General features: G+C 42.3%; 2 protein-coding genes and 3 long non-coding RNA genes across 6 annotated transcripts in view; 3 read left to right on the forward strand and 2 right to left on the reverse strand.

The window, feature by feature from the left end:
* The first annotated feature begins 12460 nt into the window (after positions 1–12460).
* LOC115574224 (uncharacterized) lies at positions 12461–14076 on the forward strand. Its single transcript, XR_003982449.1, has 2 exons — positions 12461–12596; positions 13039–14076. It is a non-coding gene; the product is annotated as an uncharacterized LOC115574224 (long non-coding RNA).
* Positions 14077–19757: 5681 nt separating this feature from the next.
* mrps23 (mitochondrial ribosomal protein S23) lies at positions 19758–25202 on the reverse strand. The gene is made up of 5 exons (XM_030406502.1): positions 25019–25202; positions 23241–23420; positions 21946–22023; positions 21548–21671; positions 19758–20164 (listed from the first exon to the last, which is right to left on the reverse strand). The coding sequence occupies exons 1-5, from the start codon at positions 25060–25062 to the stop codon at positions 20039–20041; spliced, it is 552 nt and encodes a 183-aa protein (XP_030262362.1). The 5' UTR covers positions 25063–25202; the 3' UTR covers positions 19758–20038.
* Positions 25203–26659: 1457 nt separating this feature from the next.
* LOC115596892 (uncharacterized) lies at positions 26660–30803 on the reverse strand. The gene is made up of 3 exons (XR_003986971.1): positions 29147–30803; positions 27366–27433; positions 26660–26817 (listed from the first exon to the last, which is right to left on the reverse strand). It is a non-coding gene; the product is annotated as an uncharacterized LOC115596892 (long non-coding RNA).
* Positions 30804–46940: 16137 nt separating this feature from the next.
* Positions 46941–47826, forward strand: LOC115595736 (uncharacterized). Its single transcript, XR_003986772.1, has 2 exons — positions 46941–47407; positions 47507–47826. It is a non-coding gene; the product is annotated as an uncharacterized LOC115595736 (long non-coding RNA).
* Positions 47827–58192: 10366 nt separating this feature from the next.
* The window catches only part of LOC115595723 (uncharacterized), a 15610-nt gene continuing 1713 nt past the window's right edge, over positions 58193–72089 (forward strand). Inside the window, exons 1-5 of one of the 2 annotated variants that reach the window (XM_030440509.1) lie at positions 58193–59529; positions 59620–59689; positions 59910–60078; positions 60221–60387; positions 60549–61154. In XM_030440509.1, coding sequence (XP_030296369.1) covers positions 58729–59529; positions 59620–59689; positions 59910–60078; positions 60221–60383 — 1203 coding nt within the window. In that variant the 5' untranslated portion in view covers positions 58193–58728 and the 3' untranslated portion in view covers positions 60384–60387; positions 60549–61154. Of the gene's footprint in view, positions 59530–59619; positions 59690–59909; positions 60079–60220; positions 60388–60548; positions 61155–72089 lie in introns of those variants that run through there. The other variant, XM_030440518.1, reaches the window with a different exon arrangement.

The raw sequence follows: 72089 nt of genomic DNA on the forward strand, positions 1-72089 counted from the left end.
GCTTGATGATGCTGTTTGTTCAACAATGTTCTCTAGCAAACCTCTGAGGCCTTCACAGATCAGCTGTATTTACACTGAGATTAGATTACACACAGGTGGACTCCATTTACTAAATTGGGTGACTTCTGAAGGCAATTGGTTGCACTGGATTTTATTTAAGTGTATCAGAGTAAAGTGGGGTGAATACTTTTGCACACCACACTTTTCAGTTTTCTATTTTTAAAAATGTTTGAAAACCTTGTATCATTTTCCTTCCACTTCACAATTATGCACCACTTTGTGTTGGTCTATCACATGAAATCTCATTAATATACAATTAAGTTTGTGGTTGTAACGTGACAAAATGTGGAAAAGTTCAAGGGGGGTGAATACTTTTGCAAGCCACTGTATATGTTTCCAACTGAGCTGTGCACTTAAAAAGGCATTTTAAAGAAAAGCATTTTTAAAAATTAAAATAGAATAAAAAAGCTTTAAAAAGCTATTCCCGCAAGACTTAGCTAGGCTAGCTCCTCAGCATAGGCTTAAACATGTGATAGGCATCTCTACCTAATAATAGCACTTCCAGGCTACATACACTAGTATTTAGTAATGCAACATTGGTAACTTAATACACAGCTTGCTGTATTAGCTACTACCTCACACAGCAGTAGGATGCCGGGTTGCACCTCAGTCAGTATTAAGTCCCCACTGACATGTGACCATTTGAGAGAGAGTGTGTCTAAAACTGAATACTTAAATGGATGGAATGGACTTATTTTAACAACGGGAATGTGTTCTTAAAACTTAATTTACCATCTATCTAGCTGCTATCAATTTATTCCATAATATACTAAATACAATTAATCTAACTGACCTAGCCTAAATTGTAAATTGAAAATAGAATCTAGAAAGTTTATTAGCCCATCGGCCGTATGCAAAAAATAAATAAATAAATACATTTTAAAAAAACAGAAAATATGTGCTAATGGCCATACAAAGTGTATTGAACTTAAACAGGGTTTAACTTGTTGAGACCATAAAATGACTCTGGGAAAGCTTGCATGCCTTAATTGGAATCAATATTCTCCATCCAATGGCAGCGCAATGGCAGAGAGCACTTGTGTTTTACCAACCACGAGGGCACTTAAGCACGCGTTCATACCACCCAAGACTAGAGGGCAGGTTATCATGTTTTGCCAACCGGGAGTGCGCTTAAACTTGTTTTAACCACCCAAGAGAGCAATTAAGTGTTTTAATTTCACCTAAGAGGACAGTTTAGTGTGTTTTGCCAATGAGGAGGGCACTTAAAGACGCCCTTTTGCCACCCAAGTGGACAGTTTATCATTATTTAACCAGCCAAGAGGGCAGTTTAGTGTTTGTTTCACCCAAGAGGGCAGTTTAGTGTGTTTTTGCCTCCCAAGAGGGCACTTTAGCATGCGTTTTTTTGCCTCCCAAGAGGGCACTTTAGCATGCGTTTTTGCCTCCCAAGAAGGCACTTTAGCAAATGTTTTCTCCTCCCAAGAGGGCACTTTAGCACACATTTTTGCCTCCCAAGAGGGCACATTAGCACGCGTTTTTGCCACCCAGGAGGGCAGTTGTATTTTGCCAACCAGGTGGGACCTTTAGCAAGTGTTTTTGCCTCCCAAGAGGGCACATTAGCACGCGTTTTTGCCTCCCAAGAGGGCACATTAGCACGCGTTTTTGCCTCCCAAGAGGGCAGTTGTATTTTGCCAACCAGGTGGGACCTTTAGTACGCGTTTTTGCCTCCCAAGAGGGCACTTTAGCACACGTTTTTGCCTCCCAAGAGGGCACATTAGCACGCGTTTTTGCAACCCAAGAAGGCAGTTTATCATGTTTTAACCAGCCAAGGGGGCAGTTTAGTGTGTTTTTTCCATCCAAGAGGGCAGTTTAGCACGCGTTTTGGCTACCAAGAGGGCACTTTTTTTTCATCAACTGGGCCACAAGCCCCCCCCCCTGTGCACATCACTGGTTGTGAGTGTGTTGAGCCTTTAAAGCCGCTTCTCTGTCAGCTGCAGCTCTGTCTCTGAAAGAGAGAGAGAGAGAGAGAGAGAGAGAGAGAGGGAGAAACCGCTGCCTCATCAGAACTCCCACATGCACATAGATGAGACGTGACAGTGGAAAGACTTGAACATTTGTGAGTTATAAATCAATGTACATAACTTCCTTGTGGGGGCTAACAAGTCGCCTTCCACTTAAGCTAACTGCTTGTAAATGGGTTTTACAATAATCAAATCTGACAGCTGTCTGTGTCGGCTGTTTATCTTGCCTCTAATCTTAAACTTTTTCCAGATATTGAGTTTACTGTGACTTTGCCGTTGTAAACATTACTGTTCCTACTAACAGTCACAGTATTCATTTCTTGGTTTTGTCACATTTTTTAGATGTGTAGCATGTAGGGCTGGGCGAAAAATCGGCAAAATCGATTAATTCGAGGTTTTGGTTGAGGACGATTTTTAAAAATGAAAATTGGTTGTTTTATTTAACTTGCTCCGCCGCTGCTCCTCGTGGGCTCCCGTAGTTCATAGTCGGCTCCGTCCTCCTCCCCGCATTGACTTTCCACAGAGAAAGAAACACAACATGGAGCGAGCAAGGAGTTTGTTCATGAAAAGGCACTGTGTCGTTAGTAGCTCGGTTTTGTGGCGTCAGACCTCGAACAAACCACCATCTGCTGCAAAGTTTGTTCAAAGGCTGTTGCAACTAAAGGCAGCGGACCGAACCATTTATTTCAGCATCTCAAACAGATGCCTGGATCGCAGAGGGACACTTGTTGTTCACTAGAAGATGTACAGACCGCGGCAGCCCACACGTATCCGCTATAAAGCAGCCAACATTTAATCATTGTGTCCCGTATGAGAAGAAACGGTCCCGGTGGACAGCTGTTACAGATGCAGTCACGTTGCATATCACCAAAGATATGCTGCTCGTATTTACAGTGGAAACGCCGGAGGTTCATCCACATGCAGAAAATGTTCGACCCCAGACTTGTATTACGAAGCCACAACGGGGCATGATGTCTCAAGCCAGAGGAAGCAGACAGGCTCGTCTTCCTGGCCAAAAATTAGTAAAATCTACCAACATGTCATGTTTACTATGCAATGCATGTAGATGTTTAATTTAGATTACATATCTTCAGGGATATGAAATACTTTTTTGTAAACAAAGGCACCTTTTGCAAAATAAAGGATTTAATGAAAGTTATATTAACACTTTATCAATACCAATATGTACATTTATCTGTTTTTATAATAGCAAGCAATCTGACATGTTAAATTTATGTTTACAAAAGCATTTTATCAAAAAGGGACACAGTCTTTTCAAAAGGATGCACTTTTTTATGTGACTTTGAAGCTGCACTGTTTACAATGGCAGGGCAACTTTGTTGTAAATCATAGCATTAAAATAAAAGCAATGCTTTTAATAATTTATTTGTAATTTGAAGTTTGTTCTTGAGAAGAGAAAAAAAAAATCGATTAAAATCGTAAATCGAGGTTGGTGTGAAAAAATCGGAGATTCAATTTTTAGGCCATATTGCCCAGCCCTAGTAGCACGTATTTCTAGTTTGCACTTTCCCTCCAATAAATAGCCTAATAATAAACCAGTGTTGTATTGCTTGTGTTGACGCTAGCATCTACCGGATCTCGGCAGCTGTCCAGTTGCTCATCTTGACGTCCATGGATGTAGTGATGGACTGACTGCTGTAATTAGCTGTTTCTTGGTTTTAAAACTCCCTGGCTGTGTGTCGCACAAAAGTGCAGGTCATCGACACCTTTGCCCATCTTACGCACATTATGCACAAATTGGCGGACCAAAACAGACCCCCAATCTAATGCCTTCTGTCTAAATCTGCAGACCTAGCCGCAAAAAGGATGGCCAAATTGGTGGCTTGCTGCCCAGTATAAAAACGGCTGTAGATAGTGAGCAAGCACCAGCCTCGATAAAACCAGTTAATCAGATGGATAAAAAGTTTTATTCTGATGGTTACATTCAGCACATATAGACATGGCCCCACAACCCACTTCAGAGCGAGGACTTGAACCAGCAGGCTTAAATCAGCTGCAGAGCCAGGCACAGGTGCTCCGGATCAGCCATCCACTGCAACCTGCAACACACAGACACTTTGCTAGAATTTAAAGAAAAAGTTGTCCGCTCTTGTCTGTAGACTACTTTTCACTCTTGTGAGGGATAGTTTTACATATCCTATAAGCAGTGTTGGGGAAGCTACTTTCAAGCGTAGCTTGTAGAACTACAGATTTCAAGTACAACCTGGCAGTAGTTTTTCTACCCCTGGAGAAATGTAGTTTGTAAAACTACTGTTACAAAAAGTAGTTTTAGCAACTACTCATACTCATTACACTCAACATATGGTGTATATGAAACAAAATATAATAGCCTACAAAGAATTCACTTGCCAGCAGAAATACGCCTAACTCAAGTTTTATTTTGCAAAGAACAAAAGCTGACATTTTTGGTCAACATCACAGGAACTTCAAAGGCACTAACACTTAGGCACGAACATGTAGGTCATGTCTGTAGATGCATCTATATCCAACATGTACACGCTCAAATATGGCCATGGTTGGGCTGGCGCATTCGGGGTGCATTGGGGGTAGCAGTGTTGTGGTAGGGTTGTCCATGATGTGCTTGTGCCATATGAGCACTGCCTTACTTTGCACGAAGACCCACCCACTCTTTGTGAAGCATTTGAGTGCTGCCAGGGCAAGCCATTCAGTGGCAGTGTTGCTTAGCATGTCAACACATGTTTCATGCCTTTTTTCAAAGAAAAAAAAAAAAAAAAAAAATGTATATTATATATAAAAAATGTTTCATGTTATTGGAAAAATTGTAGTTTGTACTACAAAAAATGACCAAAAAAGTAATTGAAATACTTGACGCAGCACAAAATATGAATGTAGTTTAACCACAAGCAACTTACAGCAAATTGTAGTTAAACTATGTAGTTCAACTACATGTAGTTTAAGTCTCCCTAACACTGCCCATAACTACAGATAAAAGAAAAATTTGTTACATTTTCTGTTCCATATTTGTTTTCGTGTTTTGTCTGCTTTTAATCATGTATAATATTTGCATATCATAAACCAAATTGCATGTGTGTATGTCTTCCAATGTTTCAGTGCACCAATAATGTTCGTGCCTGTAACACTCATTTAGTGCAGTTTTTGTCTCTATGAGCTTTCAAACACATTCTCTATGAATTCAGTTATATTTGATTTAGATTTGACCAATGAAACATCCTACTAGTTTTTAAAATTAATTTATATTTACGATTCATGCTGGTATGCTTAAAGTCAATCTGATGGTATAATTTTTTTTTCTAATTAAGACATTAATGGTTCATTATATAATGCACCAAATTATTACATTTTCTTGATTAAAAAAAGTGCAACACCTGGATTTTGTAATTACTGATGAAAAATGTAAGAATTTATTACAAAATGCGGCACAGTTTATCACATATTGTGTTTAAGAATTTTATCATAAAATGTGGTGTTATAACATAATGAATTGAAAATGTATTACATTATTACATAATGGGGCATTATTACATAATGTGGCGCTACATGCCTTAAATTTCAAATCAGAGCACAGGGCAACGATAGCAGGTTCCAGCAAGTCCAAGTGTAGCTCTCTGTCCCACATAAGGTGGCTCAATTGATGGAAAAATCCTGGATAGAGTCAGTCAGAACATATAAAATATATAATATAGGACAGACTCATTGTTGGTACTGACTAGGTTGCAAAAAAGTTACATCCAGGAATCCAGTCTATCTTTAGAACAATTAACCATAGTAAATATGTAAATAAAACAATGCAGCTGGGTTAAGGATATTTTGATTGCCATTTTTGGGACAGATCACAGATCAGCTGATACTGACCACAGATCAAAAGGAAAAATTTTACCTTAATTGTCATATAGTTGTTGTAAAATAACCATTAAAATGTTGACAGATTAAATAATTATGTATTACACTGCTCTCAAATAATAGGTTTGAAACAAAATGGAAAACCATCTCTTAACTGTCAAAAGAGATAAATAAATGTCATAAAATTTGGGGGAAAATTCTGTATCCCTCTTTGTGCTGAGGTTTTGTGCCCTGAAACTCAGTCCTGCTATATGTACAGCACTGCTGTAAGCTATTAGCTCCATTAGCAGTAAGCTGTTGGCTCACTAAGTCAACTATTAGCTTTCTTAGCTATTTGTTTTGAGCTGATTGTTCCCCTTGGCATTACAGAAAAAATAACTATCATGAAGAGACAATCCCAAATGATAAAATGAACAGACTACTTATCACTTCGACAGAGGGAGTAATCACCATATTGCTCTCTACACAGGGCTGTGTCAGCGCTAGTGACACAACTGGCTGGCTACTCAGCACGAGCCCTTATGTAGGAGAAATTATTAATGTACCAGCCCAACTATCCCCTCAGTCACAAATGGCATCCTGGCAGGACCTGCTACATCTGTTGTACGGGTTAAACCAAGAGGGCACTTAAAATCCAAATTTGATATTGATAAGAGAACAGCCAGTGAACTGTTGCTGGTGAGCAGCAGAGTCTTACGGTGTGAGTGGCTGTGGCTTTTAAGCTAGCCATTTTGGGTCCAGTTTGTGTTAAAAATTGCATCTGTAATGCTGTTCCAGTGTTAAATTTAACTGCACATACAATGCCAGATATAGGTATAAAGTGCCAGAATATGCAATATAAGGGTAAGATGTGTTTCTGTCTGTTGTCATTGCAACCTAGCTGCAGCTAGGATTTAACTCCCACAGAGTTGATTTCAACACTTTTTCAGCGTTTACCAAGTATATCTCTGCAGACCCGGAGGCTGGAGATTCATACCTGCAGTTCTGGGACCACAGTTCTAGGCCCCTTATGTTTTTGTGACAGCGCCCCCTTTTCGGCTCCAGAATGGAACAGGAACAGAATCGTAGCCCCAAGGGGAGCTTTGAATCCTTTGGCACAGGGATTGTGGCTGTTCAAGGTGTCAAAGAGCCTGTCAATCATCTAAAAACAAATATCTGCATTAACTTTAAGCATCTAAAACCATCTCCATAACAGTGTTTCAACAGATACCATATCAAATTAATACTAATGTATTGTATGTGTAATAATATGTATATGTACTATTACTGAGCGACTCAATGTCTACGCAGCCAGGGACATCTTCATCTTCTGGTTGTCGAAGTAGACATGCTTGTGTGTGTACTTGTTTGCAGCATGCAGTCCGTCCTTCGTCTGAACATCGTTAAGACAAACGATGTATTTCCAGTTGATGGGGCCAGTGGTGTTCATTATTGGGCTGTATGCCTTCAAAATCAGAATCAGAATTAGAATCCTTTTTAGTCGCAGCTCAATGTACTCTCAGTACAGATAGGAAAATGTAATGCATCACATGCAGTCATAACTATGTAAATAAAACACACAACAATAAAATAATAAAAAAAACAAATAAGCCTAGAACAACAATCAGCATTTACATGTTGCGTGCAAGCTTCAGCATGTGGCAGGCATCCATCATGACGAACACTCTCTCACCAGTCATTGGATGTGCAAAAGAGATCTTCATGGGTTCACGAGGGTTTGCCTTGAGGTCACAGCCAAGTTTGTTGCACATGATGATGTTAGATGCATGTCCATCCATTGTCATGCACATCACTCTGAGACCACAAGCATGAAGTTCCTCCAATGCATGGACAACTCACACCTTCAGTGTTTCTGGTGAGAGAGCACTGGTCAGATAGTAAGCAACTGGAGCTTTCCAGTGCCCTAGTATGCCTACCACCATAAACACAAGAGCCCCAGAGACAACATCCGTCTCATTTACTCCATCCCCCATATCCACAAACCCTGACATTGTTTGAGTTTGGGGATTGTACTGCACTGTTTTTTTTTATGGCCATGGCATTCAAAATCAATGTCACCAATCCATATTTTGTCTGGTCTTCCTTGCTTTTTCTTCCCAGCATGTCCAGTATCAGCTTATTCAGGCCAGGCTTTGCATCCAATTAGGTCAGCCACCTTTGAAAAATGAAATGTAGTAATTTGACCACCCCAACCCCTTAAGGAAAAAACTAAACAAAAAACAGAAAATGGCATATCTGAAAGCTCAAAATGTATCAGAACGAAGTCTGTAATGTGAGCTTTAAAATTGGTAATTGTCATTGTCACAATACATAATCTGTAGGACTAAAGTGGTTAAAGGAGAACTTCGGTCGATTTAAACATGCAGCTTCATTGCTCAAGCTACCCTTGACTTGCCAGTACCGAAGACGCGAACAAATTTGGTCCAACCATTACAGAGCTCCGTGAACGGAGACTTAGCATTGAACGCTAACAGCATGGGGTCAAAACTTTACACTGTGTTTTAAGCGTCTTAACATGCTCCACATCTCACACCAAAAGTTATGCAACATCAGCAGACACCTTACAACACAGCACTGTAGCGTGTATGACTCAAAATGAATAAAAAAGTAGTTAAAACAGTGTGTTTGTGCAAGGAGCTACTTACCTGTTTGTTGACATCTGTGTGTTCTGGTAGCTAGACCAAACTAGCATATCCATCGAGTGTGCACTTGACAGGCTTAACAGGCTATTGTAAGGCTCATGACAGGCTGTAACATGGACATGTACATTATGAACATAAACACGAAAATGCTGGAATACGTTTCCGTCTCCGCCAGTGAGGGAGTAAGCGCACGCTCGACGGATCGACTAGTTTGGTCTAGCTACCGGAACACACGGATGTCAACAAACAGGTACGTGGCTGCTTGCACAAACACACTGTTTTAACTACTTTTTTATTCATTTTGAGTCATACACGCTACAGTGCTGTGTGCTAAGGTGTCTGCTGATGTTGCATTACTTTTGGTGTGAGATGTGGAGCATGTTAAGACGCTTAAAACACAGTGTAAAGTTCTGACCCCATGCTGTTAGCGTTCAATGCTAAGTCTCCGTTCACGGAGCTCTGTAATGGTTGGACCAAATTTGTTCGCGTCTTCGGTACTGGCAAGTCAAGGGTAGCTTGAGCAATGAAGCTGCATGTTTAAATCGACCGAAGTTCTCCTTTAATGTATGTGATGGCCTGCAGCCACACAACCAACTTGAATGTCGGTAACCTTCTGCACCTACATGCTATCCTTATTTAATTTACATTTACATTTTTTGAGCACATTATGAATAAATACCACACACCAGTCCAGCTCGGTCCCATTACAATGTATTTAACAATATGGGAACATGGAGAATACGGATCGACCAATATGGATTTTTTAGGGCCAATGCCGATACCAATTTTTTTTTCCATCAGCCTTAGCCGATGACCGATGGACTGCTGATTTTCTTGAGCCGATACTACTTTTGCTCCCTCAATTTACATCATAAAAATTACACAATGATGATCACAAATGTTACAAGTATCAATTTAAAAAAAAAAAGGAATATGAGGTATCTGGAGGACAACACATTCTGACCTACTTAGGTTAGATTCAATCAAGGCTGATCTACTTAGTTTGAATTCAATCATGACCCATTGATTTTCATTGTGTGAATGAAGGTCCAGGAGGTAGCTTCCAACTGTGAGGGGCCAAAGGTAACAGACGATAAAGTGCTTAGCTAAGCTTGACCTGCATGCCAAATAGTGAGAGATGCCTAAACACAGGTCAAACTCTTTTTTTGTCCTTTAAATAATGTGGCAAGGGAACCAATCAGAAGAAGTGGGTGTCCTTGAGAAGAGACTCTTAAAAAGGCCCTCACAGAAGGAACGAGAGGGTGGCACTTGGTAAACCTCCTAAGAGCAAAGGCTGAGGTTTTGATGGAGCAGAGGGCAAAGCATTTTGGCATTGTTTTGTCCACAGATTTGATAATATCAGAACGCGGCCGTTTCTGATCCGGACTCAAGGCTCTAGATTCTGTTTTAATAAAGATTGCTCTATCATTCCACCAAGCCTTGCCTCCGCAGAAGGAGGAAAGCCCAGAAACTACAAACATTTATTGAAATTAAAAAAGGTGAGGTAGAACAAGAACAAGTAAATAATATTTAACAAATATTAAAAACAGGTGAGGTAGAACAAGCCTTTCCAGGAGTAGGCTCTGTGAAATACTGCCACACTGGATTGGTTTTCTGCTCTGCCATTTCTTTAAAAAAAAAAAACAGATCAGTGTCAATCTTGTACAATCAACTTACATTCATATCACCCACATTATGTGTGCATCATATGGATGGGTGCATCATATGGTTAACTGTGCACGTGTAAAAGGCTTCCACATCTGCAACACAGAATGATGATGCATTGCTTGCTGACATATTATAAGACAGATATAATCAGGTCATCACAAAATGTCTTTTGTCAACACATTCGAATAATTTAGGAAACAATAAACAATAAATAAGTAGCCATTGAAATAAAGTGCTTGATTTGTAATTTAAGACTGCCATGGTTTACATTTTTCTACATAAAATAAAATGGGCATGTCTTAGGCTACTATGCCACCTTATATGCAAAGACAACACACTAATAGGTCTAAACGAAAATGTAAAAGAAGCTGCCAGAATGGCAACCCCAGAACATAAATTAGTAGAGGAAAATAACGTGATGTCAGATGCGCATTAAGCAACAAACTGTTCGAGTTTCTGTTCTAAATTGCACCAATGTTAACAGGAATAAATATTCAACCAAGTGTAAAACTGTTTCTCAAAGTTTTAAAAGCTCTCCTTCAGTCGGTGCAGCACTTTCATATATCGCTGTGATGCGTGTGTGTTAGTGTTGTGTCGGTCGAGAGCGTGTCGTTCAAACGAACAAATCTTTTGAGTGAACGAAGTGAACAAAATCACTTCAAGAACTGATTCGTTCCTTTCTCAGTTCAGTTCAGCTCAGCCGCGAGCATGCCGGCGGGGAGTGGAACTGCCACGACTCACACAGAGAACTGTAAGGACGTAATTCACGTTCGTGCTGTGATTCATTCATGATTTGCGAACCTACTGCATACAGAGAACTGTCGCTGAGGACGTGATTCTCGTTCACGTACTGTGCTGAAAGTGGCGCTGTGTCACTCACCCACTCACTCAGGGCAGAGGACTTGATTCACGTCCAGTAACCGTACTGCTAAAATTAGCGCTGTGTTGCTAACATCCGTGTAGCATCATGTTATGGTGATTTTACTGCACAGTAAAAGTCACTCACGTTTGTGAACGTGATACTCAGCAGGTAACGTAATTCACGTCCTGACCTGCCGCCACGTTCGCGAACGTGATTTACGTTCACGCTAAATCAGTGACAGCGAGAACGTGATTCACGTCCTCAACAGGTCGTTCGCGAATGAGGGACGCCAGGACGTGAATCACGTTCGTGCTGTCACTCACTCATGATTGGCGTCGCTGAGGACGTGATTCTCGTTCACGTACTGTGCCGAAAGTGGCGCTGTGTCACTCACCCACTCACTCAGGGCAGGGGAGTTGATTCACGTTCAGTAATCATACTGCTAAAACTAGCGCTGTGTTGCTAACATCCGTGTAGCATCATGTTAATTGATTTTACTGTGCACAGAGGACACTTTCACCGTGTAATAATTTTAGTGCATGTATACCACTCAAAGCAGCGCTGCGTCTCCCGCGAATGATTGTGTACTATAGTCCGTGAACGCACCGTCCCTCAGTAAGTGAACGTGAACCTCAGGGCTGATTAATGAACTGAATGACGGATCGTTTGGCTGCTTATCAGTTCAGGGAGTTGGAGTGCACTGAACGATTCGGTGAACAAATCTTTTGAACGTATCATTTTAATGAACAGATTCTAGAGATTCAGTACAGTAAAAAGAACTGCCGTTCCCATCACTATTGTAAAGATGCTTTACCACAGGTTGAGGGAGGAGGCAGCGGCAGTGCTGCGTTTGGGGGCGCTTCAAAAAATCCGGGAGGAAAATAGGAGCATTTGTTTGTGATTCAGCTCGAGATATAAAATGCTTCAGAATCGCTATGTGTAGAAATAAGATCATGTGTATGTGTGAATCAAGATCGCGATTTTTTAACGATTTTTCGTGCAGCCCTTGTTCCTACACAACAGTACTACCGTGGATTACTAAACTACCGCTGAACACAGTGCCAGTTTCCACTGTGTAGCGGGCTGCCGCTACTCCTCCTGGCTCCCTATGTATCTGTTATATTATGGAATGGATCTACAGATTAATTGGTAACACTACATTGATCTTCACTCGCTGTTGTTTTTTATTGACCATGACTTTTATTGTTATGCAATGTTAAATAAATACTGTCAAAATAATACGTCCGTTTTTCTTTTAATGCCAGAATGGAAAACCAACAGCAGTCACAAGCTAGGGTAAGTCATTTCTTAATTTGTTTCTGTACAGCCTAAGTGACAGTAATGCATTGTACTGTAATGTACTGATGTCCTTTTACCAATGTCCATACATGTGAAATCCCTTTCCAGTATGATGCACGTGAAGCCAGAGATGGCCAGACACCTCCTGTCTCTGATTTCAAGGGCAATGCCGAATGAAAGTCAGGGACATGTACAGAGTCAGAGACAGGGTCAGCGACTCTCAGTCCAGACTGAAATGGCCAGGTAGACAGTTTTGCACCCATGTAAATTACCCATGTAAATTGACCACCTAAATGTGTCATGTAAATGCACATTTTCACATTACATGTATTTTATCAGGATCAGTCTCTTCTCTTCTTGTGGAGAGAACATGACCAAGTTAGGCTTTTAACACCGTACATTTTTACTACTTTTTCTACATCGTTTCTACATTGTTTCTACTGTAGACATTATACTGTACCTGCAATTTCACCATTAATGGTATTGGATTATTTAGGCAAAATAAATTACATTACTCTGGCTTTGCCATGATGGTATCGCAAAGATGGAGCTGCTGATTTAGGTTGTGTGGTTTAACTTGTGTATCTGTATTATTTTCTCTGGTACTTGGATGTGGTTCATGTGGCTTGACAGTCAGCTTACTTTAAGTTGGAACTAATAACATTATTTTTCTACAATCACACAGGTCTTTCCCTGGATTCTTCCGAGGCAAGAAAAGAGCACTCCCCAGAGGTCAAATGCCTACAGCCAAGGCTGTGAAGATATGGAAGCCATTCGATGTTTCCTTTTTTTTTACTTGGATCTAATGTGGAAGTAACTCCAAACCCCAGGGAGGAGTTAACTTTTATGCAAGCTGGCCTGGGGAAGAGGACTGTGTCAGTAGATTCTGACATATCACATGTTGAGGTATTACGCATGTTGAAGCAAGTACATTGCCTAATTGCCTGTGTCATCAAGGGTTCTGTGCAATGCCTTTCATATACTGAAATTTCTCCCTCAAAATATTTCATTTTAATGTAGTTGTCGAATTTACTGGTTTAGACATTCCCCAGGATGACACAGCTCCAGGACAGGTGGCTCCTTTTTAAAGCAGCAGGTACATAATTACTGTACTTAAAATGCAACTTCTTTTATGTTTGCTGTGTTAATACTGCAGAAAAAACATGAATACATCATGGTTTAAGTCCTTATATTGTTTGTCATTTTAACAGGTGGAAATGGAAGGAGGAAAATTTCAGTTATTCCTTTAGAGGCTGAGGGCTACACTGGGGCCATATTAAGTGCTTCAGGGGGAGGGAAGTTTGTCCTGTACATTGGTCCTCTTCAGGATGAACTTGACCTTACACCTCTCCCTGCTAGTGCTCCTGAGTTTGCCCTCATGCCAAAGGCTAGCTGCAAGGATTGCAACACAATACGCATCTGCAGATGCTGGCACTCCATGTGTAGCCTTCAGCCTCTAAAGGAATAACTGAAAGTATGACTCTGTCCCTGTCCCTGACTCTGTACATGTCCCTGACTTTCATTCGGCCGTCTCTGTGGTTTCACATGCATCATACTGGAAAGGGATTTCACATGTATGGACATTGGTAAAATGACATTAGTACATTACAGTACAATGCATTACTGTCACTTAGGCTGTACAGAAACAAATTAAGCAATGACTTACCCTAGCTTGTGACTGCTGTTGGTTTTCCATTCTGGCATTAAAAGAAAAACGGACGTATTATTTTGACAGTATTTATTTTTATTGCATTACAATAAAAGTCATGGTCATTAAAAAAACAACAGCGAATGAAGATCAATGTAGTGTTACCAATTAATCTGTAGATCCATTCCATAATATAACAGACACATAAATCTGAGTTTGGTAATGTGCGTGAATTTGTTGAATTATTCGCCACGTATGTTTGTTGACATTAGAACAGCTGGAGTGAGAACGGGAGCCGGGAGGAGTAGCGGCAGCCTGCTACACAGTGGAAACTGGCACTGCGTTCAGCGGCAGTTTAGTAATCCGCGGTAGTACTGTTGTGTAGGAACCGTGACGTTTTGGCACTGCGAGGACCATGCAACACTAAATGTTTAACTCACAGGCCTACGTTGTATACGCCTCCCTATAATTCACTCACTCATTAGGCTACTCTGCTCAGGCCGTGACTAGCAGAGACAACCATGTTGCTGCTAATCAGTGTGCTTGCAGCAGCAGGGCATTATAATTCATTACTTGTGTTGTTGTTGTTGTGACTGTACGGCAGGCTGTAGCCAACGATATATAGCGCAATTCATTACTTATGGGAAACGTTTCAAGAGCAACAGGCTTGCCTCCAAGCAGCACAGCACAAGGGGAGAAGTGGGTGTAATCCAGAAGACGTAGCTGGCGCTGGAGCCAGGTCAAACCAACCAATAGAAACTCTTCTCTCATCCACCAGTGTAGGCCCCGCCCATCAAGTGCAGTTGAATTCACAAGCAAAACTTTATAAATAATATAAAGTAAAAAAAATTCTCTCCTTACGTTGTTGGCTTCAGCTAAGAAAGAAATAGTTCGCCCCACACATCCATAATTCTTATAACACAGTGTTTCCCCTAGTTTTTTTTGTAGCAGTGGTGCTCTGAGTCGGGGGGTCCGGAAGAAAATTTAGAAAAATAACCCTTTTAATGGTGACTACTAGTGAGATTTTTGAAAAAAAATTCATTTTCAGAATCTAAGACATGAGACAAAATAGAAGAAAATGTAGAATCAGAATCAGAATCAGAATCAGAAAAAACTTTATTGTCCCCTGCAAAAAGCAGTGGAAATTCGTCTTTGACGTGTTCACAGATGTGCAGTCAACATAAAAACAGCAACATAATGAAAATAAAATAAATACAGTGCATACGTGCAATACAGAATGAGGATTTTAAAAGGATTTTATAGTGCATTGTTGATGATGTTGATGGCGGATGGGACGAATGATTTTTTCACTAAGTTTGTCCTGGCTAGTGGGACCCTGTAGCGACGGCCTGAAGGAAGGAGTTGGAATGAGTTGTGGAGTGGATGTGAAGGGTCGTGTATGATGGAGGTGGCTTTGCGTCTGACTGCCTGTGTGTGGAGGTCTGAGATGGAGGACTGTGTGGTGCCTGTTATTTTACTTGCGTGTTTGATGATGCGTGACAGTTTGGATTTGTCTCTGACGGAAAGAAAGGTGTACTAGGATGAGATGTTGTAAGTGAGGACTGACTCGAAGAGTGATCTGTAAACGACTGTTAAAATGTCTTTGCTCACATTAAAACTCCTCAATTTCCTCAGCAAGAAGAGACGTTGTTGTGCCTTTTTGTAGGTGTGTTCAGTGTGGACAGAGAAGGACAGTCTTCTGTCCACCTCAATGCCCAGATACCTGAACGCCTCCACCTGCTCCACCTCCTGCCCTTTGATCTTCAGTGGCTGCAGTAGTGGTTGGGCGGAGTCACCTGGTGTCACTCTCCTGCAGCAACACAGCTCCTTCGTCTTAGAGATGTTAAGCTCTAAGAAGCTCTCCTCAATGAGAGTGATGAGTGAGTCCACCTGTTGGTGATATGCTGTTAGGCTATTAGAGTCTGTCAGGTGAGCCACCAAGGCCATGTCATCAGCATATTTAAAAAGTGTCATATTGTCCATGTTGCAGGTTATCTTGTTTGTGTAGATGGAGAAAAGAATGGGTGATAAGACACAACCTTGTGGGACCCCTGTGTTTATGATAATGTTGGTGGATATTTTTCCATTGACCGTTACATGCTGTGATCTGTCCTGTAGAAAGTCTCTGATCCATTTGACCAGTACCAGGTTGACCTGTAGTTCAGTGAGGCAGTCTGATAAGATGTTCGTGTTGACTGTGTTAAAAGCCGAGGAGAAGTCCATAAATAAAATCCTGGAACATGAGTGAGTGTGGTCCATGTTTTTGGTAACAGCGTCCAAGAGTGTCAGGCAGGCGTCTTCCACCCCTCGCTTTGCTTTATAGGCAAACTGGAGTGGGTCCAGTTTGTCTGCGACTGAGGAGGTCAGCAGGTCACACACCACCCGTTCCATGCACTTGCACAGAACAGATGTCAAAGCCACTGGTCTGTAGTCTTTGGGGGCCATAGCTTTTGTGGTCTTGGGAATTGGAATGATGGTGGATTTTTTCCATGCATGAGGAACAAAACCTGAGTCCAAAAGCAGCTGGAAGAGCTGAGTCATGACATCCCCAAGTTGAGTGGCACATTCCTTGAGAACTCGACCATGTAGTTTGTCTGGGCCTGATGATTTCTGTGGGTTCACTCTGGACAGGAATTGGACCACTTTATTTTTCTCTATTGTAACTGATGTGTATGAGGGGCTGGGAGTGATGGGAGTGTTGGGAGTGCTGGGGGTCTTATCTCCCAATGGGTGTTGTGAATTATCAAACCTGCTGTAGAATGTGTTAAGCTGCTCTGCAAAAGAGGTGGGATCAGTGCATTTGATATGGGCAGGCCTCTGCTCTCTGCCCATCATGGTATTGAGCCCTTGCCAGGCCTCCCTGACATTCCCTGTTGTGAATTTCCTCTCCACTTTGTTTTTATAGTGGATTTTTGCCAGCCTTGATTTCTGTCTGAACTCTTTCTCTAGCTCAAAAACTTTCTGTCTGTCACCACTCAAAAATGCCAGTTTCTTTTTATTTAGGCATATTTTCAGGTCTTTTGTAACCCAGGGTTTGTTGTTGGGGTAAAGTCTAACCTGCTTAGATGGAATGACAGAGTTAGTGCAAAAAGTCAGATAGGAGGAGATTGAGTCAGTTACCAGGTTCAGATCAGAGTCGTTGTTTTTGAAAAACACATCCCAGTCAGTCAGTTCCAAGCAGCCCCTTAGTGTTTCAGTTGAGTCATTGTCCCATGTTTTAATGATTTTGGTCTGGATTTGGTCTGTTTTCAGTTTCTGTCTGTATCGTGGGAGTAAGAGAATGACATTGTGGTCTGAACGACCAAGGGGTGGGCGGGCCTTAGAAATATATGCACCAGGTATGTTCCCATAGCAGAGGTCAAGCATTCTGTCCAGTCTCGTGGGGGATGTCACGTATTGTTCCAGGTTTGGCAATACGGTGGTGACGTCACATCTGTTGAAGTCCCCCAACAGAAACACAGGCTGCTCGCCGGTCCGGGTGACAGCTCTGTGATAGAAGTCTGCTATTCGGTCTGCCGCCAGGTTGTAGTCAGGTCCAGGAACATACGCCAGTATCACCGTCATCTGTGTGAACTCCCGGGGCAAATAATGTGGTCTGAAGGACACAGTTAGGAGCTCGTAGTCTCTGCAGCTCTCGCTCTCTCTCACTGTGTAGTTGGTTGCCCACCTGGTGTTGTCAGCTAGGCAGAGCCCGCCCCCAATGGACTTCCTGGTTTTCACCGTATCCCTGTCAAGCCGTATGATGTTAAATCCATCAATGTGTACATCGATGTCTTCTGACAGCCACGATTCTGTGATACAGAAGAGGCTTGTTTGTTTGTCATCCGAGTCATAGTGGATGAGTGCAGAAAGTTCGGTTAGTTTATTGTTCAGCGACCGGACATTTGACAGCGTGATTGCAGGTAAGGGAAGCCTGCTACCGCGTCTCCGTAGGCGGTTTCTGATCCCTCCTCTGGACCCTCTTTTCCTTCGGATCCGCTTGTTATAATGTCCCCGCAGTAGATGGTGAGGGACATCCACAAGGAGGGAAGTCCGTCGCGGATTCACGTTAGCGCCAGCCGGCTTGAGCTCCAGCAGTCTGCACCGTGAATACACACGCTGCTCTGGGTGAATTGCAGGCTGATCTCCCCGTCTTAGACATCCAAAAGCAGGACACACGAAGAAGATCAGGATCGCCCAAGTTGCAAGTTTAAGAGTACACATTCTTATCTTGCACATGACATGTAAAATTTGCACAGAACTACATAAAGTTACGAGCACACGAGTATACGTCGGGAGTCGCTCAAGCAGCAGCAGCGCCCCCCCCTGGACATTGCTCCTTGAAATGTGTCAACCTCTTGAGCATTACAGATTTTTTTTTACCATTAATTTCTGTGTTTCTGTGTTTTATGGAAACAGAATCCGTTTCAGAAGTCAGTAGGCCAAATGTCATGGAAGTTATTGAGGAAAAAAAAAAATCATAATTTCTCATATTAATATTCATATAAAATAGAGAAAGCACTAAAGTACAATAAAAATAGGCATGTCTTATTCATCCAGTTTACTAATACAATCTGCTGCTGGGCCACATGACATGGAAGCTATTGAAAAAACTGCAATTATATTGCATCAGTATATTAATGCTACGTAATTTAATGATGGTCCCTAAATCAGTTTCCAGCGATTCAGCAAGAGGCTCTGGAGGTGAGCTGACCGTCCTCCTGCTTCCAACACTGGGCAAACCTCAGTAAAGTCGCAGCTGGACCCGAGTGAATATCCGCCAAATATCCAACCTAAAACTAACTTCACCCTGGTTCGATGAGTCACCTGTTGCAGCCTTTGAATAGGATGACGAGGATTTCAGTCACTCAACTTAAACGGTGACTTGTAGAAATTATACAAATAGCAGTAATGACAATAATAATCCATTTCAAGATAACTTAGGGTGTAGTGCTTTCACTGTGTGCAACTTAAATTCGCCTTGTGCACCCCCCTCCCAAAAAAAACAAAACAGATTTGCATGATTAACGGGAGCCTCATTTTCAGGTCGCAAAAGCCGGATTTCCGGATTTATCCAGAACAATCACACCCCTGATAGATGTCTGACGGTACCACCTTAAACTTTGTCACTAGTCACAAGGTGAAAAACTGGGAAGCCATCATTTACCCTTTTCACTGCATTGAGTGCCCACAGAACAGTTCAAGTGACAGATTCTGATTAAATTCCCTCCAACCATCATTTTGTGATAGAGTCTAAAAAGGCCAATCCAGCATTGGATGGGGTTCCTGAAAAACTGTGAGCAAGTGGTTCATGATAAAACATTTTGCCAATGCTTTCTTTAGCATTCCTCATGACCAAGCATAATAACACTGGTTTACTATCATCTTGGACCCTATGTCCACAGGGTTTATTGTAATCACAGACAGAAAATTTGTTGTTTTGTTTTCCCTAAAGATAGCTTTTTAGTCCAATATATTTATGATTTTGTGAAATGACTGATACATTAATTTTGAGCTGTGATCACCAAGTTTAACTTGTGAACTACATGTTACAGGTTTGTTCTGTCTTTCTCTCAGTGTCTGTCGGTGGGCATTACCAATAACTGGGAACACAATAAAATATGAAAATGGTGTATAGGGGCAATATTTGAAAGAGTAAATAGATTATTTCATATTCTTTTTTTTCCCCCACACAAACAAGAGTTGAACAAAGTGTCTCCTAAGTGATTGAAGGAAATTACACGATAATCTGGAAAGAAAGGATTGATTACGGAAAGTGTTGGTTACTCCAAGCAATTTATTTGAGAGGTTGTAATTTGAACATAGACAACTGGACATAAAGAGTGATGATGATCCAGCCTTGCAGTGACATTATTTCTTCGGTAAAGTCATTGTATGTCTCTGATGGTAAGTAAAGTCCAAACTGAAGGTACCGATTTCAAGACTTGGCAGTTGAAATACAACCATGATCGTCTTGTAGAGGAGAGGAAAACATAACAACAGCTTCTAAAAGTCCTGAATCTGCACCTTATCAGATGGTTATTCAGCCATTGAAAGTCTATGGTGTTTGTGTGTGCATGGTACACCCCATCTTCTCCTCGCTGGAAGCGCTGATTGACTGCCGCTCTGCCAACATGTCAGTTAGCTTCAACTCAAGCACTGGATCCCTGGATTCTGCTGAAACCTGCAGGATAAAAAAAGTGCTATGATCAAGTTTTCAAAACTGTCATATGGGGCTGTAAGTTTTGTCACAACTGGGGACAGATGCATAAAATATGTGTGCGCCCAAATATGATTTGATGCCTTTTCCCCACATATATACTGGCCTAAAAGAAGACTGTAGAGTGAGAAGGCACCATCCTCACACAATACTTCAGACCCTGCATACACAAGGTTTTCTAAAGATAGCTGCGGGTGAAATTATGAGGTGGACACATGGGGAGACAAAACTATATATTAAATTATCGTTAACGCTGTTAATTATGCATTTGGCCTGTGAACTGTTTGTCATTTTGGCATGGAAGATACAACCAGACAATTTACACAGCACACGTTATGTATCGAGTTATGTTGAAGTTAATCTTTAAAACAAGGCAGTTGCAAGTGTTTCTTTTACTGAATGAGTGGATAGTCACCTTTGCAGGACCAACATTAAGCAGTTGACATGTTTGTGATTATTTTTTTTCAAGGTAAGACGTAAACTTAAGCAAAACTCTCGCCAAAATGCAACCACAGCTTCTTTGCGAATGTACCCCAGTCAAACCTTCATGTAAAAGCATAATTATTATGAAAGAGGCACTTGTAAGACCGTACTTGTACCATACTTTCGTTTTTGGGTCAAACTCATTTTTAACGGGAGTGCTAAGGGCACTTTTTAGATAGCATCAAAATCGCTATTTTTAAAACACTGAGAAGTCTCGACACAACATGAAACTTTGCTTGCAGTATCACCAGGTCTCTACACATGAACACGAGTGTTGAGAGCATTGTTTGCATACACAGAGCTTAATAAAAAAAAACATTTTTGAACAAATCACATTAGCAGTTGCTTGTTCCCCTAGCCACTGTCCTGCCAGCTGAGAAGTTTCTATTTCCGAATGCAACTTAACATAGAGGACAGTTAAGGTGGACCTCTCCTAAAGCTTATTTCCATATAAATGCGCAGATAATTTGTTTTGTCGTTAGCGAAAAACAAGATTGACCTTGAAGTTGAAAAAGGAGCCTTATATAGGAAACAATACTAAAATCAAAAGCCGGAAAAGTCATGTGAGATATTGTGTGGATAGTTGTTGCCAGAAGACAGAAGTGTTCCACCTTAACTATCCTCCATGTTACGTCGCATCGGAGATCGACACTTCTTGGCTGGCAGGACGACCGCAAGTGGAACAAGCAACTGCTAAGGTGAGTTGTTCAAAATCTTTTTTAGTAAACTGTGTACACAAAACAATGTTCTCAATGGTCAAGTTCATATGTAGAGACCCTGAGTTTGGGAGCTCCTTGATTGATCAATTTTAAATCATAAATGTGTAGGTGGCAGCCCTAGTCAGTACTTGATGAAGACTCTTACAGAACGAGCTCCTCTCCCTCTCAGCACCATGCCCTCTGTAAGTAAAGCCTTTCCTGTCTCCTCAAATACAGCAGCGTCTTCGAACGCATTCCTGCTCTTGATCTCTGTGTACTTGTCTACAAACCTGCAGGATCAACGACAGAATAACAACAATTAGGAAACACTGTTAGAGAAATAAAATGTTTCATGTATTTTGTAACGTAGTGTACAATCCATTTTCTTGTGTGTTTTTTACTTAACTTTACCATAAGATTCTAGAATTCCAAAAACCATCTCCTCTACCACATAATTTATATCACACTTGTAATTTAAAGCATCTTCTCTTCTGGCATTTGTTTTCATGCTTGTATATGATCTTTTCATAAAATACTGCTTTAACCAGAAGTGAAAAAACATACCTCTGACATGTAGAAACAAAGTTTGATTTGGACAGATCAAAAGGCAGAGGACCCATCCCATAATGCTCATAGAACTTCCTGAAAGGCACACAGTCATAGGTGAATTGAGTCTGAAAAACATCTTACAAATTTTGGATGCTGACATGAAAAACAGCTTATTTCCATCCAGGCATATTTCATTTGTATGGACTGGTAGCTGGAGAAGTGCGAGTTCAACTTCTTGGCAACACCGAGGTTGCCCTTGAACAGTGCAGCCCCCTTGCTCTGACATTAATCCCTATGTATGTGTGTAAAAAAACTGGGAAATGGAACTTCCATAAGGGATTAATAAAGGCAAATGTAATTAACATCTCATAAACTGTAACATTTCATTACTGTAAATCACTTACCAATTTGTGATGAAAGTAGTTAAGAATGTTAGCAATGGTTCAGCTATGACTGTTGACTTGTGATCCTTTATTAAGAGAGATAATTTCAATTTATGAGAATGTGTATATAGCCAGTATGACTATATGGCACTGCAAATATCACAAACAGAGCTTGTGCTCTTTGAAAGACACATTGTGTTCAATCTTTCATCTGTATTGTTTGATTCGTCAGTAATCTGTAATGACCACATTGCTGATCATGCTTGTTTGCTTCCAGACTGTAAAACACATCTGTTTTGTGTCCTTGTTAGTAAATAAAGTGATGATAAAACCAGCAAGCAATTCTTTAAAAAGGTCTACAAAGATGCTTAGGAAGGAGAAGTGGGTCTTAACCTTCCTCCAGGAATAATAATGTTCAGGACAGAGATAGACAGACTCTGTGAGAGAACTGAGGTCAGTCTTTCTTAATATAATTTCTCTTCAACTGCGCACTGTTCTCCAGTAGTGCTGCCACTGTGGGCCATTAGTGCCTCTCGTGTATCAGCAGGCACTACAGTCAATCCATAAACCGTTCTAACAAAACATCAGTGAGCCGTCATAAAACAACAAACAAAAAGGCTGCCAAATTAATCAGTTCTAATAAGTTCAGGTGCCAGGACAGGTGAATCTGGGCAAATTTATGCTTGAAAAGTCCCGAACCTGAAATCACCTTTAACTTTTTTTTAAAATTACAACTACAATGCAGCATATCTTCAAGTCAATGTCACAATCAAAAGTGAATATCAGTGGAGAGTCAAAAATAAATACTCTCAAACCGGACCATTTTGCACTAAATTAAATATCACTAACAAATAACAAAGCACTTTTTATCCACGTGTTATTTTCAAAATGATGGTATAGAAGCACATTTGTGAGAACTTGACTTACGCTCTAATGTTATCCTCTTTGTAGAAGACCTCAGGCACAGTCTCCCGTTTCTTGGTACAGAGTCTAGTATGTGGCTTCACATGAAGTGGGACCCTCTTTGGTGGAAAAGCCTCATAAACATCATACCAGATGGGTTTTTCTGGCAGCTTTATGACACCAGAGTGCATCAGATTGCGAACCCTGTCAATTAAGACATTACACAACTGATGATTAAAGTGGCATTTGACAACGTGTCATTCATTATAAATCTCAAATTTATACACAGATAAATAAGAACACATTATTGTGCAGTCTCACAAATTATAGGACAATATTCACTTCTTGAGACTTTTCATTGAGCTCTATTGTACACACCAACAGAGATCTTAATTCCGTCATTTGATATTTTTTGCATTAACCAGAAGTTGTTCTTGCCCACCATCTTGCAGACCTTCCTAGGTCGGACGCTCCAACAGCAGCATGTGGTTGTTGTACATTCCGTCTTCGCTACAGTGCATTCACATATTACTAGGGCTGTCAAAGTGAACGCGTTAATAACTCGTTAACGCAACATCCTCTTTGGAGCCTTTTATTTTCCTGAATGATTTGAAGTGTTGAATAAACATTTTCAGAAAGCAAGCATGTTTTCCCTTTCTTATGTTGTTAAAAGTATTCAGAACATGAAAAAAATACATTAGGTTACATTTAGAACAGAAAAAAAATGTGCCCAAAAAATTGCAATTAATTTGCGATTAACCGCGAGTTAACTATGGACAAAATGCAATTAATCGAATTAAAAAAATTAATTGTTTGACAGCCCTACATATTACCAATAACTTTAAACAGCTACCTTTCTTATTAAGTAATAAATCTTAGACAAAAAAACATTAGTGATAAGGAGGAGGGAGGCAACGCTTCTGATAGTATGGTTTAGACCTGCTAAAAGTGTCATGGGATGACTTTTGTTGTTAACTGGCACTATACAACCGTTGCGACCGTGGCTCAGGTGATAGAGCGGGTCGGCCTATGTTCGGATGGTCGGCTGTTTGATCCCGCCCGGCCAATTCATGGTCATTGGGTCCTTGGGCAAGACACTTCACCCACCTTGCCTCGTGTGAATGTGTATGACTGCTGTATGTTTGAGGTGGTGGTCGGAGGGGCCATAGGCGCTGAATGGCAGCCACGCTTCCGTCAGTCTACTATCGAAGTTTACCACCACCAGTATGACGGTGTGTGAATGAATGGAACCTGAAACCCTGCAAGAGCGATTTGGGTGTCTTGAAAAGCAGCATACAAATCCAATTCATTATTGGATGGATGGATGGATGGGTGGAGGAGCTGGTTGCACTGACTGGTCTTTACTAAGACTGGTTGTAACTGAGAAATTGGTCTTAGTTAAAAACAGTCATAAGAATGGACTGCAAGTTAGTTGCATCAGACTTACGCCAATTCAATGAAGTGTCATCCAATGACACTAACTGTTCGGGCAGAGGCCTCCTCTAAGGTAAATAAAGACCCTACAAGTTACTTAACTAACGTCAGAGTGTTGCGACAATGGCAGTCGGGCATCATGGCGCTGACGTCGTTGAACGCAGCTCCTGGTCCTAACGCTGCCGCAGGGACAATCTATTTGCTTCAAGTTAAGTTGTTTGCTGAAAACCGTCGTTATGACCGATTAACCAACAAATAATTGTTGCTAATGCGTTTGATCAGATGGCTTGTGACAGTGTCACTGTGATATCCTTGAAACCGAGTTAATTATCTACCGCTGTCGCGGCTAACAGGGGGTGTTCACTTACCGGCTAAACACAGTCCCAAACCTCTCGAGCCTGCTGCCAGCCATTTGGCATTAATTGATCAATCGACGACAGTGGCACAGACGTTGCACTATAATGAGGTTACTTTTCCCACTTTTGCTTCTTCGTCTTCTTCTTCTTCTTCTTCTCCTTCCGTTGGCAAACAACGTTTAGGTGCGCATTACTGCCCCCTTTTGAGCTGGAGTGTCGACCAGTGTTGATTGCCGTAAGAGGATCAGTAACATCAAACAATGATACGCATAGTAAAAAACGAAAAAAAAAAAAACGAAAAAAACTCCCGACAATATTCTTTCAATAAGTCCGGTCTTTTCTAAAAACATAAATATTGCCCTGTACCCCACGTGCCCTGAATTCAGTTGTAATATTTCTGTAATACTAAATTTGATTTGCTCCCTACTGAGTCTGGCTTTTAGAATACTCTTCTAACACTGATACTTTGGGCAATCACATGCTCAACTGTTTCTTGATATTTACACTGTGCACCAGAGACATGCACGTTATTATAGAGGGGCAGGGTAGCTCAAAGTCAGAAAAGGGCAGTATGTGCCCAAACTTTTTTTCAGGCCTTAATACCATAATATGTTGATTAATTAATGCAAAATTGATAAACAAAGTACTTATAGAAAGCTAACTACTTAGCTGTGTATCTTGTGTAGCTGTGAGTGATACGAAATTGCCATTTCTTTTGTGTCAATTAATTATTGTCAACATGATTTTATTCACATTATAATAATACTGAGGTTTGGAAGACGTGCAATTCAGCTGCAATTCTTAAAAAGCAATACAACACTGGCTTATTATAAGGCTATTTATCGGAGGACAAGTGCAAACTAAAAATACATGCTACACATCTAAAACTGTGACAAAACCAAGAGATGACTACTGTGACTGTTAGTAGGAACAGCCATGTTTACACAGTAAACTCAATATCTGGAAGAAGTTTAAGATTGGAGGCAAGATAAACAGTCGACACAGACAGCAGACATATTTGATTATTCTTATCTCTCATTAACAAGCAGTTAGCTTAACAAGCAAAAAGGGGGCCTTTTCTGAATTATGACTCATATTTAAGCACGTTGAATAAGTGGAAGGTGACTTGTTAGCCCCCACAAGGAAGTTATGTTAATTGATTTATAACACAAAGGTTCAAGTCGCTCCACTGTCATGTCTCATCTATGTGTGTGGTGGAGTTCTGATTAGGGGTGTAAGAAAATATCGATACACTTAATTATTGCGATATTTCTTTCACAATACCGTATCGCTATTCAACAGTACTGTATCGATTTTTTATTAACAATTAACATGCAAATATTCACGGCATTTGTTCATTTTTGTGTTGCAATTAAACCTCCGGACGCTAGTTGGCAGCAGTCATTACGTCCTCCGCGCCAAAGGAACTATGAAATCCTGCGAGATCCCGGTGATGACTGAGGACGAGAGGATACAGGTGGCTCCAGCACCTTTTAAAGCTGATGTTTGAGCATATTTTGGTTTCAAAACAAAGGAAGGCAGTTACGACTTCGACAAGAGCCATGCGGTCTGTAAACTCTGCAACGCTAGAGTCAAGTGCTCGGGCAATACTACTGTTACCCTTGGTTCGAAAGATGAGGCAGAACTCCAGTATGAAGTTTTAAAACAACACTTGTTCCTTTATTCATACAAAAGTTAGGCTAAAATCTATTTATTTATTGGCACATATAAAAGAAGTGTTGCAAGCAACAATGGCTAGAACATCTCCCCTAATGATCAGGTTCACAGCCGGCCTGGTTCCATCGGGCTTACTGCAGGCGAGAGAGGGGATAAACAAAACAGTGATTAATAATGTTACACACACACACCTGGCAGTAACTATAACACGGCACCTCTATAGAGCAACCATAGCCACTGCACACACTCAAATTGCAACTCCTGCCGGTGTATACAGCAAACCCCCTAAGCCCCTCGGTTTAAGGCAGGTTGAGCACACTTGGATACTAAAAGCTGACTGCTTAACCTGATCAATAGGTTGGAGAGTGGTCAAACAAACAAAACAAACAAAAATAAATGACAGCTCGGCTGAACAGCTCCGCTCTGTGTATCTTAACACGAGGCCATACAAAGGAACGCAACCCCGCTCAGTGATAGCTGTTCAACCGAACACTTCAACCAAACAAAAAATAAGAGGAAAAGGAACAGCAGTCAGGCCATACACCGCTGCTCCTTATGCACCTACATCACAAAACAAATACTGTTCACCAAACATATAGCAAGCAAGCAGTGCAACATACAAGCTATGAAACATCCATCTTGTAATATTAAAATACAAAACTACATTTCAAGCAACACATACCATACAGACTGTCGCAGGGTACACACACTGATCTACCCGACACTCCTCGGTTTGCTTCCCCCCTGCAACTGTTTTAGTGGCAACAAACATGCAATATGGTCAGCATTAACCAGTGTTGGGAAGATTACTTTGGAAATGTAGTTGGTTACAATTACAAGTTACCCTGTTGAAAATGTAATAGTAGTGTAACTATTTCAATTACTTTCTCAAAGTAATGTAACTAATTACATTTGATTACATTATGATTACTTTTCTTTATTTTGAATGAAATCTCTCAACTGCTAACCATTTTCACATTTTAAGACCTATAGTGTGATTAACCTTTCAGTTCAAAGGTTTAACCATATATTATGAGTCTGACCTTAGGCCTGTGCTGCAAAGGAGGCTCACTTCCTCACTAAATGGAGCGACAACGGGCTGATTTCAGCCAAGAGGAGCAGGTTGTTTTAATGGAGAGAGTATGAGCGATACAAAAAAGCCTGATCACAGCCTGAAGCAACAGTGTTGCTGCAAATATGACAAGAGAAGGCTGATTTTAATTTCTGACAGCTCTACATTGAGCTGCTTTTAAATATGAAGCTTTAGAGCAACAACAACTGTTGTTTTAAACTGTGTTTTATATTGTTTTAATATATTTCACTGATCGCAATTATAAAATGCCAGTGTGTGTTTTATTGAAAGCGAGGCTGGTGTGCGCATGAAAATAGGTTACAGTGGGTTTTTTAGGTGCTGTAGCTACAAGCAAATCTCATGTTGTCTCTGTACAAAGACCTTTTTAAATGTGAGAAAACAGAGTAGACTACTCAAGATTTGCTTTTGGGCAACACATAACAGGCGAAACAATTAATTTATTCATGGCCACATTAAGTTAAATGATCTGTCCTGCTGCGAGCGCACAACTTCTTTCAGTGGTGACTGACTGTATATAAAAGTAAATCAGCTATAGCCTAATAAATGACCTCCTGACTCGAGTCGGATCAATAGCTGAGCAGCGTATCCCCTCAGCTGAACATCTGTAGGCGGAGACCTCAGAGAGAAAGTAAACAGCAGCGGGTCAGCGCGATCTCTCCCTCCGTACAAATGCTCCCTTCTGATCCAGCTCCACTGGACTTTCAAAGTAAAGGTGACGCCAGCTGTAAATGAGTTAAATAGTGAAACAGCGGCGCTTTTATAGCCGATTTTATGATTAAACTCTGAACAGAACCTGGTCAGGACCAGGTTATGAGCTAAGCACAAGTTACCATGGTGATCTAGCTGGGTTAAAAGAGAGCCACCTTTGTAATACAGGGAAGCCTGGCTTCTGTCTGTATGAAGTGTTTTTTGTATTTCCAGCCCAGGAACATCTTGTGCGCCGCTGACACTGTTGCTGCTGAGTCTGACTGCCGCCGTACGGTTTGTCGGTTGAGTCGAATGGCACATGACCAGACAGAGCCAATCACAAGCGTCAGTTTTGGCAGAAGGATGTTGATATGAAAATAACTAAAAACAAACATGAATCCAGGGGGGCGAAAAACTATTTGATGAATCCGAGCTTTTGCGGGGATTTTTCAAATGTAACTTAAGTTGTAATCATTGAAATTTCCAAAAGCAACTGTAATTTAATTACATATTTTCTCACAGTAATGTAACGGATTACAATTACGTACATTTTGTAATTAAATTACGTAACGTCGTTACATGTAATTCGTTACTCCCCAACACTGGCATTAACATATGCACACATACAACCAAACTGCCGAGTGAACAGTGGAAACTCTTTTCATTCATAGAGATAAACATACCTCCCGGAACGGCTCCAAAACGAGTTGGCAGTGCCCTCACAATCCTCCCCACCAGCCTGCCACAAATTAGCTGGTGAGGACTCCAAACAGACAGCAACCTATCTGCCTGATTAGGGCATCTTTAAATCTGCCTGCCCTAGTTTATAACCACGCCCTCTTCTGGCGGCTACACTACAAATTTGCGATCACATGTGGCGAGACACCATGACAATGTAGCATTACAGGCTAACGTGCAACAAGTGGATCCTGCTCAACAAAGTATTCAAGAAGTTAACTTTTCGAAACTACCAGCGACCTCAACTCGTGCAACCAAGATAACACAGATACTTTCTTTTATTTGCAAAGACATGCGCCCTCTGAGTGTTGTGGAGAATGAGGGAATGAGGGAACACTGGAGCCCCGTTACACCATCCCTTCCCGGCAACACATCACGGACATTGCTCTCCCGAAGTTGTACGGACAAGTCAAAGCTACGGTGCTGAACTCGCTCAGCTCAGCAGAGAGAATCGCTTTGACATGCGACGCTTGGACTTCGAGGGCCACTGAATCGTATGTAACTCTTACAGCACATCACATAGATGACCAGTGGAACCTTGAGTCCCATGTACTGCAAACCCGAGCCATGCGTGACAGTCCCACGGGGGAACACATAGCAGCATTACTGAATGAGGCTCTGACTGAATGGGGATTGGATGGAAAAGATCCCGTTGTTGTTACAAATAATGCATCGAATATGACTGTTGCGGCGAGACTCGCAGGCTTGACGCATATACAGTGTTTTGCACACAGCCTTAATCTGGCATCACAGAGAGCACTGAAAATACAGTCAGTGGCGCGACTTCTCGGCAGGGTCAGACGTGTAACAGCCTTTTTTAGGCGCAGCACACTAGCCAGTGAACAGTTAAAACAAAAACAGTGCTTACTCTAGCTGCCAAGTCATAGGTTGATCACAGACGTTATTACAAGATGGAACAGCTCTTACGAGATGAACGATTTTTAGATCAGCAACCAGCCATCTGCGCAGCTCTGCTTTCAGCAGAGGTCAGGAGGAGTGAAAAAGATATCTTCACATTAAGCGAATCTGATATCACCTGTGCAGAAGTGCTCAGGGCCAGGGGCCGGCTGGGGTTGAAATTCAGCCCGGGAGCTTGATTTGGAGAGGCCTTTTATCCGATTGCATGACGGACACAAGTGGAACCATAATTTTAACCTGAATACTTTATTTGCACTATAATAACTGCAGGAGAAGATGGGCGTATTGTTTCTGTGTGACTGGAATTGGAACATCAACACATGACATCCTAATAGTTGCCAACCTAGTCCTGCACACTGCACCTGTACCTGGCACTGTTTTTTGGTGGTTCCTGCTCCACTTTCCTCCTCCTCCTCTTCCATCTCCTCTTCCTCCTTCTCCTGTCCCTCCTCATATGTCTCTTCCTCCTCCTCACTCCTATGACTGGCAATATCCTGTCCCTCTGCATCGACTCCATGACTGACACTGGCCTTGTCAGCTAATAATAACAACAACAGCAACAAAGATAAATGGTATGGCACTTTTGCAAATAATTCACAGTGTTAGAACATAAATACAATATAAAAATCAACATAACAAAAGTACCACAGACACACACACACACACACACAGACTGTAAATAAATTACTCATGTTAATGTATTTTTCTTGAGCTGGTAAAAATTGCTATATATTAATGTAGAAACAGAACAGAAAAACAGGATGTATAGCCTATATATTAAAATATTATCTTTTTAACTTTGACCCGGTCCGTGTATCTTTTGGTCATTCGATTTTCCTTTCAGAAACGGTTATTAAAAAACAAAAAACTAGTGGTTATTTGATTTTTGTTTTAGAATATAAAAATTAAAATTGAAATACAAGGCGTTTTTCTTTTTCATGGTCAAAAAGGGATGAGCGAAATTATAAAAATGATTCGGTTTTCATTTTCTATTTCATATAATAAAAATAAAATCACTAGAAAACAGAAACGGAAAAAAGGTCTGTTTATTCATATTCTGAGACCGGATGTTGTCATCTCCTGGACGGTGCTGTGTAGAAGAAACAGTAGGCTAGTGGGCTACGGCGGGGCAATCTACCGTGACACATGGACATGGAACTGCGGTCAAGCCAGCCGTCACCCCGATCTCCATGGTCAAATCAGCTGCACTTAAATTTTGAGTGTACAAGTATTCTCAGCATTATGGTAAATGCGGACTTTCGGTTTTCAAAATAAAGGTATTAAGAACAGTAAGCTATAATTCGAACCTACATTTAATAAAATATGTTACATAAAAGTGTTTCATGACCCCATGATGAATAAAAAACACTTAATGTCAGGTATCTCAACTGCACCAGTGTGAAAAATGCCAAAATAAGAGTCCCATATTTATTCCTCCAGTTTGCATATTTGACCATATTTGAGGTGCTGTAAAAACACTTTGCTCAATAATTCCTGGCTATGGATGGTATACTTGACTTTTACACATATAAGACTATACGCATACTTGATATGAAGCATTTTTCCTGCACCAATGTGGTTAAATTCAACAATAAAAGTCCCATATTTAGACCTGCAGATTCCATATTATCATATATTTGAGCTACTGTTAAAGCACTTTGCTCAATATTTCCTTGCTATGGATGGTATATTTGACTTTTACACATCTAAGACTACAACTATACTTGATATCAAGGAGAAATTCAAAAATAAAAGTCCCATATTTATGCCTGGAGATAGCATATTTGACCATATTTGAGCTACTGTAAGAACAGAATCTGTGTAGAAGTCAGATATATCACCCATAGCCAGGAATTATTGAGCAAAGTGTTTTTACAGTAGCTCAAATATATGAAAATATGCCACTTGGAGGTATAAATGGGGAATTTTATTGTTGAATTTCTCCACATTGGTGCAGTAAAAATGCTTGATATCAAGTATAGTGGTAGTCTTAGATGTGGAGATGTCAAATATACCATCAGTAGCCAAGAAATATTAAGTTTTTACAGCACCTCAAATAGCACCTCAAATATGGTCAAATATGCAAACTGGAGGCATAAGTATGGAACTTTTATTTTGGCATGTCTCTACACTGGTGCAGTAAAGATACTTGATATTAAGTGATTTTTCTTCATCATGGGCTCATGAAACACTTTAATGTAACATATTTTATTTTAAATGTAGGTTCAAATAATAGCTTACTGCTCTTAATACCTTTATTTTGAAAAACGAAAGTAAATACGCTGTTTCTCCGCATTTACCATAATGCTGGGAATACTTGTACACTCGATATTTAAATGCGGCTGATTTGACCACGGGGATCGGGGTGACAGCTGGCTTGACCACAGTGGATTACTGCTACGGTAGATTACCCCGCCGTAGCCTACTAGCCTACTGTTTCTTCTACACAGCACCGTCCTGTAAATGACAACATCCGGTCTCAGAATATGAATAAACAGGGCTTTTTTCAGTTTCTGTTTTCTAGTGATTTTATTTTTATTATATGAAATAGAAAATGAAAACCGAATCATTTTTATAATTTCGCTCATCCCTTTTTGACCATGAAAAAAAAAATGCCTTGCATTTCAATTAAAATTTTTATATTCTAAAACGAAAATCAAATAACCACTAGTTTTTTGTTTTTTAATAACCGTTTCTGAAAGGAAAATCGAATGACCAAAAGATACACGGACCCCAGACTCCCTCCTGAAATATGTTTTCTTTTGCAATAAGGAAATGTGTGCGTTTTTCTGGTCAGCCAGTATGGATTTTATTTTTAATTGATAAAGCAGATTAATGATTTATGCAGGTGTAACTGGTGTTCAACAGAAAACACATTTAAACCAATGAGACATGTTTGTTTTGCTTTGTTTGTTTGTTAAAAGCAAAACAAACACGTCTCATTGGTTTAAATGTGTGTTTTATGTTTTTGTGGCGTTTATGTTTTGAGCCCTGTCACTATGTGACGGACAATAAAGTTTTTTGACTCTTGAACCAATAGCTAGCAACATCATCACTAGCAAACAAACATGTCAGTCCTGTGGACCTACTTCGGAGTAAATGAGACAGATAAAACACAACAAAAAACACACCATCTGCAATCTATGCAACGGAAGCATCTGCAAAAAGTTTCAACACGACAATGACGTCATTGATCGGATCGGTGAATACATTACGCTGATCTCACAAATTGCTCAAAATGCAAAATATCGTCCAATCCGATCAGTGGACAGCCTAGTTCTGTTTGCCCTAAACACATCCAAAACCGCAAACTAGACATACTGGCATTGGGTCTGCTACTGGGTCCGGTGTCTTTACTGGCCTGACGGACTGTAGCCGCGCTGACCTTCGCCCCTACACCACTAAAAGCTCTGTTAATTTGGAGCATAGGGCTGCATCCTGTATTAACCTTTTTTTCTTTTTTGCCCTTAATTTTTCTGCTCCACCCATCTCTTTCTATGGCTTATTTCTTTTTAACATGTTTGCTATTTTGAATTCATCCCGCTCCTCTTTCTTATTGTTCTTTTATTAAACAGTTACATAACGGTTTAATGACTGACTGAGCGGCTGAGCCAGTCACATTTCAATAGAGCTCAACAGTGAGGTTCCGGAAGTGAAAATGCCATTCATATTCTGCATATAGATTTTGATTATTGGCCATAATGTCGTAACCATCCAAAGTAGACTTACTACGAGCTATCAGATTGTCAAACGATGATATATGATCCTGTAGAAGCCACAAGTCCGTATGATATCAATCTTGTTTTGAGAAAAACATGTTTTATTCGCGATGTCATGGATAAGTACTACACTACCCACAATCCTATAGTGCAACAGCGACGTCTCTGATTGGTGGAGCTCGCTGTTACCATGGAAATGTTTACCAAACCCGCGAATTTCATGTTAGCTAGTTACTGCTACCACTGAACTCTACGATGGTTTACCACAGAGCGACCATGATTTCACTTTCTGACCTACTGCGTTCATTTAGTGATGAGGAGAAGAGTTTATTAAGGGTTCAGCCGAACATGAAATTTGCGGGTTCGGTAAACATTTACATGGTAACAGCGAGCTGTTACATTCGCAATGGTTTATGGGATGAGTAGTTGCTTTACTCTTAAGATAATTATGTACACAGTCTTGTGCCTTTGCTTTTTTCTCCGTTTTCCAAAATTTTTTTGCGCCGAATTAAATGTTTTATGGTCACGATTCATCTGCTAGCTGATTGGCTTGGTTCCAGGCCTAAAGATCTTTATATAAGGATTTTATTAAACGTCAATGGAGTAAATGAATGGCAAATTCACTTCTGGAACCGGAGCCGTTAAAAAAGTGGGCGGTGACTGTTGAGCTCCATTAAGGGGGGACACGAGCGGCCCCTCCCAACTTGAGCTGATCCTTGTTTCTATAGAAACAAACCATCTTTGGATGGTTACGACATTATGGCCAATAATCAAAATCTATATGCAGAATATGAATGGCCTTTTCACTTCCGGAACCTCACTGCTGAGCTCTATATGCAAAATATGAGATTGACCCAGTCTGACGTTCCACTCTGTGCCACCTGCGGCCGTTTTATGGGGTAAAAAAACGTTTCGGCCACCAGCCGGTTTGGCCTGGGACAGACCGGCCGTTCGGGAATACTCCCAGATAGCACAAGATTCGGGAATACTCCTGAACCTCCCGTTGGCCAGCCCGCCCCTGCTCAGGGCACTCAAGCCCATCAAGGATGCCACCCTGGTCATGTCAGTGGAGAGCATGCCAACACTGTCCCTCATCGCTCCTCTTCATGCCAAGCTTGTAATGGGTGCAGAAGAAAGCCCTGATGACACACAGACTGTAAAGGACATCAAGGCTGCTATAGCACAAGATCTGGGAAAGAGATACAATGAGAGGGAGACACTGAACATGGCATCACTGTTGATCCCATGTTTAAGGACCTGCCCTTCGTGTCTGAAGCAGAGGCCAGTGAGATCCACTCCAGACTGACCAACACTGTGGTGGCTGTGATAAAGAAGCAACAGAATGTAAGTCAGTGTCCAACATAACATTTTTTTCTTACTGGCCCGCTTGGCCAGTAGATTCCACGAAAAAATGAAAATAACTATTTAAAAAAAAAAAGACTTGTTTATTTATTGAAATTGTTCCCATTTAATTGTTTCGAGAGTCTGTCCCTGCAAAATCAGTATGATCTGGCAGTGATGGCAAAAAGTAATAGGGGTTTGCGTAATAACAAGTATTAAAATTGAAATTACAACTTATTTAATATTTTGAGATGTATAATTTCTCTTACTCCTATAATTCTGTTATAATTTTTCAGGTGATTGATGTTCTGAAAGCACTGTACAAACAGTACCATTATTTGTTAAGTACTAGTGCAGTGCCCGTAAGAAAAGTGTATTCCTATAAAAAAGTGGGCGGTTAAGGAGCTTTTTCATGGATGGCCAAATGAGGCTGTGTTTGAAGGTAGGGCATCAGGGATATTTAGGTTTGTTGTGAAATCCGATATTCCAGGGTATAATTGGCCGTTTTTGACTATTTTTGATTTTGCCATTATATTTCACCTTAAAAACTATTTACTAGGTGTCATTATTTTCAGCACACGGAGATGGGCCGTGTAGCTAGTGGCTAGCAGCTAGCAGCTAGCAGCTAGATGCAGCTACACACGAACATCCACAGATTCCGATTCCACTTTGTTGTCCGCGCGTCTCCGGATCTCTTCAGACCCGAACAGACTTGGTCCGGACTCGTTTAATCTCATTAATCCACAGCAGTCAGTTTAGATGCACAGGACAGAACAAAACGGGACCGAACCGCCGGCAAAATCCCGGTGCAGATCGCGCTGCTGCAGGTATAAATCCGCTTGTTTCTTCAGGTATGTTGTGGGCTTGAGCTCTGCAGTGATTGGCTCTGGTGTGCACGTGGCCAAGCTCTGCAGTGATTGGCTCTGGTGCGCACGTGACTGCGGTTGCTCTGGTGGACAATGCTCATTTGTAAAGCATTTATGAAATAATTTATTAACAGTATTATTGCAGTCCAAACAAATGCGAAATCGCACACCATTGAAACACGCAGCAGCCATGTTGTAAGTCTCAGGTCAGTCTAATCCTGATCCGCAGAGATATTTGACAAACACACACACACACACACACACACACACACACACACAGACAGACAGAGATTCCTTGCAGTTGTCAGCGAGGACTGACCGTGGTGGATAATTTTTTGAAGGCAAGGACAACTACCGAAAACACACACTGGACGCCCATGAGAAAAGCATACATCATCTGCATATGTAACTGTGATGATAAATGACACTTAAATATTGAATCTGTGTCTACAATAACCACACCCTGACATGTAAATGTGACCTCTGTCTTGATTCATTTAATTTAACTTAAAATATGGACAACTGACTGCATAATATATGAATCAGAAACAGAAATGCTTTACAGCAGCTCCCATTCACAGTCAAGAATATGCAGAAAAATATAAGTAATAATAATAATAATAATAATAATAATAAACTATATATATGCTGCATATTTATAATAGAAGCCTACTGCAACTGTACTTTTTTTTACAATTAAATTTTTGTCATGATTGTTATTATTAGTACCCATCAAAAATCACAGTTACATGTCAGGATGTGGTTATTATAGACATATTCAATATTTAACTGTCATGTATCATCACAGTAACAGCGTTACGTACATAACAGCTGTAAACACATAAAACATTATAAAACACATCATGTGGTCCCCTTTAAACGCTGGGTGGAGGTGTATATTTTGGTAAATAACCGCCGGTTCCAAATAAATGCCGAGTCTAATTCATTTTGAAAAAACATCAAGGAAGAAGACGTGACCACTGACACTGCACGTTTTTCTTCTTGCCTTTTTCACGTGTTGTGCCCAGAAGGATGCCAGAGAATTCACAGAGAAGCTGGCGAAGTTTGTGACATTTTCATCCCGGATTTTTGTGAGGAGGGAATTAAACGCCTGTCCTAAATAAACGCCTGGTCTGTTAAGTGATTGAAACAAATAAACGCCCGGCAATTATTTGGTATTTTACGGTAGTTCCAGCATCATCAGCACAAGCTGAACAATGAATCTAACACAGCAAGAGAGGCGGGACTTAAGGCAGAACAGCCAATCATCAGCCAGTCACTCCCATAGCCAGTGTCATGTTTGAAGCAGCAACAGGAGAGGGAGGGGAGAGGAGGCAGCTGCAGCCATCGCTAGTGTTGGGAACGGCAGTTCTTTTTACTGTACTGAATCTCTAGAATCTGTTCATTAAAATGATTCGTTCAAAAGATTCGTTCATCGAATCGTTCAGTGCTCTCCAACTCCCTGAACTGATAAGCAGCCAAACGATCCGTCATTCAGTTGATTAATCAGCCCTGAGGTTCACGTTCACTTACTGAGGGACAATGCGTTCACGGAATATAGTACATAATCATTCGCGGGAGACGCAGCGCTGCTTTGAGTGGTATACATGCACTAAAATTATTACACGGTGAAAGTGTCCTCTGTGCACACAGTAAAATCAATTAACATGATGCTACACGGATGTTAGCAACACAGCGCTAATTTTAGCTGTACGGTTACTGAACGTGAATCAACTCCTCTGCCCTGAGTGAGTGAGTGAGTGACACTTTCGGCACAGTACGTAAACGAGAATCACGTCCTCAGCAACGCGAGAGTGAGTGACAGCACGAACGTGATTCACGTCCCGGCATCCCTCGTGCGTGAACGACCTGTTGAGGACGTGAATCACGTTTCCGCTGTCACTGAATCAGCGTGAACGTGAATCACGTCCGCAAACGTGAGTGACGAATGGGATTCACGTCCTCAGCAGGTCGTTCGCGAATGACCTGTTGGGGACGTGAATCACGTTCGTGCTGTCACTGAATCAGCGTGGATTACGTTACCTTCTGAGAATCAGGTTCGCGAACGTGAGTGACTTTTACTGTGCAGTAAAATCACTTAACATGATGCTACACGGATGTTAGCAACACAGCGCTAATTTAAGCAGTACGGTTACTGAACGTGAATAAACTCCTCTGCCCTGAGTGAGTGAGTGAGTGACACATCGCTACTTTCAGCACAGTACGTGAATGAGAATCACGTCCTCAGCGACAGTTCTCTGTGTGCAGTAGGTTTGCGAATCATGAATGAATCACAGCGCGAACGTGAATCACGTCCTCACAGTTCTCTGTGTGAGTCGCGGTAGTTCCACTCCCGGCCGGCATGCTCGCGGATGAGCTCAACTGAACTGAGAATGGAACGAATCAGTTCATGAATTGATTCCGTTCACTTCGTTCACTCAAAAGATTTGTTCGTTTGAACGACATGTTCGCAACCGACACATAGCGAGCGCAGGCTAGATCGGCCAGAGAAACTGAGCACCTCTAGTGAGGCGTTTGTGCAAAACTGCGGATAAACGGCAGTAAAAGTGTAGGTGTTGAACCCTCTCACCGGGAAAAGTCTGGGTGTTTAAACACCTGCGGGTGCGACGCCCCTGACTGCGGTCAGCCTTCGCCGGAAACTACCGACATACTGTCATGACTGTAGATCTGTTTGTTGTTGTTCTTGTCAGTGTCCGTCTGTGTCCATGCGCCAGTTCTTGTGCCTCCGCCTGTCTGTTCCTTGTTCCCCCACGGTATGTGTTTTTGGAGTTTTGCATTTTGCATTTTTGATTTGAACTTTGCCTTTGATTTGTACTTTGTCTTGCTGTTTTTGTTGCTACTTTGCCTTGATTTCTTTTGCTACTTTGCCTCTTGCCTCCCGTTTTGCCTGCTTCTGTTTTCGTGTTCAGCTTTAAAATAAAGCTCGCCTTTTGTTCCCCATATCCTTGCCTCGCGTGTGTAACTGCATTTGGGTCCACCTTCCCCTTTCCATAGTCTTCCCTTTTACCCCGACCTGACAAAATGACCAGACCTTATAAATGGACCCAGCAGTTGATGGCTTGGCAATAATTCGCTGGTACTTCGTGACAAATCCAGCTAGCAGGGCACGTCAAATTGCCGCTAGCAACCTTTTTTTTCAAGCCACAGCCGTGCTGCCAACTCAAACCAACGCCACAGTCCCAACCTCAGCCACAGCCAAGCTACCAGCTCATGCCTCAGCTCCAGCCTCAGCTAAAATGTCCCCTTTTTGTGGAACCCGCCTGGCCTACAAAATGCCCCCACCGAGAAAGCGAGGAGCCTGTCCACGTCCTGGCTCCCTGAAGTCAGGCTCTGGGGCCCCAGCCCAAACTCATGCCTCAGCTCCGGCGTCAGACCATGCCTCAGCTCCGGCCACAGACCATGCCTCAGCCACAGCACAGCTACCAGCCCATGCCTCAGCTCGATTCCCAGCTCCTATGTTGGCTGCCCAGCCGATGCCAGCTGGGTCATCCCCTTTGACGGCATGGCCGACACCTGCCAGTGGCCTTCAGTCGGCGGCCCGGTCGACACCTGCCAGTGGCCTTCATTCGGCGCCAGGACCGGCCGAGGCCTGCTCCTGCTCCGAGTCCTGTTCCTGCTCCTCGGTCGGAGGCCCGGCCGAGGCTTGTTCCTGCTCCTCGGTCGGAGGCCCGGCCGAGTCCCATGCCAAGTCCTGCTCCTGCTCTGAGTCCAGTCCCAGCTCCTCGGTCGGAGGCCCGGCCGAGTCCAAGCCCCTCAGTCGGAGGCCCGGCCAAGGTCATCTGCTGCCAGCGACCCTTCATTGGCTCACAGGCCACCAGCTCCCTGCAAACCTCTGTTGGTGGTCCGGCCAAGACCCAGGAGGGTTTCCCAGCCAGCGATCCGGCCTCAAGAGGGCTTCAGCCTTCGCCTCCGCCGCCGGCCTCCAGTGGGTCCCAGCCCACGTCTTCGCCGCCGGCCTCCAGTGGGTGCCAGCCCACACCTTCGTCGCCGGCCTCCAGAACGCCTTCGTCGCCGGCCTCCAGAACGCCTACGTCTTCGTCGCCGGCCTCCAGAACGCCTTCGTCGCCGGGCTCCAGAACGCCTTCGTCGCCGGCCTCCAGAACGCCCACGTCTTCGTCTTCGTCACCGGCCTCCAGAACGCCTACGTCTTCGTCTTCGTCGCCGGCCTCCAGAACGCCTACGTCTTCGTCGCGGACCTCCTGAACGCCTACGTCTTCGTCTTCGTCGCCGGCCTCCAGAACGCCTTCGTCTTCATCGCTGGCCTCCAGAACGCCTACGTCTTCGTCGCCGACCTCCAGAACGCCTTCGGCTTCGTCCCCGGCCTCTAGGGGGCCCCAGCCCATGTCCCCGGCCTCCAGTGGGTTCCAGTCCTTGCCTCCACCCTCCTGTTTTAGACCTTGGCCCTCCTCCTGACCCCCCTCCACCCTCCCAGCTTCACTTGGACTGAAGTTTTGAGGGACATCTGGGAGCTGTCCCTTGAGGGGGGGGTACTGTCATGACTGTAGATCTGTTTGTTGTTGTTCTTGTCAGCGTCCGTCTGTGTTCATGCGCCAGTTCTTGTGCCTCCGCCTGTCTGTTCCTTGTTCCCCCATGGTATGTGTTTTTGGAGTTTTGCATTTTTGATTTGAACTTTGCCTTTGATTTGTACTTTGTCTTGCTGTTTTTGTTGCTACTTTGCCTTGCTTTCTTTTGCTACTTTGCCTCTTGCCTCCCGTTTTGCCTGCTTCTGTTTTTGTGTTCAGCTTTAAAATAAAGCTCGCCTTTTGTTCCCCATATCCTTGCCTCGCGTGTGTAACTGCATTTGGGTCCACCTTTCCCTTTCCATAGTCTTCCCTTTTACCCCGACCTGACACATACTTCACAATACATTACGCCGTCGCGGTGGTTCAGCCAGGTATAGATCCCTCCACCTCGGGAGAAATCCCCTTTTCCTCCTCTCGGACTCATAGCACTCCGCCGCCATTTTTCCGAATCACTTTCCCGCCGTCACTCTAAGCATTTCCCGCATGCATTCTAGCGAATCACCATTGTCGTACGGGGAGTGACTGGCCAATCACTGTAATCAGTGTAATCAGCAATTGGTCGGGCCAGTGACAATCGCCCTGCACCTACTTTTACTGGCCCCGGGCTAGCGGGCCATGGGTTATGTCGAACCCTGTAAGCAGTGGCGTAACTATCGGCGGTGCAAGTGGTGCAGGTGCACCGGGGCCCAGACGCCGTCAGGGGCCCTTGAAGGAAGAAAAAAAAAAAAACAAAAAAAAAAAACAGCTGTCCAGAATTGCCACAGGCCCCTGTTTTTGTGAATGAAATAGCTGGGGGCAGGTCGGTAAGGTAACGCTGAGTGGCCTTGATGCCTGTCAGTCATGATGAGTCACGTCTGGTCACCTCTCTGCTGTGTCTGCAGCTGAGCACTATGCATGTCGCTCTTCCTGGCCGGGAGAGTTATCATACCGTAAAATACCAAATAATAGCCGGGGCGTTTAAATGACAGACCAGGCGGCAACAGGGACAGGCATTTAATTCCTTCCTCTCAAAAATCTTTCAAAATCTTTTTATCTTTTTATTTTTTTTTTTATTTTTTTGCTGCACGATCATCAGTGTGATATTGACTGACAGAAAGCAGCACAATACGTGAAAAAGGCGAAGAAGAAAAACGTGCAGTGTCAATGGTCACGTCTTCTTCCCTGATTTATATATCAAGAGAACTGTGCAAGAGAACTGAGTCCAGTTTTCCACAAGATTTTTAATAGATCTTTAGAAGCGCAGCAGGTCCCCAGGATTTGGAGGGACGCTGTAGTTGTCCCGGTCCCCAAATCCAGTCGCCCCAGAACACTAAATGACTTCAGACCGGTGGACTTGACCTCAATTCTTATGAAAATTTTTGAAAAACTTGTACAGCTGGAAATCTTGAAAAATACAGAGAGTGAAATAGATCAACTACAATTTGCCTACAGGCCCAAAAGAGGAGTGGAGGATGCCACACTCACTCTGATTAATTTGCTTTTTAAACATCTTGAAGGAAGTGGGTGTCATGCCCGGCTTTTATTTATTGATTTCTCCTCTGCTTTTAACAGAATCCAGCTGCACATTTTAACGCAGAGGCTTTTAGAACATTTTAACCTCAGTAAAAATCTTGTGGGCTGGATTTTAAACTTTCTTACAAACAGGACACAGAGGGTCAGAGATAATGGAGTCTTATCTGACAAAGTCTGCTCTTCCACTGGCTCACCACAAGGGTGTGTGCTCTCACCCTTGCTATTCATTCTATACACAAATGTGTGTCAGAGCACTTTTAAAAATCGCCTCATCTTAAAGTACGCAGATGACTCTGTGATTGTTAGCGTGCTTCAGGGAAGTGAACATAATCATGGCGCGGTTGTCGATTACTTTGTAAAGCGGTGTGAAGACTTTCACCTCCACCTCAATATTACTAAAGGCAGGAACACACCGGCCCAACGGTTGGACGTCTGAAGCGTTTGGAGAGACTCGGACGAGGTCGGGAACACATATGTTTGGTGTGTTCAGCTGCGTCGGAAGCTTTCGGAGCCGCGCGGACGTTGTCGGATCCAGCGACTGTTTTGTCTGAGGAAGTTGTCCCGTTTCCATATTGATAGGACCATGATGACACTCTTTTACATGCTTTTATTGAGTCTGTGTTAGCTTTCTCACTTGTGTCATGGTTCGGAAACCTGCCCTTAAAAGAAAGGAACTCGCTCGACCAGATCATCAAATGGTCTGGTCGGCTGATTGGAGAGACACAGCTGAGCCTGGAATCGCTGTATACCAAACAGTTGCAGCGACTAGCCAGCTCCATCTCCAATGACGTCTCTCATCCTCTTGTGAGTGAGTTCCAGCTCCTGCTATCTGGACGGAGATTCATAGTCCCAAGATCTAGGACCACACGCTATAGGAACAGCTTTGTCCCTGCTGCTGTTTCCCTTTTTAATAAGTCCTAATGCTCTTTGAGGTCTATTCTGTGACTTGTTATTTATCTATTTATTGAAAATGGTTTTTAAACCTATTTATTGTCCCTTGCATCATCACTTTGTCGTATTTTATCTGCTTTTAATCCTGCTCAGTGAACTTCGGAAGTACCCATGTCTGTTTCGTGCTGTGTGTTAACTCGTATTCTGTATGTCCTGTCATCAATGTTTGTGTGACGCCCTCTCCTGCTACTGCACAACAAATCTACCTATGGGTATTAATAAAGTAAACTGAACTGAACTGAGAGAACAGATATGAAAAGGTCAATTGCCAACTGCCGAATTCAACACCAATTATAAGTGTGTTTAGATGTGCAGCAACACACATAATAAGGGCATAAAAAATAATATCTAAACTGAAACTATGCCAGATCAGACCATTGTAATGCAACTGATGGAATGACTTATTCTAAAATCATTCGGTCACGTCAAACATAATGTACAGGTTTAATGAGTAAAAGCCACTAGGAAAACTGATGCTGCTAAACAGTTAAGTATTAAAAGACTCTTCTCCTGGAGAGAGCATCTGGATGAACAAATGGATTTTTGAGACTGCTAACTCAAGGCCAGTCAGTTTTGACATGGAGATGTCATGAGTGCTAAGTGCTGATGGAAGCTCTCTGAAGTCATTAAGCTCACACGGCCCTGGGTGCAACATGCCACCACAGTGCCAGATGCCACTGAATCCTACACAATGGTCCTCTAAAATAAACTTAAGAAGTTTACCACCGTTTGTAATTCATGTGACACAGTATTTTGAATTATCTCAGGTTCACTTTCCCTATGTATCATTTGCTATCTGCACTGACAAATACGCTGTAGTGTTTCATGCAACATTAATAGGGAATTATTGGTTAAAATTGGCTATCAATTATAATTATTGATTATCAGGAGTTACGATAAATATCGACCAAATCGTCTCATAAAAGGTACTAAACTGTCAGTTTGTTACTCTGATTATAACTTTATTATAAATCTGTAACAAAGCAAAGTACCAATAACTGGACTACACAGAGAACACAATAGCACCAAAACAGTGAACAAACACATGGATTGAACACACGTGCACTACTTCAACCAGAGTTAAAGAGTCCTGTGCTCAGCTGTGCTATGCTATGCTGTGTGCTATCTAGGCCCAGTTCAATGTTACCTGAAAAGCTGCTATTGGTTCCATTGATGTTGAAGTCAAAGTAGGGTTGCAAGCCTTTTTTCACCCTATCAAGCCTGTTAAAGCATCAGATTCATGATGTGTGCCATGTACAGGCCATGGGCTTTGAGCAAATACCATAACAATGTGCTCATAATTTAAGATTTGTTAGATTGCTTTTTCAGTGCCAACGTCCAGCACTGTAATGGAGATCATAATAGAGCTCCAACAGCAAAAATCACAGCGTATCACCGACAGCTGCCCTCTAAATGCTGATATCTGCCACAACTGATTCACTGCTGTTGCATCTCAAATTGATTTAACTTGTGCTGAGTGGGAAAATAAGGACTCTGTTTAAATAATGTACACTGAATCAATCTCCTTCAAAACACAAATCTATTGCTTTCTAAAGCTTTTCCTTCTGCAGCACAAGCTCCTTCTCTCAATTGTTGTGAAATATTTGCTGCTGTGGCAATTGCTGTGAGTTTTGATATCTTTTCTGTGAGTATAACAAACCAGTGTGCAGTGTTTTGGTGTCTGATAACACTCAAAACACACAGATGTATTCTGCTAACTAGACTTCCTCTGACCAGAATCTACACACATAAAACAAATGTTTTGTTTTTTTTCAGAATTTTTTTTGTTTTTCAGGTTTTTGTAAAAGTAAAAAAAAAAGACATGGTGCAACTAGAATGTTCTACAAAACATAGTGTTGTAAAGGAATGATTGGTAGACATTTAGGCTATGGATCCTGTCTGCTGTTGGCATTTGGCCACATCACTTCATCCACTTCACAGGCAATGTCTTCCCTTGCCAAGCAACAGGGGAAATATCGCCTTGCATGCCGTATCCAGCCGAAGGACCTTTACTGCATGTCACACCCCCCTCTCTCCCCTTTCCTGTCTATCCACTCTCAAATAAAGGTAACTATGCCTTAAAAAAATCTTTTAAAAAATGGGGTGTATGGTGGCAAGTTGAGTGCAATAAATCTATTATGGTTGATGAACCAGTCCCGGACCAGAGCAGCCCGATGGGGACTGACATTATCCCAGAAGACAACAAACTGGGGCTGCTCTGACCTGTCCTGGACTTCTGTGTCATGAAGTGTGTCCAGAAAGCGAATAATGAGGGCTGTGATGTAGGCCCAAGGATGGAGTGGTGATGCAGTGTCACTGTTGCCTGCTCTCCTCCTTTGTCCTCTTCCTGCTGCTGCTCTTACTCTCCCTCTTCCTCTTTTTGCCTCCACGTTTCCAAAGTTGGCACAAAGGAGCTGAGCTGTGAGCTCAGCTCAGGTGTATCTGTAGTGCTATGGCTTAGACTGATTGGTCTACAATTAGATTTTAAATGTGTGTGAGTCTGTGTGCTATTCCAATTTTAGTTGTGTTTTGTATTTTAAATGGATGTGTTTTCCCAATGATTGCATGAGTCTTCCTTTTTGAACAATGTGTCTTATGTAAAAAACAGTGTGTAGCATTTTGCAAGAAGTGTGTTGGAGAATTTCAAACAGTGCAAAGCATATATTGTGTTTGCAGGGTTGGTGCTTTTGTTTAGGGCATGGTCACCAAAGTTAGAGGTTGTGGTACTTTGGGCATAGCAACCACTTTTAGTGTTTAAGCATTAGGCAAAAACTGTAAAATCTCCCATTTTTAAAAAAAATGAGGAAAAAAAGTAGGTTGGACTAAACTTATCTGACTCTTCCAAGCTTTATCAGGAGTTGTTCTCCTTTTTCAAGTTGTATTGAAATAGAGCACAAATATAATTAGAAGATGCAGACAAGTGCTTAAATTGGGCGGTATGCAGACACAATCAAACTTTTAAAATTTACATTTTGGTGTACCATGACTTTTTCTTGAATACACAAAGTTCTCACAAGCTGCCGGTACTCCATTCTGCCCTCTCCATATCAAGACAGATATGTGCAGGAGGTAGAAGCCCTGAATAGTACACTGAAGTGCAGCCCAGTCTCTTGTGGCACCCATGTTGACTTACAGAGGACTGATCCTGTCAAAATCAGGAATGAAGAAAGATATATACATGGCTCAATAAATAAGTTCATATCCCATTTAAATGCACCCAAATTGAAATAAAAAATAAATGTAGGCATGAATGAATTAATAAAATGGAATAAAAATAGATATTTCTGCTTGAATATGACAACTGTTTACCACAAACTGTGCTGTGATAGGGTTTGAATCACAGCCAGAATTAAACACATGCATAAAAACGAATACAGGAATTAATACGTTTGTTATTCACTAAGGGAATAAAAAGTAGAAAATGCACAAAGAAAAATGAATAAATTAATCAATAAAATAGAATTTAAACGGGAAAGTGAACAAGTAGTTGAACGCTGAAAGGCAATTTAAAGCAAATATATCACATAATATCAGTTATTTCCATTTTATTTTTGGTACATGTTACAACCCCCTTTAAGTGAGGTCTAACATAAGACAGAACAACAAGTTATGATTTAAAGGAAGGTGAATTTTATTAACTCAATCATCAAACAAGGCAAACAAACTGATGGGCCGGCCAAAATAAACAAAAGAGCAGACTCCCAGACCAACCCGACAGGGCCGTCGGAACTGGCGTTAACCCTCTACCTTAAACCAAGAAAGCAACTAATCCTAATTGAAATAAAGCCACGAAAACTGAACTACCGCACCCATCAGAATAACATAAATCAAAGGCATAATACCTCAGCCAGCCTCCCAGCTGTCTGACAACACTGCTGGTCCAGTGGCATTCAGTGAGCAAGATGAGAGAGAGAGACAAGAGCCTAGTGCCCTACCCCCTCTTATTGAATCTTCCCAATCAGCCAGACTGCTATCACCTGGCAGGCAAGCCAATCACCAGCCATGGTGACACATACTGCCCAGCAGACAGGGAGCATGTAACAGTGCATTAAATGACTGAAGTAAATGAATTTTTGTTGTTCTGTTTATACACTATATTTCATCATCTCTGATTTTGGCAGGTTCTGTCATGATTCGTATCATGGCAGCCCTTCTGCTCCTCCTTGTTGTCTGTTTACCGTGTCTGTCTGATCCTCTTGTCTCCCCCTCCCCTGTCTGTGTTCCGGTGCATGGGCATGGTCTCTCTCTCTCTCTGGCAGGTAGCGTCAGATGAACCTCGTCCACTAATCAACCTTCTCCATAAAGTCTCCGGATCTCCAGCCACTCGTCACCAGATCATACTCTCAGCCTGAGCGGTACTCAGTTCGATCCTGGCTCCCTGTGAAATCGTTCATGTCTGTGTTTGCTTAAGCTTGTGAAGCTTTTTTGCTCATCTGCTGCATCTTCTGCCCTAGTTGAGTCACCGTGGTCATCAGCCTGCCTGTCTGCCTGCTCACTGTACGCCAGCTACCGGCTCACCTGCCTGCTTGCCTGCTTCAGCCACCGCCAGCCACTGCCGCCCAGCCGCCATCTTGGGAAGCGCCCGGCTTGAAGGACGCTGGCTACGAGCACACGGCGCCGCCATTACTGGAGAAGACACCGAACAAACAGTACTCGCCTGCCACCACCAGCACTCCACACGGGACCCCGGGACCCCCCCCCAGCACGTCACCTTTTCCCCTTCTGCACCTTGGGATTCCACTGTGTCACAAATAAACATTGACTTTTGATCTGACTTGTTCGAGTTTGAGTCGTGTGTTTGGGTTGATCTCTGTTCTCTGCCATAACAGGTTCAGTCCTCCATATTAAACAACTAGACAGTGTGCACTGCGCCCCTACTCTATCGTCAGCAGGGATCAGCAAGAAAACACACTGACAGTCTATCAGAAATGGTGTCATTGCTGTTTGTGATTGAGTTTTTATGTATTTTATTACACACACACACACACACACACACTTCATACAAGTCTATGATCATTTTAACTTAATTGTTAGAGAAGAACCACTGTTCTGTTCGTCCAGGAACACATATATGGAGTTATTATAACTAAGGTTCAGGAACAGGACCACGCCAATCCACTCGCTGACCTGCCACCCATGTTGCAGTTTGAGTGTCACATTATCCTGTCACCTTCAGCACCATGGACAACGCTGCAGAGGAGCCGCGGAGAGGCCGCGGAGAGGCTGCAGCTGAGCGCGTCTGTGGTCAGGGCTTATTAGGGCCTGATGTGCGTCACCTGGCAGACGCCACTGAGAGAAAGCCACTCTCGCCACACGGAAATCTTCTCCCCTACCCTTTCCCCTGATTTTAGAATTGTTAAAATATAGGAAATAAAGTATATATATTTTTTACCTGCAACTTCGACTCCTCCTGATATTTGCACCTAACATGTTGGTGCCGAAACCCGGGAGAAGAAACAAAAGAAAAAACGAATTAATGAAAGCTGAAGATGCGGATAACAGGATAAATCAACAATGTCGAACCTGCAAAGACAAAAGAAAGTAAGGGGAGCAGTACGGGCCGCTACAACACGACTCATGGACAAGATTGATCGGGAGGTTGGAAAAGAAGATCCCAGCACAGATGTGTTGGAAGAATACTTGGAACAACTGATGGCGAGAAACAGCTTTATTGGAAAATGACCGTGACATTGAAGCGGAGACAGCAGTGGATGATTTGGAAGATGAGGTTAATTCAGCCTTTGAATACGTGGATCGAATCACGTCAAGAAAGACCAGGATAAAATGCATCCTGCGAAATGCGGATGACAATGAGAGCGCAGCTTCAGTGACTTTCCAACACTCAAACAATGAGGTGAGAAGACAAGCAGTCAAGTTGCCAAAATTGGTCATTGAGAAGTTTTCCGGAGATGTCAGTAAGTGGCAAAGTTTTTGGAGCCAGTTTGAGACAGCTGTTGACAATAATGCAAGTCTAACCAAGTCTGATAAATTTACATATTTGAAATTGTTTTTATCTGGCACAGCAGCTAATGTTGTTATGGGACTTTCTTTATCAGACGAAAATTATGACAATGCAAAGACAATGCTTATCAGCCGTTTTGGGCGTAAAGATCTCATCATAAATGCACATATGAATAAGCTGTTAAATCTGACACCAGTAAAAAAGGCCTGGGATGTCGCAGCTTTACACAGGCTATATGATGACATCGAGATTCAAGTGCACAGTTAAGGCTCAATGGGAGTAGTCTCTGACACTTATGGCAACTTGCTCTGCCCTATTCTCATGAAAATGATACCAGAAGAAATGGCTTTGCAGTTCACCCGTCAAAACGGTAGTGAACGAGATGATGCAAATAATGACAACACGTTCAGTGTCAAAAGCCTGATGACGTTTTTCCAAAAGGAGGTTGAAAGTCGTGAAAGAACAGCAAATCTCACCCAGAGTGTGCAACAACCAGATAAAGAGAAACAATGGGAAAAGTCCTATGTGGAGAAAAGAATACCGGAAAAAAGGAGATCTTACACAGCCTCTACAGCCTCGTTTCACGCTGTCAGCATTAGAGATGAGCCAAAGTGTATATTCTGTGGAGGAAATAATCATAGATCTAAGAACTGTATAGAACTGACTCTTGAACTGAGGAGAGAAAAATTAATTAAGTGTTTTGTGTGTTTAGGCAGCAGACACGTTGCGCGTAATTGTAAAACGCAGGGAATTACCTGTGAAGAATGTGGACGAAGACACCAGAAAGTAGTCTGCCTTCAATTAGCCAATCAACAAGAAAAACACACAGAAGAGAGACAGGAAAGCACACAGCAAGCTGCCCGAAATCTCCCAGCAGATGCAGTGATAGCAAGTGCAGCTCCCAGTAGTTCTATGAGTAGTCCAGTTTTACTCCAAACAGCTACCGTTCGGATAGACGCACCCACTCAAAATCATGTGGCTAGATGTCTTTTAGATGGAGGTAGCTTGCATAGTTTTATTCGAGAAGGCATATCCAGAGCACTTAACTTGCCAGTAATAGGTAAGGAAACACTGAATGTTTTTGTGTTTGGCTCCAAAACACCCCAAAGACTGACATGCAAGAAGGTGAAGGTGCGTTTAAGGAACATCAGAAATAATCAGAACATCGAAGTTCAGCTCCTGGAGACGCCCAAGGTGAGCTCTTCAATTATTAAAATGGCAAATGAAACGATAAGAAATGATTTGGAGTCAAAAGGAATGCCTATGGTGGATGTTCCCATGAAAGGAATGGAGTCAGAAGAACTGGGAGTCCTAATTGGAGGAGACCAGTACTGGAGAATTGTCACTGGCAAAATGGAAAAGCAGGAAGATGGACTAGTTGCGCTGGGAAGTGTGTTTGGATGGCTGGTGCAAGGAGAGGTCACCACACTGAATATTGTCACCGAAGCTGTTGACGTTGAATTGCTGCATGTCTGTGTTGAGCAAGATCAAGCACTCTCCAACCAGTTGCGCAGTTTTGGGGAGTTGGAATCACTCAGAATAGGTAAGGAAGAATTACATTCCGAGACAGATGAAACAGTTCTGAACAGATTTGAAGAAACTGTGAAGTTTGTTGACGTCAGATACGAAGTCCGACTGCCCTGGAAAAATGAGCATGTAACTATGTCTTCAAATTATGTTACAGCAAAAACAGATTTGATAATCTAATGAGAAGACTCAAAATTAATCCAACTCTTTTTGATAGATATGACGCAGTTATTCAAAACTATTTAAAAGAAGATATAGTGGAAATGGTCAATGATAATGTGAAAAATGGCCCAGTGTACTATTTACCACATCATCCAGTCATAAAAGAAGACAGAGCTACGATGAAATTAAGAGTTGTATTCGATGCCTCCTCTCATGAGAAATTTAGCTGCTCATTAAACGAGTGTCTGCTTATAGGTCCCAATTTAAATCCTGACCTTTTGAACATTCTGAATAAATTCAAACAATATCCAGTAGCTGTAGTGGCAGATACTAAGTCAGCCTTTCTGCAATTCTCCCTCAACAATAGAGACAGAGACGCACTGCGATTTCTCTGGACAGATGACAAGCCAATGTTGCAAAAGGAGATAAAGGTAAAAAACCTCAGGATGACAAGAGTCCCGTTTGGAGTGTCATCGAGTCCTTTTCTGTTGGCAGCTACTGTACGACACCATCTGAAACAGCATGAAGAAGAAAATCCCGAAGTCGTACGGACAATAAGAGAATGTCTTTATGTGGATGATTTCATGAGTGGAGCCGACAACAGTGACGCAGCGGAAGAGCTGTGCGTAAAGGCCAGAGAAATAATGGCAAGTGCGGGAATGGATCTTTGTAAGTGGAAAACAAACAGTCCTGAACTTCAACAAAAATGGTCACAGGAACAACAAGAACAAGGGAAGGATTCCACTCCATTAAAGGTTCTGGGCCTCGTCTGGAAAAGTGAAACAGATGAATTCGTCTTTGAAATGGCGGAGGTGATGAATTATGTCAAGGACAAAAAAACTCTTAAAAGGAGCAGTACTCCAAACAGCGTCAAGAATATTCGATCCCATTGACTTCCTGTCTCCATTTATTATTAGAGCCAAAATCATGTTTCAAGAGATGTGGGAAAGAGGCTTGGATTGGGATGAAGAGCTGCCGACAGATTTGGCCGCATGCTGGAAGGAATGGAGAGAGGAACTGCAAGATGTGAGTGAAGTGTCAATTAACAGACGTTATGATAAACAGTTAAATCAGAGCAAAAACTCCCAAGAAATGCAAGAAATTCATGTATTTTGTGATGCTAGTGAACGAGCCTATTGTGCCGCTGCGTATTTACGCACGACTAAGTCGGATGGAACGTGCACTGTAAGTTTAATCTCTGCCAACACTAAGGTGTCTCCACTAAAACGAGTAACTCTGCCTCGACTGGAACTGCTGGGAGCCCTCATCGGCGCCAGACTTGGTAATTATTTGAGTAACATCTTGAGTCTGAACAATGTTAAATGTCATTTCTGGACTGACTCGATGATCACCGTTTATTGGATTAAAAGCACAGCAAGACAATGGAAGCCGTTTGTGGCAAACAGAGTAGCGGAAATCCAGAGTCTTACGCTGCCGGAAAACTGGAGACACTGCAAGGGAAAAGAAAATCCTGCTGATCATGGAACTCTGGGACTCAAATCAGAGACACTTGCAGTTGACACAATGTGGTGGAATGGACCAAGTTGGTTACGCACAGCCGACATGACATCTGCGGAGGAAACAAACACGCCTCTACTGACTGGTGAGTGTATCGCTCAAAATCAGATAATAGAAGATGGAGAGGATGTTTGTTCTGTAACTGAGCCCATTCTAAAACTGGAAAATTACAGCAGTTTAAACAAGTTGCTTAGAGTAACTGCGTGGGCAAGGAGATTTGTGCACAATTTGCGCAACATAGAAAAAACAGTGAGGAGAGCTCTGCGCGCAGGAGATTGAAGCAGCAGAAAAATGCTGAATCAGGCTGACACAAATGAAATGTTTTTCCAAGGAAATTAGACAATTGGAAACAAAGAGGGAATTGGACAGAACATCAAAGGTTCTCACCTTGAAACCCTTTTTGTATGAGGAAAATTTGATGCGAGTTGGAGGACGACTGCAAAAAACAAATTGGGCTTACGGCCAAAAACATCCATGGATTCTGCCGTCAGAGGATAAGTTTTCTGAGTTGTTAATAAAAAGGTCCCACGATGACGTCATGCACTCTGGTCTACAGGACACCTTGACACAAGTCAGAGAAAGGTATTGGCTTGTAAGAGGCTGATAGATCACGAAGAAAATTTTGGAAAAATGTCTGATATGTGGCAAAAGTAAGGTTAAGGCTGGCCAACAACCTTTTGCACCGTTACCACGTGATCGTATTACAGAAGCTCAGCCATTTGAAGTGGTGGGTGTAGATTTTGTTGGTCCCTTACTTGTTAAACCAGACAGACAGAAAAGTATGTCGCTCTGTTCAGATGTGCAGTTACGCGAGCAGTCCATCTGGAACTAGTCTCTGACTTATCCACAGATGCGTTTTTGCTGTCTTTTCAGATTTATTGCACGAAGAGGAATCTGCACTACTATCTATTCTGACAATGCGAAAACTTTTAAACGAGCAGAACAGGATTTAAAGGAATTGTGGAATGTGATGAAAGGAGAAAATATGAAAAAACGTTTTTTCTGGAAGGAAAATCACATACATAGTAGAAAGAGCTGCATGGTGGGGTGGGATGCGGGAACGTTTTGTCCCCTCCGTCAAAACCTGCATCAGGAAAGTCCTTGGGAGGGCCTATCTGACGTATGAGGAGATGCAAACTTTGTTAATAGAAGTGGAAGCAGTGATCAATTTGAGGCCGCTTACCTATTTGCGTACTGACTCTCGGGATCCATCACCCCTCATAGTCTGGCAGATTAAGTCAAAATTCCAGGACAATCGTTCACTTTGTGATACAAGCACCAAATTTGGCATGAATGATGCCTAGACCCTACTTTTTGAGAAAAGCCCGTTAGCAACCTGAAAATCCAACATGGTGGCCATTTTTCAAGATGGCGGCCACATAAAATGTACCAAAACACCTTTTTATTGTAGAATGGTAATGGCTGGGCATATTTAAAAGATCTAGACATCGAATTGTATGTATTTTTTTTTTTAACACTTTATAAGTTTTTTAAGTTTAAACCACACAGAAAAAACAACAAAGTACACAGAGCACAGCAAGACGAGACAAAACAAGACAAGACAAACTGCCAGCCCACAGTAACATAAACACTTTAAAAAAGAAAATACAGTCATAAAAGTCAGTCCACGTACTGAATCAAGAGTACAGAGGTAGATTTAAGGTCCAAGGCAAAAGTCCAAAGAGCCAGGATCAAGGGAGTTCAAGGAGAGGCTTGGATGTACAGAGCACAATGCAATCGGTACAGAACAAAATAGGACAGAATAATATAGTCCAGCGTAACTAGTCCAGGGGATCAAGTTTATCACTTCGAATGTATTCAATAAAGGGTCCCCAGACTTCAAGGAACTTGTGGTGAGCGTCTGACAAAGTATATCGAATTTCTTCCAGGTAAATACAGGAAACCATATCATTCAACCATTTTTTAAAACAAGGAGGGGAAGCCGATTTCCAGTCTCTAAGAATAACCCGTTTTGCTACGACCATACCAAACATGAGAGCTTGTTGTAATGAAGAGGGGAGAGTGAGAGAAAATTTAGAACAGCCCAATATTATCAGGAGACTGTCAGGGGTCAACTGTTCGCTGTATATGACACTGTACAGGTTGACAATATCATGCCAAAAAATCCTAAGCTTAGGGCAGGAACAAAAAAGGTGACCCAGAGTCCCAACGTCTGATTTGCATTTATCACATATAGCCGAGACGGAGGGAAAGATCCTATTCAGCCTGGTCTTGGAGAAATGCAGCCGGTGGATGACTTTAAACTGAATAAGTTGAAGTCTAGCATTGATAGAGTAAGATTTGATCCTACACTGTAAATAATTTCTGTAAATTTACGGCAAAATTTCAACAGTATTAAGGTGTTTTTTAAATATACAGTGCTTTACTGTTAATATTAAAGAAAATCAGTGAAATTACAGTTCATTTACTGTTTTTTTTAACGGAACTCTAATGTATTCCTATAATACAGCACTTTACCCTTAAAGTGTCTTAGATAACAGTATCATGCATTATTTTTGGCATTCTGGGAAGAGCATTGCCTGAGCTGCACATGTAAAGCTAGCTACCTGCCATTCCTGATCCATCTCCATCTTACTAATTATTTGGTGAGTAGCAACTTTATTTGATTGTTTTATATTACATATTATATTATTGTTTGATTTGATTAGTTTTGTTTGCATTGATGATTACAGCATATGCAAATGCTAGAATTATTTTGGTTAGCAGCTAGCTAAATTTTCAAAGATGATAGTCAAACAACACAAGGAGCACATTTTAATTTCTACAAAGTTAACATTTGTTGACACCTGCATTTTGTCAGTGAATTCATAAAACTTTATGATAGTCTTGTGTAAACATTTTACCGTCTATGTAATTTACTTAGACTTGGACAACACTTTAAAGACAGTGAATTATTGTGTGTGACAGGGCAGATTCAAATAAAGGCAAGATTATTTTCAAGATAATTATTGGATCACAAATTAAATACTGAAGAATATTTGCTTTGCTGTAACTGTTTTTCCATCTTGCATTGTGCAATTGCCTGTTCATTTGTATTTGGATTGATTTTTTACACATTTCTCTGATATTGCAGATGCAGTAGATGACTTCACCATTGCCCTACTGATCATAGTAAGCAGCATACTCCCATCTTCATCATGACACAATTAATCAGTTAATTTTCCAGACATCACACGCTAAAATACCAACAATCAGGTGAACTGGCAAGAGGAGCCTTTTTTTTCTTGCTTCACAGTTTTACAACTGTAGTTTACTGTTTATTGAACAGTAAAGTCTGTTCGGCTTGCAATGATGTATTCATGTCAGATCTGTGGACATCAGTCTAGCACCTCAGTGGCCTATTTGAGACATGTGAAAATTCACGACAATTTACCTAATTTGGTACTGCAGTGTTGTATGCCTAATTGCACAAGGACATTTAAAAAATATGCAGGTCTAAAGGCACATCTTTACAGAAAACACAAGAAATATGTGACTGAGCCCAGATTGAGTATTCCAGTGGACCTGACATGCCACGTTGACTTCTGCACTGCCAAATGTGATTCCTTGACTAAGTTCTATTCACATCTTAAAGGGCACATCAAAGAAGGACGGACAGTTGCATGTCCTTTTCAGCAATGTGATAAGTCATTTACTGTTATATCTACATTGTCTTGTCATTTGACCAGAAAACATAGAGAAAGTGGACAAGGAAATTTGATAGAGTCTATCACTGTCTCAGCAGGTGTAAGTGGAACTAGTGGCACCTGTGATGATCATGATTTCCTCTGTGACATGCAGCTGGATGCTGCTGCTGATGATGAGCAATTTGAGGTTTGCCCAGAAAACATTGATGATTCATTGTTTTTGAGGAATCTTGCTCTCTTTTATCTTAAACTACAAGCAAAGTTGCTACTTCCGGCCTCCACTATTCAGACAATCATCGAAGACTTGCAGTCAATTCATGACATCAGCCAGTCACAATTACTTTTTAAACTGAATGAAAAGTTGCATGTGCTAGGGATTTCAGATGAGGCTATGAGGACTCTCATTGATGATCTGAAAACAGAAGATCTTTTCCGCACTCACAATACACACACACTGAAAACAGATCAACGTAGAAAGACTGTTTTCAAGAAACAGTTTAATCATGTTGAACCAGTGCCTATATGTATGGGACAAAATGAAGCAGGCAAAGAGCGCTTTGTTCAGTATATCCCCATAAAACAAACACTTGAAGCTCTTTTTCAGTGCAAGTCTGTAAGTGATCAGTACAATGAAGTACACACCCGTGCCCAAACTAAAGATGTCTTTAAAGATGTGTGGGATGGGGAAAATATTACTGAGAACCCAGTGCAAACAGAGTCTTTACACTTGATCCTTTATCAGGATGCGTTTGAAGTGGTAAACCCACTAGGGTCTGGAAAAAAGAAGCACAAAGTACTTGCAATGTATCTCACACTGGCAGACTTATTACCACACAACAGGTCAAGTATTGACCAGATGCAACTTGTTCTTCTCTGCAAAGAACAAGATTTCAAGTATTTTGGTCAGGATGTGGTCATGGGTCAGCTGGTAAAAGATTTGAAAGACCTTGAGAGCAATGGTGTGGTGCTACCTGATGGACAGGTCCGTAAAGGAATACTGCATGCTATTGCTGGTGACAATTTAGGGTCACATGGGATTGGAGGATTTCTTGAGAATTTCAGCAAAAGTGTTAATTTCTGCAGATACTGTGAAATAGACCGAAACACGTTTCAGACAGATCCTCTCTGCAGGGCCACTACACGCACAGTGCAATCATACAGAGAGCATGTTCAGAGACTTGAAGATGGTTCGGTCCAAAGTGGAGGTATCAAATTTGACTCCTTGTTCAATAAACTGTCCTTCTTTCATGTATGTAAGCCTGGACTGCCTCCATGTATTGGCCATGATTTATTTGAAGGCATTGTAGCCTCTGATCTCGCATTGTACATCCAGCATCTGGTGAAGGTCAACAAAGAATTCACTTATCTTGAGTTGAACCGAAGGATTAACCAGTTTAAGTATCAAGGGAATGATGCCAATGATAGACCTTGTGAAGTCAGTCCAGGAAGTGATAAGCTGGGTGGTCATGCTGTCCAAAATTGGTGCTTGTTGAGGATGCTGCCAGTGCTCATTGGAGAGAAAATCAAATCTCCAGGTGACAATCAAACTTGGCAACTGGTTTTACAGTTAAGAGAAATTGTTTCACTTATTTGCGCACCAGCCATTTCAGCCGGACAAATTGCATATTTGAGAGTGCTTATTGATGAGTATTTGCATTTCAGAAAGCAAGCTTTCCCTAGTCAACACTGAAGCCCAAACATCACTTGGTTAGCCACTATCCAGAGCTCATAATCCGTTTTGGGCCACTTATTCGTTTGTGGACACTCCGGTTCGAGAGTAAGCACACTTATTTCAAACAGTGTGCGAGGAAACTGCACAATTTTAAAAACTTGTGCTCAACTCTTGCAGAGAGGCACCAGCTCCTCCAGGCATATCTCAATGCCGGCAATCTCTTCCCACCAGCTGTTGGAGTGAAAAAGGCAGCTGAGTTTTTTCCTACAGACTACAATCACAGCATCAGGGAATCAGTATCAAGCTTTGATTTTGGACCCGATAATACTTTCATTGCCCATGAAGCAACTGTGAAAGGCACAAAGTACAAAAAAAACATGCTTGTTGTTATAAATGAGAGTTCTGAAGGCCTTGTGATGGGAAAGATCATTGTGGTACTTATCCACAATGGTTCAGCAGTGTATTTTGTCACTAAAAAATGTCAAGCTCTGCTTCTCCATGATATAGGTGTTTATGGCTTGACACCAATTCAGGAATGCTACTGTTGTGTTAAACAAGATAACCTAGTTGATTATTACCCTTTACCAGAGTATGCATTGTGTGACATGTCAATTGTTGTTCCACACCATTCTTTCCTCTCAGCAGACAGCAATGGTGACCTTGGTGGACAAGCTGAAGGAGGTCTTCCTTAGGGCCTTGCCAAATCTTTCTGAAGCTGTTCAGGAGATTTTGATCGAGAGGTTAATAAGCTCTGGTTTAGAGTCAAGAGAAGACCTCAGATATGTCAAACAAGATGACATTGCAGATTTACTACCTGTTATTCAACAGAGAAAACTTTTGGATGTATTCAAACAGGATATGTTTGCTTACTTGCTATTTCATTATACATCATAATTATTTATTAAAAAAAAAAAAAAAAAGCTGTGTGACCTATTTCATATTTTTGTCAATTTTAGAGACAGAGACAATCACCTTGGACTTTGAAGTCCTGCCTTCTCCCACCACTGCTGACAGCAGTGATTCTGCCTCATCTCATCTGTGTTCTCCTGCTCAGCAACTTCACAATTTTCCAGTCCATCCACCTCATCTGTGCACTCCTGCTCAGCATCTAATGTAACTGAAGACAGCCAGCCATCCTCTCACATACAGAAATCATGGCCAGAATCATTTCAGGTGCCATGGAACCTCATGCCTACGGAGATTCGTTCAGCCATATCAGATGGTAAGAGGCCTTCACCTGCTGCACGACGGCAGATGGTAAGAATGGTAGCAGATGAGATGAGGAAAAATGATGCAAACCCAACACGCTCACAGTGCCTTACAGTTTGCAGAAACATTGTCCGTCAATATCCAAACAGTTTTGCTGATCAACTTGACAATGGTCAACTTCTGGGAAGTGGATACACATCACTCCTAATCCAAGTAAAAAATCGCATTGAAAACCTTAACCGCACTAGCAGCTTTATACAGCACCGTTCATCCGGCCGTGGCGAAAAGAGAGGACCCACAGACACGTATGGGTGTACAAGATTCCAGCCCAGCCTACCACCAGAGGAGACTGAAAACACAGTGGAGAGCAAACGTCAAAAACTCCAAGAGATCTACAGTCGGGAAGGTATAAAGGGGGCTGACAGAGCAGAAATAAAGCAGCTAATGGAAACAGCTTTCTATCTGCAACGGTGCCACATAAATGTTCTGCCAGCACCAACAATCGAGGATTTAAAAACCAAGTGGCCATACCTGTTTTCTCAGAAAGGGCTCTATTCTCACTTTGAACTCCTCACGGATATCCCTGTACTGCGCACTCTTGAGCTTGCCATGGAAGAGTGTGGTAAAACCATCATGGAATTCTTTAAGACTAAACCCACCAATGCAAAAGTGAAGGAAGTTCTCTCTCTGTGTGAAGATGTCGAGTTGTCATATTGTGTCCTCCAGCTTCTGATGGCTCACTTTTCTGAGAACATTACAGATCTGATCCTACTTGCAGATGTAAGTTTTCTTTTTATATATACATATACCATGTCATACAATGACTCATCTTATAACAGCACAATTTGTATTTCACTTTCTATGTCCTAGGGATCTGCCACTACAGCTGACATTGAGAGGACAATCGACATACCTGAAACTCCTCGTCTGATACTACTTGGTATGTTTACACCACTGGATATGTAAGCAACAACATTTTCTATTAAAGGTGTCATCAAAAACCACAATTGTTCTTTTTGCTACAAATCCAACAAGATGCACAATAACTACTCTGTAACAAGAAAAAAAAAACATCTCTCCATGTTACTGTGCTGTTATTGCTTTAAGATTGAGATACAGAAGGGCAGTATATTCATGATGGATTAAATTCTAAATTTCAGGTGACATGGCAGGAATTCAGCGCTGGATGGTCAGCCTTGAGGGACACATCCTTTGTGAGGGGATTCAGCCCATGTTCTTGACGGGGCTTGCTGCCTTGTTTTCCACGTTCTACACCTTTAATCTTCAGTACCAAGAAGAGGCAGCATGCACCCTGGAGTTCATCCAGAGGTTAGATACTTTAAGTAGAACCTGAATTTTTCTTGTGTTTTCAATCCTACAGCTATAGATGTTCTGCCTTTTATTGTGTTATTTATCAGACTGAGTTCAACAACTTGATTTTACACACTGAAGAAACACTATCATTTTTCAGACGTTTCATTGGAATAAACCCCGAGAGAGGCAGCAAGACTGGGCGAGGCAAAGTCGTATCCAAGAAAACGGGCAAAGTCACAACCAAAAAGTGTACAACAGTCAACCCACATGTGTCCAATCTGCTAAAGAGACTAATGGATTTTGAGTGGGACTTCATTTGAGATGGTGAGATTAGCTACTCAATCCTGTTAATTTGTCAAAACACCAATTTGTCTCAGTCTTCTAATTCTCTCTCCCTCTCATTGTTACCCACTTTCTTCCTTCATCTGTCTCCCTGTCTGTATCCCTCTTTTCTTAACTCTCTCTGATATTTTCTATTCTCTCAGTCATTCTTTTACTCATGACATTTCTATCTTACACCTTGTATTTGTTCTGTCATTCTTTATGTGTTGTTGTGTTCTGTTTCCTAAACTATTTGAACTATTTGGATGTTTGAGGTTGGAATGTTATGGTTGGCTGAGGTGTTAGTTCATGGCTTGGGACATTTTTTTATTAGGATGGGGGAATGATGGGTAGAAATGTTAATTTTGTATGAAAGAAGTTGCAAATATACAAATGCTAATATAAGTCTCTCTCACTCACTCGCTCGCTCGCTCGCTCGCTCGCTCGCACGCACGCACGCACACACACACACAGACAGACACACACACACAGGCACACACACACACACACACACACACACGGCTACCTATAGGCTGGATTGAGAAACCTGGTGTCTTCGAGTGAGCCGTAACTCTCCTGCCGATGTTCTTGGACTTCCACACTAATAACAGTAACTACAGTTGTGTAACATGTACTGTATGGTGATGTTCATTATACTGTTTTTAACATGCAATTTGTTCAGCATGTGAAGTTTTTACATGTCAACTTTACATTCAGATAAAAAGTAAGGTGCAATTTAACATTCATTCGTTTACAGTGACATGCAATTTGTTCTGCATGTGAAGTTTTTACATGTCATCTTTACATTCAAATAAAAAGTAAAGTGCAATAAGAAGCTGCTTTTTCTCTTACATTGTAATCACTGGATTGAAAAAATCAGTAGGTTAATTTTATAATGGTTTGCCTCCTGTGCTTGTGACCAGGTTCAAACAGAGATTTTATGAAACCTAAAATCAGTGACATATAACATGTTTTTCTTAACAAGAGTGCCTTCAACTGTGTGCAATCGTATTCATTTTAAATAGATTATTAAAATGTACACATAATACAAACTAAATAGTCATTTGATTGTAAAATAAAGTGAAAGTAATTTTAAATATCAGTTAACACTGTATTTTTCATTTACAGAACAAAACTGTAAATTGAGTAACAGTGAAAATATGTTAATTTTACATAAACATAATGGCAACCCAGCTGCCAATTATTTACTGTTTTTTTTACAGTTCACACTGTATTTTTCATTTACAGTACAAAACAGTAAATTTCAGTGACAGTAAAAAGATGTTAATTTTACAGTAACATAATGGCAACCCAGCTGCCAGTTCTTTACTGTTTTTTTTTTACAGGAACATTTCTAAAAGTGTAGTCAGCCCCTGAGCCCACAGCACATCCGAAATCTCCTCACCGATGTCCGATACCCAAGCTTCTTTAATGTGGAGAGATGGGGCTGCCAAACTAAAAAGATTAACGAACTGAGAGATCAGGCGTTTGGAGGTGGGGGGTTTGGTCATTAGCTCATAGAAGACGTGTTGTTCAGGCAACGCTTCAAAGTGAGGGATCGACTGCCTGACAAAATTTCTGACTTGCAAGTATCGAAAAAAATGGCTGGAAGGGAGACCGAATTTTGTCTGCAGTTGGGCAAAGGTCGCAAAGTGGTCGTTAATGTAGAGATCTATGATGGCGGTCAGGCCTTTGTCGGCCCATTGTACAAAGGCAGCATCCATCATGCCTGGTTTAAAATAAGGATTCTGACAAATAGGAGCGTAGGTGGACACACCAGGAAGGTCCAGCACACCCTTAATCTGTTTCAAAATCTTAAATGTATTGCACATAACGAAATCATCCTTAAAACATCTAAAAGGTAAATTTTGTTTGGAGAACAGAATGGCTGCTAAGGAGGCACCTGCACGCACTGAAGCTACATGGGTCTCAATTTCAGGCCAAATGGGATGGAGGTAGTCTGCTTGCTCTACCACAGCCGCAGAGTGACTCCAAAAAACCAATGCTCTGGCATTACAGGCCCAATAGTAATGGCGGAAGACAGGAAGGCCGAGGCCTCCCTCAGCAGTAGATTTCTGCAGGTGTGCCTTAGAGATACGAGAAGGTTTGTCAGCCCAGATGAAGGGAATGACGATGGAATCTAACATCTTGAAGAAAGAGGTAGTAAGATATATGGGTATGTTTTGAAAGAGATACATAAATTTGGGGAGAACAACCATCTTGACAATATTGACACGTCCTATTAGTGAAAGAGGAAGGAGTTTCCACCTATCTATCATGATTTTGAGTTTACCGATTAGGTCAGCAAAAATTCAACTTAAAGCCCCTGTACAGACTTTTCATTTAGTGTTGATTTTGGTGGCCCCGCTGGACGAAAGCGGTAGTGTTTTGCCGGAATGAAGACTGCATTTCCCATGAGCTCTAGCGCCCACTGTCGTGAAGACGTTTGTCTGGCCGGCGCGTGTAGATTTGTTTTGGAAACGTCGGAAAGACGACGGGACTTGCTTTGAAAACTTTTTTTTTTTTAGCAGCTATCTGCAGCGTGCATATGGACGAGGTACTGTGTCTATTTGTATTTCTAGTTAATATAATATGCCGCCGGTGAAACAAAGTAATGCTGCTGTTGCACTGCAATTTCCCAGCTATATATATTACCCACGGTGCTACAGAGCTAGTGTTACAGCAAAGTCACAGTGATTGTGATGGATGTTTTGTTCTAAGTAAGAAACTGAATCATTTATAATGACAGAGGATATTACCGATGCATCGTTGCAGGTCGGCTGGGCTGATACACACAGCTGAAATGGATGCGTGATCTAAGACGTTTGTTGTCGTTTTCACGAGTGTAGTATCTAGAGCTAATCTAGTGGTAATGTTAGCCAGCTTTGTTGTAACAACATGAATTCATGTATTGCTGTAAACTACGTCCCGCATTACATTTCATAAATGAAATAAAATTTACAAACCTGTCTAGGAGGAATCGGGCGAATTATGGATCCGACCCTCCCTTCAAGCCCCGCAACTCTCTCCATCTCTGGAAGGAATCGCCAATGTTTATCCGTGTTTTAGCCCTAGCTCGATCGGATTCCCTCTCTGCCTTTCGTTGGTCTTCGGTTCTAATTTTTTTTCTTTTCTTTGTCTCATTATCAGCCATGACAAAAGTTTTAGCTCGGCTAGCACTGGCTAGCGTACCAACAAAACAGCTATGCCGTATCACTTTGGCCGTATCCTGAATGTCGTCAGTTCCGGTCTGACTGCCGAAAATCGTTTCGTCAGTGGTCCGACCCGACCAATGCCTTTCAGAGGTATAGAATTAGACTACTTAGAAAAAGCGTATCTTCACGCTGATGGGCTCATTTGCTGTTGTAGGTAACAGAGACACATCAGCAGAAACCAGAGACTTTTCTATATCCAGTTAAAAAAATCCGTACAGGGGCTTTAAAAAGGAGCTTTGGGTTCCTGGTAATGTTGACCCCAAGATACGTAAAGTACTCGGTGGAAACTTTAAAAGGTAAACTGTTGAGGAAGGCAGAGTCAAGCCCATCAGACAGAGGCATAAACAGACTTTTTTCCCAGTTAATGGTAAAACCAGAAAACTGTCCAAAATTCTTTATAAGACTTAAAAGTGGACTGAGAGACAACCTTATGTCCGATAAAGTCAGGATCACATCATCTGCATACAAACCTATAGGGCTATCAGATATACCATCACTGATGCCAACGATCTGAGGACAAGACCTAATGGAGATAGCCAGAGGCTCCAAAGCAAGAGCGAAGAGCAAAGGGGAGAGGCTGCATCCCTGTCTAGTCCCACGTTGCAATAAGAAAGGTGGAGATCTGTCATGGTTAGTCAAGACCAACGACTTGGGGCAAGCATACAGCATTTTTAAAAGGGTCATGAATTTATTGCCAAAGCCGAATTTTCTGAGGGTCGCGAACATTCAATTTGGTCAAAAGCTTGCTTAGCGTCTAATGAAATAACGGCAGAGTCTGATGGATTGGTGGAATACATAATGTTTAGTAAACGACGAGTGTTGGAGAAGGAGAACCTATCTGGGATAAAGCCCGTCTGATCGGGGTGGATTAATTTGCCAATATGTTTACTTAATCGGTTAGTCATTACTTTTGCGACAATCTTTTGGTCGCTGTTTAACAGGCTTAAGGGGCAATAAGACGCAACATTAGTACTGTCCCTATCTTTTTTCAGGAGAAGGCAGATATTGGCGTCATATACACTATTAGGAAAAATTCCATCTGTCACAGAACAACCTATCATTCGGAGAAGAAGAGGGGCGATTACATCTATATGTTTTTTATAGAATTCTATTCCAAAGCCATCGGGACCACAAGCTTTACCATTGGGAAAGGAGCGAATGGCTATTTTTATTTCTTCTAGTGTGAAATCAGAATCCAATTCTAGCTTAGCGGCTTCACTTAGAGCTGGGATTCTTAATGAATTGAGAAAACGATCGAGGTCAGAGTCAGAGGACTTAGATTTGGAGGTGTACAACTGACTGAAAAAGTCAAAAAATCTGTTGTTAATCAATTTAGGATCAGTAATCAATTGTCCAGTGGAAGAAGAAATTGTATGTATTGCCCTGTCAGCCTGTACACCTTTTAACTGTCTAGCAAGTAATTTATCAGGTTTATCTCCCAGCTCGAAGTGTTTTTGCTTAAGTTTACGGATGTAGCTTCCAACCTGTTCTCCCAGCATCACATTATACTCGTACTTTATCTTCAGGATGGCGCTAAGGGTGTCGTCATTGTTTGTATTGCGATAAGTGTTCTCCAACGCTGCCAACTCAGCCTCAATAACTGCGAGACGCCTCAGCCTGGACCTTTTAGTGGCGGATTGATATGAGATGATGTGATCCCGCAGTACCACCTTGAACGACTCCCATAAAACTGAGTCAGAGACTGCCCCATTATCATTAGTGAGCAAAAAGTCAGAAATCTTAGCTGAAATATAATCATGGAATGCTTTGTCTGAATTTAGGGAGGGATTGAATTTCCAATTGTATGAAGGTGTCTGGAGGTTGAAATTAATCTGGACTGAAAGAGGAGCATGATCGGACACTAGAATACTATGATATGTTGAACTGAGTGTGTGCGAGGTTAATTTAGAGTCCACCAGGAAGTGGTCAATTCTGGTGAAGGTACCATGTACAGGAGAGAAGAAAGAATATTGCCTCTCAAAGGGATGCTGAAGCCTCCAAATGTCAGCCAAATCAAATGATTTCACCAAATCATTAAGAACTGGCACAGATTTCAATGGTGGGGCAGCTCTGGTGGAAGATCTGTCCAACTGAGGATCGAAATAGCAGTTAAAGTCGCCCCCGATGATTATGTTATGAGTATTATATTCTGCAACAAGATTAAAAACTTTACAGAAAAATCAGCACAATCAAAATTAGGGGCATAGATGTTTAAAAGAACTAATGGGAAGGAATTGATTGCACCAGTGACAAGGACATATCTCCCACCTGGGTCTGTTGTTATGGAGTTGAATACAAAAGGGGTAGTTTTACGGATAAGGATGGCAACCCCCCTCGCCTTAGAAGAAAAAGTGGATTGATACACTTGTGAAACCCATAGCGATCTCAAACGTCTCTGCTCTGTAGGTTGAATGTGGGTCTCCTGCAGAGAGATTATGTCAGAAGACAAGGACTTTAAATGTGAAAATACCTTTCCCCTCTTAAGTGCCTTGCCAAGACCTCTACAATTCCAAGATGTAAAAGTAATAGGACTCAATCCCGGCTTGGCCAAATGACTATCCTGCATTTAGAAAACCAAAGAACAGCAAATAAAGGCGGACATGACAAATGTGACAAGAGACTGGCAGTTTACACACAAGAAACAAAAAACCCCAAAACATACCAAAGGCCGCGACAAGAACTAGGCGGCACTGCCCTCTATCCGTTGGGAGGCTGCCGGGAAACAGAGACAGCAAAACCGTGCAGAGAAAAGCTAACCTATACTAACAGCACCGTGAGCACCACCAAAATAGGGGTTAGGGTATGGCAAGGTGCACCTGTAAGAACATGATAACAAACAAACGCTAAAGCCCATATTAGAAATGTCTGAAGGAGTGGCATTTATACAAGACCATTTCTATAAAAAATATCTAAAAAAATATATGATATCTCACTCCTGGCAGAAAATTATAACACTGGACATTACGAATGACAAAATGCTTACTCGCAACATCAGTAGTGACACTGCATAAAGTGCGGTGTATGAGACATAAACAGTCATGTTTTGTCAGCCAGTGAGTTGGCAAACCGTTCAGCGTCCGCTGGCGAGTCGAAGATTTTCACTGTGTTGTTGTGGACAACCTGAAGCCTGGCAGGAAAACGCAGGGAGCACTTAGCGCCAGCATCCATGAGCCGTTTCCTCACGGCGGTGAAGGCCTGGCGCCGCGATGACACCTCAGCCGTATAGTCGGGGAAAATTGAGACCCTCTCACCGTGGTACTGCAGCAGGGCTTGTTGGCGGCTGAGCCGAAGGATACTGACCAGGTCGCTGTCGTTGTGGACTCTTGCAATGATGATCCGCGGTCGCTCATTAGCGAGTGGCTTGGCTCTCAGGCTGCAGTGGGCCCGGTCAATTTTGACGGGCCTAGTAAAATTGTCTTGGCCAAGAAGCTCCGGTACCAGCCGCGACACAAACTCAGATGGGCGACCATTTTCTTCTCCTTCTTTGATGCCCACAATCCTGATGTTGAGCCTACGGGAACGACCCTCCAAGTCATTCAGTTTAGCTTTGAGGAGCCCGTTAGCCGCCGTTAAATCTTTGCACGTAGCCTCTAACACTGTAATGCGGCTATCGGCAGCTGAGAGGGCCTCGTCCATGTCGTCCAGACGGTGCGCAGCTTCGCGGTGTTCTTTTTGGAGGACAGATAGGCTTGCTTCGATTGAGTCAAGGCGCCCCTCCATCGACTTCTTCAGGTCATCCACAAGCGTGCAGATCTTGGCGAGCTCGACGCCATGGCTAGCAATAGCGGCTAGTATAGCATCGTTGTTAGCAGCAGTCGGGCTCGCCTGGGTCGTCTCCTTTCTGCCTTCGTCTTTCTTGGGCATGGTGTAGAAACACAGACCAACAGGTTACGACGTAGAACGGCCGCAGGGCAGCGGAGAGGGAAAAAAAGATTCAGGTGCAATAATTTAATAGGAAAATGGAGGTAGCAGCACGGAGCTCCAACTAGACGCGTCTACTCCATTGCAGCGCACGAGCGCCCCCTCCGAATTGTATGTATTTTGAGTAGACAAATCCAATGATGCAAATAAAAAAACTGTTTCAAGGCTAGTTTTCAAGATGGCGGCCATTTTTTGACTCAGATTCGCAGTTTTCTGTAAAATTTTATCACACATGAAGTTTCGATTATGCAAAATCTTTTGATCCACATCAAAAATCAATCTCAAAATGTTGAAAAATGTCTTCATAAAGGCCTTCACACACCTATCTGACTTCCGACCGTCGTCAGAAAAGGCAGTCGGACTGATCAGTCGGCTTCTGTCCCGCTTAGGTGGTCAAAAAACCACCGACTTGACCATACGTTCTGCGTTTACATGAATCATAATAAGTCTCCATACAGACAGCGCTTATCCATCTTATTCCTAGCTAGCTCCCGCTAGTGGAAAATATAGCTCTGACTATTCAAATTTGGGACACTTGGTTAAATGTTAAATATCATAATGCAGCCCATGTAGTGAGCTGAAAAGGAAGTGCAATACATTTGTCACATACCAGAAATACTGTTTGTGAGCTTGGATCAACTCAAAGATCAGGCTGTTATATATGATGTTAGTTCGCTCGCTGCTAGCCATTACATTGCACGTAATTGATTAGTTAGCATGGTTGTTAGCAAAGTTATTCCATGGCGTTATTTCTACTGATATGCATCCCAGAACACCACAATACACCTAAAACAAAAAATCAGAAATGGCCAGTGTCACTGCCGATTAAGTTTATTGTGCCGATGGCGTGATGTCAAAGCACAACCAGGGCACACTGGTGGCATCATACCGTAGTTGTAGTCTACTAAATGTAGTTATAGCAAGTATAGCTTAGTGTCCCAAATGCTATCTAATTAGCCCTTTATATACACAAACTGGTAGTTTAGTTAGTTGTAATATAGTTAGCCGCACCTGAACTGACAGGATGTGCCAGCGCGGGAAAGCTGAGCCAAGGTTAATGGGGCTTTAATTACCTGGATGGTGTACAGATCACATGGGACTTAAATGGCACTGGATGAATGATTGGGCTAGGTGTAGGGCACTCTGATGTTTGAAACTAGTTATGTCCCATATCTGAATGTGCTTTTGTATTTTGTATGGTTAGGTGGTAAAAGGAAAGAAAGTGTTGTCTTTGTCAGACAGATTTAAAGGAAGAGTTGAAATCTCCAACTCATTAGCCATGTAGTCCTGAGAGCAATGGTTATTCAATGATTGCCACAAACATACCACTCTTTCAAGCAATCAACCAGTTGCCAGTCAGGTTAGACATGTCCTGGTTGGATGATGGAGAGGGCATTGAGGAAACACTGAGAAGGAACAGTGCAAAATATCACCAAAGCTGTCCTTCTGTCAAACCTCACTGTTCTATTGAAATAAAAATCTATACCAAGAAAAAAAAGAAAACAAAATGAAAAAAGAAAAACATGCACTTACTTAACCTGGAAGGTGTGCCCTGGTGAAGTTCAGTTCAAACCAGTGATCATTTCCCATTCATTTTAAATATTCTATTGATATTAAATGTATCAAATGTAACAAAACAAACAAACAAAAAAAATACCAAAAACAGTGAGAAAACAATTAACTAAACTAACGAAAATGTGTACAAAAAGGCGTAATTTTTGCCATTCATTGCTGTCTATCTTCACAATTTAACACATTTTTGGACTTTTTATCGAAGAGTTGAAAAGCTCAGATCCTGTCACCTATATTTAAAAATCAAGATCATCAAAATGTGATTATCCAATCTCAGTCCAGGTCAAATACCAAGTCTAATGGCTTTCAATGGTGGCCATATTGGAAATTGGCGGCCAAATTGGATTTTTTGCGTGGCTAATGGGCTTTTTGGAAAAAGTGGGTCCCAAAGAATATTTGTGCCAAGTTTGATGCTTGTATCACAAAGTGAACGATTATCTCACTAATCTGCCGGACTAAACATGCTGCCCTCGGAAAAAGTGCAAATGTTTCAGCGCCAGCAACACAGTCTGGAGTTCCAGGTAGTTTATGTGAAACAACTGCATCTGTGAGCTCCATGTGCCATTTATTATTCTGCCCTCGCAGGTAGCTCCCCAGCCTGCAAGGGAGGCGCCTGTAGTAATGACCTTTCTGGTCAGGATAGTTCCCATGGTAACTCCTGTCATCAGAAGAGTTGTGCATCTCCAAGGGCGCAAAGCCAGGATGCATGTTGTGGGGACTGAGACCTGGGGATTGAGACCTGGCGTCAGGTTTAAGTTTAGCAATGCCACCAACCACTGAAAAGGTCGCATGTGCAAACGGCCAAGCGGAATGACCGTCAAGGCCGATGCCATTAGCCCCAGTAGTCTGAGACATATTCTGAACTTTAGCCTCGTCCCTCTGCGAAAAAGTGTCAGACAAGCCTGAAAGGCTTCCACCCTCTCCTCTGAGAGACGCGCTGTGAGTGCGATGTTCTGAGTTGGGAACAAAAAACTCTTGAGCAATCTAGTGTGAGCCTGAATTTGATCGGGAGGCTGTGAGGCTAGAAGCCAATCGTCTATGTATCTCTCTTTGAGCAGGGCAATGGCAGCTTTGGTGCATTTTACAAACACCCGTAGACTTAATAAAAGGCCAAATGGGAGCACCATATACTCGTATGTTATGCCCTGGAAGGCAAACCTGAGATATTTTCTGTGCGGGGGTCAGATAGGGATGTGAAAGTATGGGTCCTTCAGGTCTATGGATATGAACCAGTCGCCTGGCGCACAAATCGTATCAGAGCTGTGTGCGTCAGCATCCTGAACTTTCTCATGTATTCGTTCAGAGCACGCAGATCTAATATGGGTTGCAGACCCCCGCCTTTCTTTGGGACCAGAAAATACCTCAAATAGACACCGCTCTGTCTCTCTTCCGGCAGTACTATTCGGATAGCTCCTTTTATCTGCAGAGTTTTTTTTCATTAACAAAAGTGGCTGTGCCCTTGGCTTTAAGTCTGGCTGCGCACCAGAAAATATTTTTATTGAACATTTCAGGGAAAGCCAGTGGGACACTGGTGTGTGTTTGTGCACTGGTGTGTGCTTTTGTGATACGGCTGGGGCTCCATGGAGTTCCCTGCAGGTTCGACCTTCCTCCTCTTCCTCTGGCTGTGAATTGAGAGTGCCAGCACGGCCTCTGCATGCCTCTTGAGGGAACCGGAACATGCCCTCTCTGAACATGGTGGCAACAGAACATCTATCGTCAGGGGCAACAGAACATCTATTGTCGGGGGCAAAGCAGTCGTCTGACTGGGCCTGCCAGCCCACTCCGAGGACTGTGCACTAGGTGGTGTGTCGCTTCTTAATACTCCCATGAGTTGCGGGGGGGGGGGGGGGGGGGGGGCGCTTGGTTTCCCTGCGTCACATTGGCAGCAAAGGGCTTCTTTGCCCATGCACCCTTAAGTTCAGATGGCTTGCTCTGGGTTGGCCGCCCGGGCTTGGGGCTGGCATTTGGGGATGCGGTAACCCGGCCGGGACACAGCTTGGGCAAACGTCTACCGAGGTGCTGCGGGGGGAGGAGGTAGCGGCATCTTCCTGGGGAGACACAGTTGAAGCGCTTCACCCTCCTTTTTCTTTTCCTCGCATCGTCTCTGCATGGTGGCAACCGCCGGGCCCAACAGGCCTTTCAGGTCCACGGGGACATCGAGGAGCTGAGCTTTCTCCCTCTGAGAGAGACTGGAGAGGTTCAGCCTCCTAGCTCTCTCTTGAGCGACCATCAGAGCCATGGCTCTTCCCAAGGCTTCGACGGCGCACCTGTGTAGACGCAGGCAGAGGTCCGTGACCATGCACACTTCATCCCACAGGGCTGGGGCGGGTGAGGCTGACATCTCATCCTGTAGCTCAGCCTGGTAGGCCAGTAGCAGCGATGATGCGTTCAGGGCCCTCACCGACATGGCCACCGATTTATAGCCCTTTTCGGTCAGTGAAGTCTGAAAACAATGCCTTTGACAGGAAAGCGGGGCTCGCTGCCGTCATGGTGGACTTTCTGAAGGATGGAGGTGGGAGGTGAGCAGAGGCTCGACTGGAGGGAGGTGGGAGAAACCTTTCTCTTCCATTTCAGCCCAGTCCAGCGCTGAGCCAGGGCTCCAGGACCGGGTTGCCTCCTCCATATGCACTCAGGGAAGACTGGCAGGAACTGTCTGGTAGAGGATTTGACTTTTGGCAGCCTTCTTCCCTCATAACGAAACGTGGTGGCCTCGGTGAGGGTTTCCGGCCACATGATGCCAAGCTTTGCAGCCGCTCTCTTGCAGACATCGTGCAGGTCCGAACCGGCGGGTGGCTTTGGAGACCCGCTGCCTGACTCACCCCTGGGCGGGGGTAAAGGAGCATGCCAGATCCTCGTCATCATTGTAAGACCCAAGGCTAATGGACTCATCCACCGAGTCAAAATCATCTCCCGCGATGTCACCCTGCTCCGCCATCAGGCAGACTTCGGGGTCATCGTGGTCAGTTAGTGGAGCAATAGCATGAGCTGTTCGCCCCA

Source organism: Sparus aurata, chromosome 2 (assembly GCF_900880675.1).
Source record: "Sparus aurata chromosome 2, fSpaAur1.1, whole genome shotgun sequence".
NCBI lineage: Eukaryota > Metazoa > Chordata > Actinopteri > Spariformes > Sparidae > Sparus > Sparus aurata.

What these genes read in the sequence shown, in the direction of transcription:
- mrps23 (XM_030406502.1), bottom strand. Translation starts at nt 25,062, where the DNA reads ATGGCTGGCAGCAGGCTCGAGAGGTTTGGGACTGTGTTTAGCCG. An exon ending in AAAGAGGATAACATTAGAGC is followed by an intron (nt 22,024 to 23,240) that starts GTAAGTCAAGTT and finishes TGTGCCTTTCAG; the next exon opens with GAAGTTCTATGAGCATTATG. An exon ending in TTTGTTTCTACATGTCAGAG is followed by an intron (nt 21,672 to 21,945) that starts GTATGTTTTTTC and finishes TTGATCCTGCAG; the next exon opens with GTTTGTAGACAAGTACACAG.